The sequence below is a fragment of the Ascaphus truei genome, chromosome 13 (assembly GCF_040206685.1).
Source record: "Ascaphus truei isolate aAscTru1 chromosome 13, aAscTru1.hap1, whole genome shotgun sequence".
Classification (NCBI taxonomy): Eukaryota; Metazoa; Chordata; class Amphibia; order Anura; family Ascaphidae; genus Ascaphus; species Ascaphus truei.
In genome coordinates, this window is record NC_134495.1 from 12,532,404 (window position 1) to 12,604,492 (window position 72,089).

General features: G+C 50.8%; 1 protein-coding gene across 1 annotated transcript; it reads left to right on the top strand.

Moving 5' to 3' along the window:
- The first annotated feature begins 3,009 nt into the window (after nucleotides 1-3,009).
- Nucleotides 3,010-58,714, top strand: SEPTIN5 (septin 5). Its single transcript, XM_075568556.1, has 14 exons — nucleotides 3,010-3,117; nucleotides 12,169-12,220; nucleotides 12,987-13,086; nucleotides 14,069-14,155; nucleotides 15,637-15,760; nucleotide 16,160; nucleotides 18,772-18,905; nucleotides 20,838-20,955; nucleotides 29,487-29,588; nucleotides 31,290-31,435; nucleotides 34,939-35,022; nucleotides 37,526-37,583; nucleotides 48,073-48,158; nucleotides 55,385-58,714. Exons 2-13 carry the CDS (start codon nucleotides 12,194-12,196, stop codon nucleotides 48,142-48,144), a joined length of 1,053 nt encoding a protein of 350 aa, XP_075424671.1. The 5' UTR covers nucleotides 3,010-3,117; nucleotides 12,169-12,193; the 3' UTR covers nucleotides 48,145-48,158; nucleotides 55,385-58,714.
- The last annotated feature ends 13,375 nt before the right edge of the window (nucleotides 58,715-72,089 follow it).

Consider the following 72,089-nt stretch of genomic DNA (forward strand, 5'->3'; position numbering starts at 1 on the left):
TACCCAGGCCTGTCATCCAACCCCCATATACCCAGGCCTGTCATCCAACCCCCATATACCCAGGCCTGTCATCCAGCTTCCATATATCCAGGCCTGTCATCCAATCCCCACATACCCAGGCCTGTCATCCAACTCCCATATACCCAGGCCTGTCATCCAACCTCAATATACCCAGGCCTGTCATCCAACCCCCATATACCCAGGCCTGTCATCCAACCCCCATATACCCAGGCCTGTCATCCAACCTCCATATACCCAGGCCTGTCATCCAATCCCCATATACCCAGGCCTGTCATCCAACCCATATATACCCAGGCCTGTCATCCAACCCCCATATACCCAGGCCTGTCATCCAACCCCCATATACCCAGGCCTGTCATCCAACCCCCATATACCCAGGCCAGTCATCCAACCCCCATATACCCAGGCCTGTCATCCAACTTCCATATATCCAGGCCTGTCATCCAATCCCCATATACCCAGGCCTGTCATCCAACCCCCATATACCCAGGCCTGTCATCCAACCCCCATATACCCAGGCCTGTCATCCAACCGCCATATACCCAGGTCTGTCATCCAACCCCCATATACCCAGGCCAGTCATCCAACCTCAATATACCCAGGCCTGTCATCCAACCCCCATATACCCAGGCCAGTCATCCAACCCCCATATACCCAGGCCAGTCACCCAACCCCCGTATACCCAGGCCAGTAATTCAACCCCCATATACCCAGGCCTGTCATCCAACCCCCCTATACCCAGGCCTGTCATCCAACCTCAATATACCCAGGCCTGTCATCCAACCCCCATATACCCAGGCCAGTTATCCAACCCCCATATACCCAGGCCAGTCATCCAACCCCCATATACCCAGGCCAGTCATCCAACCCCCATATACCCAGACCAATCATCCAACCCCCATATACCCAGGCCAGTCATCCAACCCCCATATACCCAGGCCTGTCATCCAACCTCAATATACCCAGGCCTGTCATCCAACCTCAATATACCCAGGCCTGTCATCCAACCCCCATATACTCAGGCCTGTCATCCAACCCCCATATACTCAGGCCTGTCATCCAACCCCCATATACCCAGGCCAATCATCCAATCCCCATATACCCAGGCCTGTCATCCAACCCCCATATACCCAGGCCAGTCATCCAACCCCCATATACCCAGGCCAGTCATCCAACCCCCATATACCCAGGCCAGTCATCCAACCCCCATATACCCAGGCCTGTCATCCAACCTCAATATACCCAGGCCTGTCATCCAACCCCCATATACCCAGGCCTGTCATCCAACCCCCATATACCCAGGCCTGTCATCCAACCCCCATATGCCCAGGCCAGTCATCCAACCCCCATATACCCAGGCCAGTCATCCAACCCCCATATACCCAGGCCTGTCATCCAACCTCCATATACCCAGGCCTGTCATCCAACCCCCATATACCCAGGCCTGTCATCCAACCTCCATATACCCAGGCCTGTCATCCAACCCCCATATACCCAGGCCAGCCATTCAACCTCAATATACCCAGGCCTGTCATCCAACCCCCATATACCCAGGCCTGTCATCCAACCCCCATATACCCAGGCCTGTCATCCAACCCCCATATACCCAGGCCTGTCATCCAACCCCCTTATACCCAGGCCAGTCATCCAACCCCCATATACCCAGGCCAGTCATCCAACCCCCCTATACCCAGGCCAGTCATCCAACCCCCATATACCCAGGCCAGTCATCCAATCCCCATATACCCAGGCCTGTCATCCAACCCCCATATACCCAGGCCTGTCATCCAACCTCCATATACCCAGGCCTGTCATCCAACCCCCATATACCCAGGCCTGTCATCCAACCCCCATATACCCAGGCCTGTCATCCAACCCCCATATACCCAGGCCTGTCATCCAACCCCCATATACCCAGGCCTGTCATCCAACCCCCATATACCCAGGCCTGTCATCCAACCCCCATATACCCAGGCCTGTGCATGTCAGATTGAAATAGAGGAGCTTTAACATCACCAAACATCACAGAAGGGCAGCAAACGGCTCACACCCTTTGGCTGCGCCAAAGGCTGTCCGCCTTTGGGTTGACGTAGATGTACAATGGGGTGGTTGAGATTCAATGCCGCTGTGAACACTAAAGTTCTTTGTGTCCTCTTGTCTCATTAACATTCCAGTGGGTGGGGTTGACATTCCACAAAGTACAAGCAAATGTTAACCCTTAGCACGCTGGTCCTGTGCAGAGGGGAGCAGCTCTTGGGGAGCCCCATCAGGCGTCCGCCTTTGGGGCAACGCAGATGTACACCAGCCCTGTCATCCAACCTCCATATTCCGAGGCCTACCATCCAACTTTCATATATCCAGGCCTGTCATCCAACCCCCATATTCCCAGCCCTGTCAAGTGTCAGTCATTAGGATTGTCACTCATTGGATGGAAGGCTGTCTCACTCATTGGATGGAAGGCTGTCTCACTCATTGGATGGAAGGCTGTCTCACTCATTGGATGGAAGGCTGTCTCACTCATTGGATGGAAGGCTGTCTCACTCATTGGATGGAAGGCTGTCTCACTCATTGGATGGAAGGCTGTCTCACTCATTGGATGAAAGGCTGTCTCACTCATTGGATGAAAGGCTGTCTCACTCATTGGATGGAAGGCTCTCTCACTTCTAACAGAAATTCAAATAGACAACATTTTTGTCTTAATTGAAGTCTGAACACAAGTGTTAATTTTGCTAATCTGGACAGCAGTGTGTGCCCACAATACATACACAATGCACACACTACATACACAATGCACACACTACATACACAATGCACACACTACATATACACAATACATAAAACACACATAAATACATATACATACAATATACTCCATCCAGCACATCCTCCTGCACTGGGAGGGAGACAGTTTACATACCCCCCTGTCTGGGAGACGCTCTATCCTCCCTCTCCCCTGTCTCTATTGGACATACCATAGAGCTGAGCCGGGCCGCGGTGCACTGTGGGATGCGGGAGGCCTGTGTTTGGGAGGAGCCCGGATTCCTGAGCACACCGCGGCTGGAGGAGAGAGGCTGGAACCGGCGGGGAGTCACTGAGGTCAGACCCGGTACCGAGCGCAGCTCCTCACTGAGTGTAACATTGTGTGTGGGACTGTATCAGTAATCTACACACAGATACACAGCTGTCTATCATCTCTCTGTCATCTATACACACACAGCTATCTATCACCTCTCTGTCTAATGTATATATATATATATATACACACACACACACACACACACACACCCACACACACACACACCCACCCACCCACCCACCCACCCTCCCTCCCCCCCCCCCCTATAATCTCTAGCTAATATATACTCTCCATAAACATATATGAATGTATGGAACTATTACTGTATCAATCTGCACTAAGAAACACAGCTAGTTATCATATCTATCTATGTGTATATATATATATATATATATATATATATATATATATACACTGATGATAGTGGGTGTGTGTGTGTTTGTGTGTGTATATATATATATACACACACACACACACACACACACACACACACACACACACACCTCTATCATCTCTATCTGTCTAACAAAATGCTTTTATTTGTGCGAGCTTTTGAGATACACTGATCTCCTCTTCCGGCGATGTTACAATGAATAAAGCAAGAAAGGTTTTACGCTCTTCCTATGAGTGCTAAATCCCATATCTATAAATACTGCGCTATATAAGTGGTGCGCACAGTGGGGTGTGAGAAAATTTCCAGGGGAGGTGCGGCGGCTCCAGAGGTCCCGCGCTATCCACCAAATTAAGCGCAGGGATCGCTTGGGGCCTCTGCAGCTTCGCTCACCTGATCTTTGACAATGCGTCGCCATGGTAACCAGCGTCAAATGATGTCACGTTGCCATGGTAACGTGATGTCACATGACCCCGTGACGTCATTTGACGCCGGAGGAGAGGGGGCTTGAGGGTTAGGTAAGGAGGCAGGGGGGGGGGTGCAAGTTAAAAACTTTGCTCACCCCTGCGGCTATATGAATGCACACACAGCTGTCTCTTAGGCTGCGCTTATAGTGACGGCGATGCAACGTCGCAGCAAAACAAATGTATTGCCGCCGTCGCGTGCGCTTATAGTAAGCGCGACGCGACGGAGCGACGCTGGCGGTGCGAATTCTTGAAGCCGGTCAAATTTGATTTTTCAGAGGCTGTCGCCACATGTGACAGCCTCTGAACCAATCAAAGACCTGGTCGGCCGCAACTTTCGCCAGCGGCGACAGCAACGGGTGAAGTCATGCGTCGCCGTCGCTCGCACAATAGGCGCGGCCTTACACATACAAATAAACAATGTAATTCTATCCCTATATATCAATAGTAACTACATAGTATCCACACACCATTTATAGTAATGCAACACCCTCTTACATTTCCACACCCACCCACGCCATTGGTCTACATTCCCTCTCCACACACCTTTAGTAAAGTGTTCTATACATTTATATTTACATACATACACACACACTCTTACATCACAAACATTCAGGGACCATTTAACACCTAAAGTCATAAATCACATACTGCACAGGGGGGAGGGATAGGCTTCAGTTACAGATAACATTCCAGGCTGTTTTAAAGTAAAACCTTTCTTGATTTATCCATTGTAACATCGCCGGAAGAAGAGATCAGTGTATCTCGAAAGCTCCACAAATAAAAGCATTTCGTTGGCCACAGAACGGTATAGAGTATTTGTTTTTTTATTATTAAGTTCGACACACACACACACACACACACACACACACACACACACACACACACACACACACACACACACACACACACACACACACACACACACACACACACACACACACACCTGTATCAGTCTGCCCTCAGATACACAGCTATCTATCATCTCTATCTTATCTCTGTGTCTATCCATAAATATGTCTGTCTACATAAACGGGGGGGGGGGGGGGTGCTCTGAGGTAGTATATTATGTGTTTTATATATATTTATCGTACACACACGTGAGCTTTTTCCATATATTTCTTGACATTAACAAGACAATATCGGCATGCAGCAAAAGCAGCCCAAATACGCTCGTATTGGGTATGAACTCGCCAAACCTAATCACTTATGGTAAATGTTTTATTTGCGCTGCGGAATATGTTGGCACTTTAAAAAGAAATGACGTGTATATATATATATGTATGTATGTATGTATGTATGTATGTATGTATGTTTGTATGTGTATGTATGTATATATCAATCAAATGGAAATATTCCTGTATGCTCATTTGCATGTCTTAGACAGGTCTGCCACCCTGTCTTTCACCATTATCGGCCAGCATACAGTGCTTCCACTGCAGCAAGGGATTCTGGGAAATGACATGCAAATGAGCACACCGTGTCACCTTTTCCCTCAAATCCATTTTAACATGGAACCCTTATAAGCTTATGCTTGCTGTATTATACAGCTTTCATCACAGCCTGGGATAAGCTGCATAGCCAGTAACCTGCTTACAGACAGCTGTTTTTACCTTTTGGGTCTCATCAGTGTGATGCTGGTTATACAAATTTGCCAATTTGAAGCTTGGATAGGTAACAGCACAGGTGGCTCAATCAGTCCCTGCTTCAGCACAGGTGCCTCTATCAGTGGCTCAGTCACTGATTGAGCCACCTATGCTGAAGCTGGCATGTCATTAAAACCTGACCTGTTGGGCGGAGTTGAGCACCCCCGATGTAGCCCATGTCAATAAATCCCACACAAGTCCTGTCCCCGTGACATCGCTCTGCTTATACACCTGGTGACTGCGTCACTGCCACACTGTTACAAGTATACTGTCAACAGCGGCTTTCATCCCCCTGGTGATTACTAACGTCCGGCTGTAAGCTCGGTACGTGATGAGGTATCGCAGGTATCGCAGGTATCGCACGTCCCGGCTACGTTGTTATTTTCAAGTCGGCGTTTTGCCATGAAATATGTTGACGCTTTGGAAACGCATGAGGTGAAAGATTGTGTACCCCGTACCTCCCTCTGGGGTCTGGTTGTACCCCCTTTGTCTGTGTGGATTACTTGGGGTGGGTGGGAAGCAGGCGAGAGCTGATCTCCATCTGACATTCCACAAATACTTGTGAAAGGAGGGAGGAGAGGGGATGTGGGGTTAACGTTGGAAGGGAGAGCGGCGTCCAGACTTGAAGGGGGTCATTCTACGTAGTGCGCAGCGAATGCTGTTTTGGGCAGAAAATCCCCATTCATTTCCAAAGGGATTTTACCGCTAGAATCGGCTCAAAGCACCGCATCAGAATAAAGCCCTAAACCAGGGGTGGCCGACGCCAGTCCTCGAGGGCCACCAACAGGTCAGGTTTTCTTGATATCTCTGCGTCAGCATATGTGGCTCAATCAGTGACTTAGTCACCTGTGCTGCAGCAGGGATATCCTGAAAACCTGACCTGTTGGGGGTGGGGGGGGGGGGGCTGAGGGCTGGAGTTTGCCACCCCTGCAGTAAATCTCTAGTCCCTGAAATGTCCCGTTGCCGGCTCCTTCTCTGCCAGTTCCCACCTGGTCAGACAGTTCCGCGTATAAACCTTTATGTAATCTGGCAACAAAGTGACGTCAAAAGCGCGCGAGGATAATCTGTTTTTATTTGAGATGGGTGGTAGGTTGTGATAGTTTTTAACACCTGTGTTTATAGATAGATAGATAAAACATCACAAACACAAGAGGCTTCGTATTGCAGCCGCTTCTGGCACTGAAGGGGTTAAGAGGAACAGGGATTGCCAGCGCATTGTTACAGCAGTGGGTAACCGCGAGCTCGACACTCTTTTGTTTTATTTTGGGGTGTTTTGTGAGAATAAAACCTTTTCTGTTACTTCCCTAATTAAAGCTGCAGACTAAGCAATATCCTCCGTATGTTTGTTTTTTTTTTTTAAATAAATCAGTTCTGTACTATGAGACACTACTTTTTTTTTTTTTTTAATAACTCTGAAATGACATTTAATGTATTATAATGTAACAAGCCTTTTTGTTTCTATAGCAACCATTTACAAAGTCACATCCCCTTCCACTTCTGAAACAGGCTCTGGCACACCCCTTTTTGAGCGCTGCCCTCTCTCTAACAGTGCACCAATGGTATCTAGTGACTGCCTGGTCACATGATCTTCCCCACAGAACTTTGCATCTTTGGTTCTCTTCTGCTGTACTGACGGCCATTTAGTGAACCCCCGAGCCGAATCTTCTCCAATCGATCACAGGAGAACGGATCGATCTGCAACTTAGATAATTACTTGTCATTGTGTGGACTGTATTGATGCGCATATTAAAGGGGAAAATAAATCAGATAATACAAAATAAACAAAACCTGGCAGCTTGGACTGCTGCTATAAAGAGAAAGGAATACATGTTAGTATTATAGTGCTGCATAGATACAGGTAGAGCAGCGGTGCGCAATCTGTGGGGCGCGACCCCCAGGGGGGGCGCGAGACTGCCGGTGGGGGGGCGCGGGGTTTACAGAGGCCCCGCGCGCTTCCCGAAGGCACTTAAATTAAGTGCCCGGGGAGCTGCAGGGCCTCTGTAAACCATACTTACCCGTGACTCCGGCGGCTTCCTTCTTGCGTCGCCATGGCAACGCGGCGTCAAAATGACGCCGCGAGGTCATGTGACGTCATGACGCCGGAGGGCGGGTCAATGGTGGTTAGGGGGGGCGCGGAAGAGAGGGGACCGCCGGCAGGGGGGCGCAGGGAAAAAAGTTTGCGCCCCCCTGAGGTAGAGGAAGGGACTTGCATGTAGCCAGTGTGGTGATCAGTCATGTCAATGTAGCAGCTCCATTAATTCAATGTACAGCAGATGCACTCTGCAGTGCCAATTATTTCACCATCACAGCCCTAATATAGTTATTACCCTATTACACGGGTTTCCAGACTGTGACCTCATGCCTGATTTGCAGTGATTCTGCACATAATCCGAGGCCCACACCTGGGAACCCGAGAATTCTCACCCTTTTCTCATTTCCTTTTACACACTCACACACGCTAATGGGATCAGCTGTGTGGCTGGACCACACTCCATCCCACAATGAGCAGCCACTATGATCTTTTTTTTTGTTTCAACACTGTCCCTCGTTCCCCGTAGATCAGGAGTTCTAAACTCCAGTCCTCAAGACCTCGCCAAACAGGTCAGGTTTTGAGGATACCCCAGCTTCAACACAGGTGGCTCAGTCGAAGCTGAAGCTGGGACTGTTTGAGCCACCTGTGCTGAAGCTGGGACTGAATGAGACATCTGTGCTGAAGCAGGGATACCCTTAAAACCTGACCAGTTGGGGGGGATCTTGAGGAGCGGTGTTGACGTCCCCCGCTGCAGACTGTAATCTCTCATGAGCACGGACCCCATTACCTTCTGTATCTGTCTGTGCATATTTGTCATTATTTGTTTGTAACTCTGTTTATGTAACTATCCCCTCTCTGTGCCCCCTTTGTACCCCGCTGCAGAATGTGTTGGAGCTTTACAAATAAACGATAATAATATAGTGTATATATAGTCTGGCGCTGTATAACGTCCCTGTACTGTTTGGGCATTGAATGCAGTTTCAGCGTCTATCGCTCACTGTATGATCGATGGCAAATCCCTCCGCCTTGCCTTAAACACCTGTATTTTGTGTACAAGTAATATTATTGGTCTTTCCTCCCCTTTGGGGGGGGTCTCCCGTGCAAACCCGGAGTGTAACATGTAACGAGAGGTTGCCATGCCAACGCAACAGCGTATTCTCAGGGAGAAAACAGCCCCCGCTGAACAATTTATTCCCATAATCCCAACCATAAACAAGAGGGTTTAAAAAAAAAACATGACATTTCTGTAATGCTGGGTTTCTAGCGCTCCTTGACAATGTTCTATGTTCTTTATCTGCAGTGCACACCGGGAAAATGACACTTAGCCGCCGATGAGAAAGTTTACTTCTCGTTTCCTGGAACGGGTGCAGGAAATGAGGCAAATTCCTTCTCTTTTTGTTGTTGGGTTTTCTTTGTCCTCGTGCGTCGCTGCCTCGTGCCCCAGATGAGGTTGATGGGGTGGCCAATGCGTAGAAGGAGGTTAGCGACAGGGCTGGTCACGTCACTGTAGGGGCCTGGTGTACGGGAACAGCATGTACAGCACAGGGAAGGAGATGAAGCCCTAAACAGTTCTAGACATCCACGGACCACCAAAAGTGGGGGGTTTGGGGATTTTGAGGCCAAAAATGCAAAGACGGGTGGGGGGCAGTGTTGACCCTTCCATGTAGTAACAAAGGATGGAGAGGGAGTTGGGGGATGACACCTTTTATTGGACAAACAAGTAGTTGATGTTGCAAGCTTTCCAACCTCCCAGGGACCCAATGAAGGACCCCGAGAGGTTGGAAAGCTTGTAACATCATCTACTTTGTTGGTCCAATAAAAGGAATTGTACCCCAACTCCCTCTCCCTCCTTGGTTATTACAGGGGCTAACAAAGGGCATTTTATTGGAGAAATGCTAATTTTTCGTTTATGAGATTAACTCCAAACCCGCGGCATGTAAAAGCTTTTGCGGGAGGCCGCAATCCGGCTGACCTGTCCCCCATCCCCTTTTTTTTGTTTTTTTTTTGTAGTCGCAAAAACTAATCTGCAGCTCGGCCGGGGGTTCGCAGCCGGTTCTCCAGGAACGAAGTTGTTGCGCAGCGCAATTTCGTTTCCGTCTGCCAATTTGCGCAAATTTCCCTAAAATCGCTCAATGCCGAGACGATGAATCGGACGCGCATACCGGGTTTCGCTGAACCCGGAGAGATTTTTCGCTTACTAGTTTGGCGGTATTATTGAGGTTGTGGCGAAAACGTTTCCCAGGGAAACCCATTTATTTGGCGGGAGAGACGCGGAAACGTTGGCACCGTTTTACACGTCGGTGAGAGGCGAAGTCCGCGGATGAGGCTGTTTTTGGCTGATGTTCTTGGTGGCTCTTGTGTTTGATTATTTTTTTTCATGTTGATTCAATGTGTAATATGAGTTTTCTAACCGAAAAAAATAAATCACAAGAATGATTTTATTTTTTTTAAATGTAGGAATATTTCTAGGTGAGGGATCTGTCACGATCGCAGGTAATCCGGAACGCGCTATGCACTGCGGTGATCCCAGCGATGCAGCAATTTGGGGGTTCGCAGCAATTTGGGGGTTCACACCAGTTTGAAGAGAATGTGTCAGGGCAGACATGTATTCCCCCCCACCCGCCCCCCCCCCCCCAATTAAATAACTGCCACAACTTTGTGATACGGATCCAAAAAAACGGTGTGTGTACATGTCTGCTTCTGATGCATATATTGTAGATTGCAAGCTCTTGGGTCAGGATTCCTTTATCCCAATCTTTCATTGGATATTCCTGCTTCTCATCCACTTATCGTTTTCTATTTTTGAAATGAGTGAAAGCAGTGCAGGTACAGTTGGCGGTGTCGAAGGAATAATAATAATAATATGAATAATATTTGCTATTCGTGCATATTCTTGTGTGGTCTTGTAACTGACGCAGGTCTCCCTGTACTGCGCAGGAGGGCTGCGATTCATGCCATGCCATAGAGAGTACGTCTCTCCCCGAGCTGCACACCGCACAGCTCAGACACACACTCCTTTTTTTATTAGTTTGTTTGCATTCCATGCTCAGGGGAGATTGTGGGGCAGGGGGGTCCCATTCTTCTCCTGGATGTCCCACTGTGATGTCGGACAGGAAATGACATTCCCCAGCCTGGCTCAGAACCTCCTGCTGAGCTGGGAATGCAGCAAGATTTCAGTTGCTATCTGGTTGTGGTGACAAGGAAAACATATTTGGAACTGCCTAGGCTTGTCTTGGTTTACCTCGAGAGCACATGTCCACAAACCTGCCTTCCTCCGTTATCTTTTAGCATGCAAGGCTTCCACTGCAGTCAGGGATTCTGGGTAACGACATGTAAATGAGCACTACCAGGGTGCCTGGGGTAACCTGCAAGAAACACAGATGATGGAAACACTACGATCATGTTGCAGATTGTAAGGACCAGGTGGACAGTGGTCGGAGTGGTACGAATACAGTACAGTATTACTGTGCTGGGTATATTAAAACGAGAGAGGTGTGTGCTTATAGAACACTGGGGCACTGCTACGTGGAAGGGAACAAAACATGGAGGTGAGATTTATGCTGCAAAAGGAAGGAAGGTGCGGGCTTTCTAAAACAAATCTGCTTTACTTAATGCAAAAAGTGTGATTGTAAGTTTGTCTATAAAAATAGTATATTATATAGCATAGCGCTGACAGTCTAAACTGCACGGTACATATAACGTTTGCTGGCGCACACAGTCCCTGCCCCGCAGAGCTGACAATCTATGTTTTTTGGTGCCAGAGGCACAGGGAGGTAAAGTGACTTGCCCAACCCGGTTTCCCCCCTGCTTCACTTCAGTACTGGTAACTGGGTGTCAAAATGAAAAAATAAAAAAGAAATATTGGGGTATTGCGGGTGTGAAAATAAGAAATGAGCTGTGCGTGTGAATAGAATGAGGGGTGCGCCTCGCACACTTCGGCCTTGCCCCGCGCAGTGTTTCTAAACCTTGGGGTTATTATCCCAGCTACCTTATTTGGGGGGGCTCCCAACAGGCAGCTGACATGAGCTGTGTTTGGGGGAACCTCATAAGGACAGTGCATAATTGTTCTTAACTGGAGATGTTTGGCGGCTCAGATTATATGGGGAACTAAGCCGGGCCATGGAACTCATTGGCTGGTCACACGGGCGGAGGTGGGGAACGGGCTTTACCCCACGTAGCGGGGTCTTGGCCTTCAAAGATAGAGGCGCATAACTACTAAATGGTGCTATTGCATGAGACCCTCTCCCGGGAAGGAAGACGCCATACAGCCGATTCACCTGAACGGAGTGTATGGCTGGTAGAGCACCATTTAGCACACATGGCCCACAATCCCTTCTACTCTTGATTCTTTTTCCAGAGTGATCTCCCCCGAAACCAAAGCTGCGCTTTTCATTGTTTCTTTCCCTGTATGGGAATGTAGCCAGCGCGTGTGCACACCGGACGCACGCTAAGGTCGGCACGCGCTAGGTGGGCAGAGAGACCCGTCACCGCACAGGGTTTGTTCCTACATTTGTCTAACTGTGCTCCGTCTTCCCTAGGGTCGGACATTCCTGGTGACGCATCATGGCTCAGACGGGAGAGAAAGTTAAGGTGAGGCGCGGCCGGGTGTGTCTTACAAAGTAGTGGTACTGTGTACCACTCAATGTATAAGTCATCCGAAACGCTGATCACAGGCCTCTGTCCCAGCTAAAGCCTTAACCTACAATGTTACGTTATTTCAGCTTCCCGCCCTGAATAATATAGACATGGCCACCTCCTTTCATTGAACCCGAGACGTATGAATGTGTTGGATAGCCCACACTCTCCGGAGGCCATTTTTATTCCCCGTCCTTGTGGTCACTCTAGGGTAGTAGGGTTTAAATAGCGTAGTTGACAAACACATTGTGAAATGCTCAACACATAAGCAAGTAACTTTAAGCATGGAGGTGATAAGACTCCATAGATGGGAGTACCCTTTAGGTATCAGAATAACGAGGCAATCTCACATATAATCAGATCAACTGGTAGTATCCCACTTGGCACTGTAGTAAGGTATACACACAATAAAGTGTCCAGGCACATATATAATAATATCGTGTGTTGAAATGATGGATGAGATATATCTCAAGGACTCATGTATAGTGCAGTGGTATTCCACGTCCTCAGGTACAGGTGTGCTTCCGTCTTCAATCAGGTACAGAAACAGGAGCAAAAAGACACAGCACTACTTCCCAATAGGATAGATCAAAAAAAGAGAGCGTTCCCAAAGTGAAAAAATACTTTATTTATTAGACTCATGGAGAAAAAACGCAGCAGCATACTTGTATGGAGATGTCCCAGGTGAGCGCTAACGGCAGGGGTTCGTTCTCGCTTGCAGTTCTCAGACGGCGCCGGCTACGTCGGGTTCGCCAACCTGCCCAATCAGGTCCACAGGAAGTCGGTGAAGAAAGGATTCGAGTTCACCCTCATGGTGGTCGGTGAGTGGACGTGTGCACGTGGGGGGAGGGCGGTTATGTGAAAATGGCGCAGCGTGGTCCGCGGGCTGTGATGGGTTTTCTGACGGTGTGCGCAAGATGCAGAGTGTTTCACCCTCGTTTTTAATACAGAAGACAAGGGGAGATAGGGACTTGCTGCCCCCCGGTGGGGATAAAAGTAGGAGTGGGTCACTGTCTTTGTGGTGGGAGGGCCTAGTTTCAGTCCAAGCTGTCAGATCTCCTGCGTTTACGGAGTCACTTTATATCACTGTGACATGGGCAGCAAGGTGAGATGTTTGGGACAGGGACTAATGCCTCACATATACAGCGCTACGTACACTGCAGCGCTATGTCTCTCTCATATTGATATATATATTATAAAAGGACAATTTTAATTTTAAATCCTTTTGCTATAACAACAAGAACTCCACCCATAATAGTGTCTTGGTTCGGTGCTCCTGAAGTGTTCGATGGCGAGCCCCTAACGCTGCGTGTGTGGGGGACATTGTCCTCTCCTCCCAAATACTGATCTCGCTCTCTGAAGAACTTTGGCTGCTCCGGTATTTTTGCTAATGTTGCAAATTGGATTTTCAGAGTGACCTAAGATTAAGTGGTAGTTTGAGGGTTGTGTGATGGGATCACGTCATGTGTGATGTCATCAGTTAGGTCATTGCTGATGTCATATGTGTTGTCATCAGTGAGTTGTATCCAAACATAGACAAAAACCTGCTCCATGGTCTCAGGAACCATCATGCAAAATTTGGTTACAATATCTTAAGAGGTGTCCCAATGCCTAGGGAACAGACAAACAACTCAAAATATATATATATATATATATTTGTGTGTGTGTATATATATTTTATATTTATATATTTTTTATTATGTTACTTGACTGAGGCACTTTTGTGTGTGTGTTACCATCTCTCTCTTCCTCCTTGTGTTTATTCTATAAAAGACCCCGTTTAGAAATTCTTTTCATTTGCAGGTGAATCTGGTTTGGGAAAATCCACCCTAATAAACAGCTTGTTCCTGACTGACCTGTACCCAGAGAGGTACATTCCTGGGGCTGCGGGTAAGGCATTGGACTGCTACCCCCTCCCTCTCTTACTTCCCCCCTGTTGTGAAGATTTGGGGGGGCAGTGCTGCACCGGCCTGTCCATGTGCCCCCGGTTCTGAGCTCCTGCTGGTTACAGACGCCCCCTAATACTATTTGTACTATTATTCGGCACCGAGTTACCGCGCTCTCGACTTAAACCTTTCCCTCTCCCTGCCCCTGACTGGTGGAACTCCGTCACACTCAGTATACGGCAAGCACCCGCTCTCCCCACCTTCAAGACAGACCGTATAATTGGCCTCTTCGATGAAGCCTCCCAGTAACCTGGACTCATGACTAGAGTCCCATAGACACTAGTGTCCCATAGTGGCCAATGACTGTCACCTACTGCACTTATTCCCTCACCTGCTGTCTCTGCAAGTCTCCCAACATTGCACTTGTAAGCTCTCCGGGGCAGGGATTCCCTTTCCTATTGTCTGATTTTGCATGTTGCACTTATTGTATTATAATTCCCTGTACTGTGATAGATATATATATGTATATTATACTTTACCATTCAGCAAATGAGGTAAGTGTCCAAAAAAGTGTATTAGAACAGACACATACAGAACCAACGTTTCGATCCCGGGGAGGGAACTTCTTCAGGGTTGTGTGCACTCCCCTCAAAAAGATCCCTCCCCGGGATCGAAACGTTGGTTCTGTATGTGTCTGTTCTAATACACTTTTTTGGACACTTACCTGTGTCTTACTATCTATCTATCTATATCTATCTCTTGAAGAAAGGCTAGAATGGTCTAATTATCTGCATCAGACAAAATGAATGCAAAATAGTTTCTTGACCACACACACACACACACACACACACACACACACACACACACACACACACACACACACACACACACACACACACACACACACACACACACACACACACCCCACACCCCACACCCCACACCCCACACCCCACACCACACACCACACACCACACACCACACACACCCCCCCCCCCCCCACACACACACACCCCCCACACACACATACCCCACAACCCCACACACACACACACCCCCCACACACACACACACACCCCACACACACACACCCCACACACACACACACCTCACACACACACCCCCCCCACACACACACACACCCCACACACACACCCCCCCCCCCCCCACACACACACCCCACACACACACACCCCACACACACACACACCTCACACACACACACACCCCACACACACACACACACACCACACACACACCACACACACACCACACACACCACACACACCACACACACCACACACACCACACACCACACACACCACACACACACACACTTGCTGAGCAGTAAGACGTTGAGTATTTGCCATGAGCTGATAAAACAATCTGCAATATAAATGACTCACTTACTGCTAAATACACCAACGCATTGCTCAAAATATAGCAGTACTGAGCTCCCCCGCCCTTTCCTGACCTCCTCCGCAGAGAAGATCGAGCGGACGGTTCAGATCGAAGCCTCCACGGTGGAGATCGAGGAGCGCGGCGTGAAACTGCGTCTCACCGTGGTGGATACCCCAGGATACGGAGACCCCATTAACAGCCAGGACTGGTAAGGGTTGCAAAGGGGGAGACTGGGTCGCGGCGTGAGGTCATGGAAGGGCAATAAGCTGCAGGTATCGTCGCTGCTGCCGTGAAAGAGTTAAACGGACACCCGGCACACTGGGTACAATGTCTTGGTAGGACCCCGCGAAGCATTTGACACCTATCGCTTTTACAGTTGGCATAGTGCCGGTTGCCTCAACACCAGTCCTCAAGACCCCCCCTCCGCATCAGGATAGGTTTTAAGGATATCACTGCTTCAGCACAGGTGGCTCTATCAGTCCCAGCTTCAGCACAGGTGGCTTTGACTGAGCCTCTGATTGAGCCACCCGTGCTGGAGCTGGGATATCCTGAAAACCGGACCTGTTGGGGGGGTCTGGAGGACTGGAGTTTGCCACTCCTTGCATAGTGTTTGGCAGTGTCCTTTCTGCACACAGGATACAGGCAGGATGAACTATAAGTAGGATTAAGCAACCGCAATGTTTTTCTGTCCACACATCAGACTGCCCGACACGTCACTAGCTGAGCAGTTCTCTCCCGCAGTCGGCAGTGCCGGGTGCAGATAACCCCGCACCGGTTACAGCCGGGATCCCATCTGTGCTGACTCACCAACCCTGATTTAAATAGGACGGGTGCTGCATAAAAATAAACTGAAACCCTCGGAAAAAAAGTGAAGTTAAATATATCTATCGGCATCATTTTCTTAGAGCAGCTGTGTGGCTGCGCTCTCAGCCGCCTGCAGCATTGGGAGCCCTGCAGACTATTCATGGCAATTGGTACGGGCCATACCTTTTTCCTACCTGGGAACTGGCGTTCGTAGTGCAGAGGCGGGTAACTCCAGTCCTCAAGGGCCACCAGCAGGCCAGGGTTTCAGGATATCCCTGCTTCAGCACGGGTGGCTCAGTCTTGGACTGCACCACCTGTGCTGACGCAGGGATATCCTGAAAACCTGACCTGTTGGTGGCCCTTGGGGGCTGGAGTTGGCCCACTCCCTGGCGTAGTGACATCGGTGGAAGATCTCTGATGGTAGAGATGAGTGAAGCCCCCTCCCCGCCTGGTTATTGGCCCCTCTGCTTGTCAGATGCAAACCTCCGCCAGAAGCAGGGAAATGAAGCGACACTTAAACATCAGCGTTGCATAGAGCCACCTGTGCTGAAGCAGGGATATCCTTAAAACCTAACCTGCTGGGGGCGTCTGGAGGACTGGAGATGAGCCTCCCTGGCATAGAGTGCTGTCTCCTTACTGCCCCTAATCCCCATCGGCACCACTGCTTTAATTCGTTTCCCCTGCGTAACCTAACGCCTCCAGCGCAGTGCCTTTCTGCGCTCCGCAGAAGTGCGAGGGTTAATTGCCGTGTGTGACCCTCAGCAGGCATGTTGGGGGGGCGAGCGATGTGCAGGCTCCCCCTTCCTTCCGCTGGCGTCCACCTGTGCTGAAGCTGGGCTATCCTTAAAACCTGACCTGTTGAGGGGGGGTCTTGAGGACTGGAGTTGAACCCCTGACCTACCCAATAACGGAAATAATATCGGCGCACCCCGAGATCCCTCACTGCCATCGACCAATATGGAGCCACAGGGTCACTTCTTATTCAATCAACTCCTTTTTATCATTGAATTTCCTTGTCGTGTAAGCCTTTTAAACATGACGTGCAAAGCGCTGGCTACACTCTCCTAACACCCTTGTTTTGTAGCACAATGCTTTGCTCACCCCCTCTGGGCGAAAAGGGGTTAAAAGGATGAAGGGGCTTCCGTAATAAAGCCCAGCTACTTGACCATAGTTATTATCCCTGCTTGCCGTGGCCGCTTGATTTCCTGGGGCGTCGTGGGCAGCGCAGGAAATGCCCCCTATAAACCCAGGTGCTTCCCACAGAGCGATACAATGGCTCGGTGTTACTAAGTAACGTCATGTAGAAAACATGCGCTGTCCAGGAAGTGACCTCATTCCTGAGGAGCTGCCCCCCCCCTAAAGTATATCCCCGTCTTGGCCAATCACAACGATGATGACGTATCGTCTCCGGAAAAGCTTCGTTTCACATCGCCCCCCTGGGATTATAAATCCGGATTGTAGGAGCAGCCAGGTGTTCTGGGGGGGGGGGGGGGAATTCCCTGTCTTTGAAGTGGGTCAAACTGGTGTGTGTCAGGTGTCAACTCCTTGTGACCTTGGACAAGTCACTGTATATCCTCTTGCCGCAGTATTTAGATCGTAAGCTCTGCGGGTCGGGGAGGAATAAATGACTTATTAATGTAGACTATTTATCCATCTCTATGTAGCAGATATGTCTTATAAGTAAATAAAATAAGAATATGCCCCACCCACAAAAAAAAGGTCAAGTCATATTTTAAGAATATCAGTCTTCTACTGCCACTGATTGAGCCACCTGTGCTGAAGCAGGGTCTGATTGAGCCACCTGTGCTGAAGCAGGGATATCCTGAAAACCTGACCTGTTGGAGGGGTCTGAGGTCTGGAGTTGAGCACCCCCCTGCCTTATCAGACTGCAGCATTATCTCTCAGCTGCTTGACCACATGCCCTCCAAGGTGACCCCTGGTGTAAGGCTTTTGCAATACATGGATACAGATTGTTGCTGAATCGAGTAAAACATTTCCTGGCACCAATACTCCTGATGTGGTTTGCAGGAGAAGCATTGGCTAGCACAGCTGTCCCGGTGCAGTGTATGATGATACTAAGTATCTCTGCACACTGCAGCCTGCCGCAGCGAGTCCTTTCTGGTGAAACCATAAAACATGAACGCAGTGAAGTCTGCCTACAACAGTGCGACGGTGCAGCAGTGTTTGGCGCGCGTGATGTCATTGCATATGTAGTTTTTGGGGGTCTCCAGTAACATTCTTTGGTTTCAACTCACTAAGCAGTAGTAGAAGTGTTAGCAGTGTAGTAACTATATATTCTGGATTGCCGCTTGTGGCTTTTCAAAGGGGGGGGGGGGGGGGGGGGGGGGAAGTTCGATGTCTCTGAAATATTTCTGCACACTTGAACGGTTTCATTCATTTTGGTCTCTATCGCAGTTTCAAACCATCATCCACTACATCGACAATCAGTTTGAGCGCTACCTGCACGACGAGAGCGGCCTGAACAGGCGCCACATCATCGATAACCGCGTGCACTGCTGCTTCTACTTCATCTCGCCATTCGGACACGGGTAACGTCCAGCGTCCCGAGCTCTGCATGCTGCACCCCTGTGATAACCCCCTCCAGCGCTGCATCAGTCACCGACATGCACTAGAAACCTCTCACGTCCCCACGTGTTATTAGGGATTACTGCTTCATTAAGCTGCAAGGTCGTCGTGACGAAGGGTAGTGTTTCGATGCAAAACTGAGGATGGCATGGTGCGTTGCACTAGGGTTATGAAGGTGACGCGTTGTAGGGAAGACGGTTAATTGATCTATTTTATTTGTCACGTCACTCATTGGTAAATCTGTTTTCAGTGTTACTTTGTAAGCACACTAATCAGAAACTTTAGCTTATATATATATAAAACATAATACTGAGTTAAGTTATGGTGAGTAAAAAAAGTGACAAAAACCCTCCATAGGAAAGCAAATATGCAAATATAGCTGTATGCTCATCTGCATGTCTTAGGCAGGTCTGCAACCCCGCCTTTCCCCATTATCACCCAGCATACAGCACTTCCACTGCAGCAAGGGATTCTGGGAAATGACATGCAAATGAGCACACAGTGTCACCTTTTGCCTCAATAACCATTTTTAACATGGTTCCCTATAGGCTTAAGCTTGCTGCATGGTCACAGCTTTGAGCACAGCCAGGGTTAAGGTGCATACCCAGAAAACCACCCACAGACAGCTGTTTCGACCTTGATGGGTCTCATCAGTGTGGGGTTGATTTTACTGGGAATGCAAGAGAGGCTATGGGATAGGCTAAACCATAATACTGAGTTAAGTTATGGTGAGTAAAAAGTATATATATATATATACACACACACACACGCACACACGCACGTACACACACACACACACACACACACACATATAATATATACATACACACACACACTAATTAGTTCCCCTTATGTACAGACTCTTGATTCACGTAGGTCTGGGTTGCTGTTTGTCCGTCACTGTCGGGCACTGCAATGTATAGCTGGACCCAGCAGTGAAGGCGTTAAGCATTAATCCGTAAGTCGTACTTAATGAAGCCGGGCCGGTCTTTAGGCTCTCGCCCTTCCCACGTCTCATCCAAACCTAATATTGTTAATTTGTTTCTGCTTTGATGGATTAGGCCCCAGGAGGCCGGCAGGTGAAGTGTTTGTAATGAAGGGAGGGGGAGTTACTATGTAGCAGGGAGGGGGAGTTACTATGTAGCAGTAGTCATGTCTTTGTCAGGCCGTGTCCCAGCAGAGAATGTTCTGTGTGTTTGTATCCGTGCATCCGCAGACACCGCTGTATGATTCAGCGGCCTGACGGCTGTCACAGCCCGTCGCTGTTAACCATTTCAGCACTGCCTGCAACTCCTTACCTATGCAGACAGAATGGTTAAAGCAGCAGTTTAAGATATTCACTAATTCATGAACCCACTGTATAATAATGCCGAGTATCTCTACACCTTTCCAGCCCACAGGGGATCCCTCAATCCTTCTAGAAAATGTCACTTTTTTCTGTGCTGCAAAAACACACTCACTCTCTCACTCACACTCTCACTCACTCTCTCTCTCACTCACACTCTCTCTCACTCACACACTCTCTCACTCACACTCTCACTCACCCTCTCACTCTCTCACTCACACTCTCTCACTCACACACTCTCACTCTCTCACTCACACTCTCTCACTCACACTCTATCTCACTCACACTCTCTCACTCACCCTCTCTCACTCACACTCTCTCACTCAAACACGCTGACCTCTGTCCCCTGCACGCTGACCTCCGTCCCCTGCACGCTGACCTCCGTCCCCTGCACGCTGACCTCCGTCCCCTGCACGCTGACCTCCGTCCCCTGCACGCTGACCTCCGTCCCCTGCGCGCTGACCTCCGTCCCCTGCGCGCTGACCTCCGTCCCCTGCGCGCTGACCTCCGTCCCCTGCGCGCTGACCTCCGTCCCTGTGCTTCCCTTTAGGTTGAAACCTCTGGACGTGGAGTTCATGAAAGCGCTTCACGGGAAGGTGAACATCGTCCCTGTCATTGCGAAGGCGGATACCCTGACCCTGAAGGAGCGGGACCGGCTGAAGAGAAGGGTAGGTGCACAGCAGAGAACCGCTTTGCTGCCGGAAGCCTCGCAGTCCCCTCTTGCAGCCAAAGGTTCAGGGGGGAAGGTTATCTCCCTACTAAATAATCCCCGAAGGAGAGATACCAAAGGAAGTCTCGTATAACGGAGAGATCCGGGTTTCCTCTCCTGGTGACTAAAGGCGGGGGAGATACTCTCTGGCATGGGAATTTCTGAACGTGCATTAAGGTTCCCTGCTAATTCCTCCGGCTTCTGCTTTCAGGGAAAATAAACTGGTTTATACGCCCCCTCCTCCTTCACCTGCTTCTCAGCAGCAGCAGCAACAAGGAAAGGACCGGTTTGTGCTGCGCCGGAGGAAAGCAGAAGTCAGAACGATGATTTAGAGCAGGGGGGGTCAACTCCAGTCCTTAAGCTCTCCCTCCCCCCCCCCCCAACAAGTCAGGTTTTCGGGATATCCCTGCTTATAGGGATGGCTCAATCAGTCCCTGCTTCAGCATAGGTGGTTCAATCTGAGCCTCTGATTGAGCCACCTGTGCTTAAGCTGTGATATCCTAAAAACCTGACCTGTTGGGGGGAGGGAGGGGGCATGAGCGCCCCTGCATTAGAGCGCGCACGGATGCAAAGTAGTTCCAGTCTAGCAGCGATGCCCCGCATGCCGTCTGCTCTCATAATACATATACAGTCAGGTAGATGGGTATTGCTCAAACTCGGGGAACAAAGCATTGAACCCCAAGTTTGTGCGCAGAATGTACTGATCTGTGGAGGAAATTGGTTGTAGTTTTGTTGCACGTGGCAATGAAAATGGCCATTCTCGCGCTGCTTAGTCTTTGCCGATACGGAGCAGACTCTTTGCTTGTATACAATGCGGACCCCACTCGGGTTAACCCTTTCAGTGATCAATCGGTGGAAGAGGTCAGCAAGTAAGGTGTTAATAGAGTAATAATAGCTTTGTCATATAGCACTTTTCTCCCGATGGGACTTAAAGCGCGTCACCATTATAGCGTAGCACGCAGCACATAGGAATGTCACAGTCCCTGCCCCGTGGAGCTTACACTCGATGTTTTTGGTGCTTGAGGCACAGGGAGATAAAGGGACTTGGCCAAGGTCACAAGGAGCCGACACCGGGATAGTGACGGGAGGCCGTCCCTTCACTAACTTGAGGAAAGCGAAGTGAAACTGGTACCTGGGTGTTTCGTTTGGATCGGAGTGTTTTTCCCTGTACAGGAACCCTTTAATTCCCCCCCCCCCCCCTCTCTCTCTCCCATCCACTGCCCGAAAGGAAACCATAAAAATACTTGATCACAATATTGTGTTGTGTCAGACCCGGGAGCGGCACCAGATTGTGTGTTTGGCAAGCGAGTTCTGCGCGGTAAACAAAGGCGATTCTTCTAAGCGCCTCTCGCCCCCCAAGGGTGCAGCAACGTAGGGGGCTTCCAGAGAAGAGCGCAGTGACGGTCTCGCTGGGTAAACGCCATCTGCCTTTCCCAAGAGACCAGGAGAAAGAGAGAGCGATAGATGTATATTTTTGCGAAGCGTTCATTGTGTTGGGTGACAGACGCATGGCGCCGTTTCGGTATTAGGAAAGAGCCATTTGAAGAACGTGTAGTCCTCGAGGGCCACCAACAGGTCAGGTTTTAAGGATATCCCTGCTTCAGCAAAGGTGGCTCACTCAGTGGCTCAGTCTTCGACTTGAGGATTGGAGTTGGCCACCTCTGATATATACGTTGTGGAGGGATAGCCGCTTTAACACTTAGTGCCACGTACTCGGCCACGGGGGGGGGATAAATAGAGTCCGTGGGCTTTTGTACAAGGAAAGGAGTGTGTGAGGCTGGGGCTTTTAACCCCATCACTGCCAGGGAGGCCTGCAGCATATTTAGAGTTTATATGTCGCTTTGCAATGTAGTGCAGGTCCCCTCTAGCAGGGAAGGGGTTAAAGCCCTTAATTACCACAGGATCAGCTTAATTTTTATGTGGATAATTTACCTATTGGGAAATTGGAGGTAACTTCCCCCCCTCCATCCCCTCTACCCTCCTCTCCATCCATCCCACCCCCCATCATCCCCTCTACCCCCTTCTCCATCCACCCCACCCCCCATCATCCCCTCTACCCCCCCTCCATCCCTTCTACTCTCCTCTCCATCCATCCCACCCCCTATCATCCCCTCTACCCCCCCTCTCCATCCATCCCACCCCCCCATCATCCCCTCTACCCCCCTCTCCATCTATCCCACCCCCCCATCATCCCCTCTACTCCCCCTCTCCATCCATCCAACCCCCCCATCATCCCCTCCACACCTCATCATCCCCTCTACCCCCCCATCATCCCCTCTACCCCCCCTCTCCATCCATCCCACCCCCCCATCATCCCCTCTACCCCCCCTCTCCATCCATCCCACCCTCCCATCATCCCCTCTACCCCCCTCTCCATCCATCCCACCCCCCCATCATCCCCTCTACCCCCCTCTCCATCCATCCAACCCACCCATCATCCCCTCCACCCCTCATCATCCCCTCTACCCCCCTCTCCATCCATCCCACCCCCATCATCCCCTCCACCCCCCATCATCCCCTTCAACTCCCCCAATCATCCCTTCCACCACCCTCCTCCACCCATCCCCTCCACCCTGCCTCCATCCATCTCCTTCCCCCCCATCACCCCCTTCCCATCCCCTCCCCACCTTTCCATCCATCCCCCCCGTCCCCTCCCCCTACTAGTTGTGTAGAAAGCAGTCACCGTGCAAGACTTGTTGTTTTGTTGCCGTGCCTGTATAACCCCAGTTTGTTTTCCCTGGCAGCCGCACTGAAGCTGTGACTGCCCTGTGTATTATTCCAGCTCTCCGGCACCCCCTCCCTTGCTGCCGGCGTGCCACTTTTCCCGCCATTGTTTGAGCGCAGGGCTGTTATCAGGGGATCTGTGAGCGGAGAGACTTTTTCTTGTCCCTTGGATATTGTTTTGGCTGCTGAGCTGGTCCCAGAACATCGGCGCTGCCACAGGGGGGTCCGGGAAATGTACCGGGAAGGGACCGGTCTGTGACAGGCACAGCTGTGTGTGGGGGATGAAGGGGTTAACTACAGAATAGGGCAAATAACTGGCAGTGACGCAGTTAACAGGGTAATTTACAGAGCATCTTGGAGCAGATTTAAACTCTTATTAAACTCAACGTTCTAACCCAGCCTGGCCGTCATCTTTAAATAAACCCCCATGTGCATTTAACCCCTTGGCAGGGAAAAGGTTAACACTATGACTATTGCTAGACCCCAGACCAGGGCGGCCAACTCCAGTCCTCAAGAGCCACCAACCGGTCAGGCTTCCGGGATAACCCAGGTTCAGCATAGGTGGCTATATCAGCCTCTGATTGAGCCACCTGTGCTGATGCAGGGACTGATTGAGCCAACTGTGCTGAAGCAGCGACTGAGCAACTGAGCGGTCTGTGCTGAAGCAGGGACTGATTGTGCCGTCTGTGCTGAAGCAGTGACTGATTGTGCTGTCTGTGCTGAAGCAGGGACTGATTGTGCCATCTGTGCTGAAGCAGGGACTGATTGTGCCATCTGTGCTGAAGCAGGGACTGATTGTGCCATCTGTGCTGAAGCAGGGACTGATTGTGCCATCTGTGCTGAAGCAGGGACTGTTTGTGCCTTCTGTGCTGAAGCAGTGACTGATTGTGCTGTCTGTGCTGAAGCAGGGACTGATTAAGCCACCTGTGCTGAAGCAGGGATATCCTGAAAACCTGACCTGTTGGTGGCCCTTGCAGCCTGGAGTTAGCCACCCGTTCCCCAGACCGAACATCTAAGGATTGCACTGTGTCAGCACTGACCCCGATAACGACCCCCCAGACCGTTCCGTGACCGTAACGTGGACGACGTGTGCTGACCGTTTCTCGGGACGGGAAGCCGCGAAACAACGTTGCAAGTTGCTGAGACTCTGTGTGCGGACGCCGTGACATTTGGCCCACGGCCGCTACTCCTTCACGGAACACAACACTCTCCGGTGACGCACGCAACATCTGCAAGAGCCGCAATCAGATCGGTGACACGCCGGCTGGGGGAGGACGGTGACAGAGTGTTCTGCAGGACATGGTTCTAGGGGCGAGCGGGTTCCGGATCGCCCTTACGATTGGCAAGTCGGGGCGCTGTGTGCCAGACCCTGCTGAGGCCACTTAACATAGGGGGAGTCTGGTCCAAGGCAATATGGAAATGTGCTGCTTATTCAGGCCTGCTGTACGGAGGGACGTGCAGCTCTGCGTGTGTAACGCTGGGACACATTGCATTACTACGTATGTGCTGCTTATTCAGGCCTGCTGTACGGAGGGACGTGCAGCTCTGCGTGTGTAACGCTGGGACACATTGCATTACTACGTATGTGCTGCTTATTCAGGCCTGCTGTACGGAGGGACGTGCAGCTCTGCGTGTGTAACGCTGGGACACATTGCATTACTACGTATGTGCTGCTTATTCAGGCCTGCTGTACGGAGGGACTGGCAGCTCTGCGTGTGTAACGCTGGGACACATTGCATTACTACGTATGTGCTGCTTATTCAGGCCTGCTGTACGGAGGGACTGGCAGCTCTGCGTGTGTAACGCTGGGACACATTGCATTACTACGTATGTGCTGCTTATTCAGGCCTGCTGTACGGAGGGACGTGCAGCTCTGCGTGTGTAACGCTGGGACACATTGCATTACTACGTATGTGCTGCTTATTCAGGCCTGCTGTACGGAGGGACGTGCAGCTCTGCGTGTGTAACGCTGGGACACATTGCATTACTACGTATGTGCTGCTTATTCAGGCCTGCTGTACGGAGGGACGTGCAGCTCTGCGTGTGTAACGCTGGGACACATTGCATTACTACGTATGTGCTGTTTATTCAGGCCTGCTGTACGGAGGGACGTGCAGCTCTGCGTGTGTAACGCTGGGACACATTGCATTACTACGTATGTGCTGCTTATTCAGGCCTGCTGTACGGAGGGACGTGCAGCTCTGCGTGTGTAACGCTGGGACACATTGCATTACTACGTATGTGCTGCTTATTCAGGCCTGCTGTACGGAGGGACGTGCAGCTCTGCGTGTGTAACGCTGGGACACATTGCATTACTACGTATGTGCTGCTTATTCAGGCCTGCTGTACGGAGGGACGTGCAGCTCTGCGTGTGTAACGCTGGGACACATTGCATTACTACGTATGTGCTGCTTATTCAGGCCTGCTGTACGGAGGGACGTGCAGCTCTGCGTGTGTAACGCTGGGACACATTGCATTACTACGTATGTGCTGCTTATTCAGGCCTGCTGTACGGAGGGACTGGCAGCTCTGCGTGTGTAACGCTGGGACACATTGCATTACTACGTATGTGCTGCTTATTCAGGCCTGCTGTACGGAGGGACGTGCAGCTCTGCGTGTGTAACGCTGGGACACATTGCATTACTACGTATGTGCTGCTTATTCAGGCCTGCTGTACGGAGGGACGTGCAGCTCTGCGTGTGTAACGCTGGGACACATTGCATTACTACGTATGTGCTGCTTATTCAGGCCTGCTGTACGGAGGGACGTGCAGCTCTGCGTGTGTAACGCTGGGACACATTGCATTACTTTGTATGTGCTGCTTATTCAGGCCTGCTGTACGGAGGGACTGGCAGCTCTGCGTGTGTAACGCTGGGACACATTGCATTACTACGTATGTGCTGCTTATTCAGGCCTGCTGTACGGAGGGACTGGCAGCTCTGCGTGTGTAACGCTGGGACACATTGCATTACTACGTATGTGCTGCTTATTCAGGCCTGCTGTACGGAGGGACGTGCAGCTCTGCGTGTGTAACGCTGGGACACATTGCATTACTACGTATGTGCTGCTTATTCAGGCCTGCTGTACGGAGGGACGTGCAGCTCTGCGTGTGTAACGCTGGGACACATTGCATTACTACGTATGTGCTGCTTATTCAGGCCTGCTGTACGGAGGGACGTGCAGCTCTGCGTGTGTAACGCTGGGACACATTGCATTACGTATGTGCTGCTCGGCTTATAATAGGGATACTCTGTCGTCCGCACCGCGTTTCAGGGACCCCAGCCCCCCAGGCGTCACAATCCAACCACCACAGGCACTGAATTAACTAACCATTGGGGCGGGCAACTCCAGTCCTCAAGGGCCAACAACAGGTCAGGTTTTCAGGATGTCCCAGCTTTGGCACAGGTGGTTTAATCAGACCCTGCTTCAGCACAGGTGGCTCAATCAGAGGCTCTGAGCCACCTGTGCTGAAGCTGGGATATCTGTTGGTGGCCCTTGAGGACTGGAGTTGCCTGCCCCTGAATGAAACTGTGAAATAAACTGTATTCAAAAAGAATAGTCAACAAGGTCTTACATGGGGGGGTGGGGTGGAGACACACAGCTCTGCCCACCTCAGTCTCTACTCAAGCAGTGCCCTCAGCTGCCGTGTTCAGACATGTGTCAGTGAAGGGTGTAGTGTGGGTGAGCAGCGGTGCCGGAGGAATGCCGTGTCCTGGCACAGCGGCACCGCAGGCATGTGTTTAACTTCAGCTAATGCGCCCAGACCCCGCAGGAGATAAATCATACAGTATGATGGGGCCAGCAGGACATCTAACAGACCCTGAGCTCGGGCCCAAAGGTCAAGCCCCAGACCAGGCTAAGAATGCCAGAACCTCGCAGGGAGCCGTGTGCCTGCAGCAGACATGGATTCCAGCAGCACCCTGAGTCTGCAGCACCCTGAGTCTGCAGCACCCTGAGTCTGCCGCACCCTGAGTCTGCCGCACCCTGAGTCTGCCGCACCCTGAGTCTGCCGCACCCTGAGTCTGCCGCACCCTGAGTCTGCCGCACCCTGAGTCTGCCGCACCCTGAGTCTGCCGCACCCTGAGTCTGCAGCACCCTGAGTCTGCAGCACCCTGAGTCTGCCGCACCCTGAGTCTGCAGCACCCTGAGTCTGCCGCACCCTGAGTCTGCCGCACCCTGAGTCTGCCACACCCTCTGTCGTCAGCTGGCAAACTCTGCAGGGGATGTGTACGCTGGGTGATGCAGGGGGGCTCAAGTGCAGTCCTCAAGCCCCCCCCAAACAGGTCAGGTTTTCAGGATATCCCAGATTCAGCACAGGTGGCTCAAATCAGTCCCTGCTTCAGCACAGGTGGCTCAATCAGTGGCTCAGTCAATGTGGCCAACTCCAGTCCTCAAGGGCCACCAACAGGTCAGGCTTTAAGGATATCCCTGCTTCAGCACAGATGGACTCAATGAGCACCACCGAAGTAGGGATATCCTGAAAACCTAACCTGTTGGTGGCCCTTGAGGACTGGCGTTGGCCACCCCTGACTTAGATTGTAAGCTCTTCGGGGCAGGGTCTTCTTTAGCCTTATGTTGTCTTTTACCTGTCACGCTTATTCCCATGGTTGGTTACGTATTTACCTCCCGCTGTAACGCGCTGCGCAAGCGGTTGACGCTATATAAATAAAATGATACAAGTGTCCGGGAGATTAAAAGGGAGCTCTCTCCAAAGCCCATTTTACCATGGTAACCTAAGACGCTAAAGATGAATAAAACCATGATTTTAATACCTTTTTTTTTTTAGGACATGTTTAAGGGCAATATATTAACATGAGAAACTCGCACAGGCTTCTGGGAGGGAGTGCTGCTTTTACTACTCAATGGCTGAGAGGATTACAATATAGGACTTCTCAGGCCCCCTGAAAGGCCTGAATGAATATGCAGGACCATTTAAATATGTAGTGGAATAGCAACGCTCCTGTTTATCACGGTTATTTAGTATAATATCCGTGTTATAAAGCCGTGAATCAGAACTAGAACAGCTCATTTGTCTCAGAAAAGCTTAATTGGGAGTTTACGCCCGCAAACCGTTTTGATGTTTCTTCAAAGTGTAAAATGAGTGAAGCGCGGCGCGTAACTTCGCATGATTGACAGGAGCGGTGGGGGTGGCACTTGCGGTTCCGTGCAGATGTCCCGCGGGCAGTTTGCGGCGGAACCTTTTCTCTGAGAGCCCGGCACGCCAGCGCTTCCCAAACGGAGAACTCGCCGTCCTCAAGAGAACGGCGGCTTTGTCATTTGTTTAGAGAGCTGATGCCAACTTAGCGGTGCCCTCTAAGGACAGGAAAAGGGTTGGTTTCGCCCGAGTAATGCACAGGGCATGTGACGCTCACTTTCCATGGGAGAAGCGCCCTGCCGTTTTATCCGTGAACAATCTGCAGTCCCCACGTAGGCGGCTAGTGTTATTTCTGAAGGGGAGAAGTGTTGCTCAATCAAGTATTTTCTTTCCCCTTATTCCCCCGCCCGTCCTTATCAGAGAGCCAATAAAGATAAGAGGAGGGGGGCTCTTGCGGATCGCGCAGTGACATCACAAAAATACCTAAAAAATACTTTATTTATAATAACTTTATTTCACATGGCGCTTTTCTCCCAGTGGGGGACACAGCGCGTCACCGTGACAGCACAGCGCGCGGTGCGCAGCACATAGGAATGTAACAGACACAGTCCCTGTCCAGGTGAGCTTACACTCTATGATTTCTCCTGAATACCGACCTCACCCCCCTGCAGGTCCTGGATGAGATCGCGGAGAACGGCATCCGCATCTACCAGCTGCCGGACGCCGACTCGGATGAAGACGAGGAGTTCAAAGAGCAGACTCGGGTGTTGAAGGTGAACGGTCACTAGATTAGGCCACTGCCGGGGGTTACCCCTTAACCCAGGGGTGGCCAACTCCTGTCCTCAAGGGCCACCGAAAGGTCAGGCTTTCAGGATTTCCCTGCTTCAGCACAGATGGCTCAATCAGTCTTCGACTGCACCACCGCTGCTGAAGCAGGGATATCCTGAAAACCTGACCTGTTAGTGGCCCTTGAGGACAGGAGTTGCCCAGCCCTTCAGTAGCGAGACACCCGCACAGTGACGGCTCCTGTTTTCCTGCTGCTCCCTGCGCATTTGATAACCTCCAGATAAGGGGGTTATCTCGTTATTAAGCCCCAATCAGCCCGATCCCTGCGGTTAGGGAGAGTGGGGGGGAGATTATGCTGGCTCAGCTGTCCCAGGACTTTGCGGTGTGTGATGGTCTCCAGGCTGAAGCTGCTGTATCCAATGTAAACACCCGATGATCACCCCCCCCCCCCCCCCCCCTCCGGCTGAGACCCGAGGAGCAGGAGCAGTCTCTCATCTGGATTAGGGATGCCAGGGAGAGCTTAACGCAGCGCTGGCACCCTGTACCACCTTGTGCGTGAGACCCCACCTCCTTAATGGGCCTTTCATACTTAACCCTTCAGTTTAAGGGATAGGTCATCAAACACAACCCCACCCCCCCCCCCTCACTCTCTGTCCCCCCTCCCCCGCCCCCCCCCCCCCCCCGAGGGGAACGAGATGTGTGCAAGATGTATTTCTAAAGCCCCAGTGAGTTTGGGGACTGCTGCATCGGCCATCCTGTCTCCCCTTTAACGTGGCGTTGCTGTATATAATCTCCAGGCGCACGCTCCTGCCCCCGAGAGCTTACAATCTAATGGCGAGAGATAGGGATTTTGTACAAGTAGCTGGCACATGAATCCAGACTGGTCTCACCCACTACAAAGGCAGCGACTTTACCACTAGGGCACTCTCCCTGTGTCTGGCAGATTGCGGGGCCTGCTGCATTAACCCCGTCCGTACCTTGTACCAGCTGCTGGGCCTCATGGCAATAGAGGGGTGCGGATGGGTATTGGGGGTCTCCAACCTCAAGGGCCACCGTCAAGTCAGGTTTTCAGGATATCCCTGTTTCAGCACAGGTGGCTCAATCACTCCTTGCTTCAGCACAGATGGCTCAATTAGTCCCTGCTTCAGCACAGCTGGCTCAATCAGTCCCTGCTTCAGCACAGGTGGCTCAATTAGTCCCTGCTTCAGCACAGGTGGCTCAATTAGTCCCTGCTTCAGCACAGGTGGCTCAATTAGTCCCTGCTTCAGCACAGGTGGCTCAATTAGTCCCTGCTTCAGCACAGGTGGCTCAATTAGTCCCTGCTTCAGCACAGGTGGCTCAATTAGTCCCTGCTTCAGCACAGGTGGCTCAATTAGTCCCTGCTTCAGCACAGGTGGCTCAATTAGTCCCTGCTTCAGCACAGGTTGCTCAATTGGTACTATGCTTCAGCACAGGTGGCTCAATTGGTACTATGCTTCAGCACAGGTGGCTCAATTGGTCCCTGTTTCAGCACAGGTGGCTCAATCAGTGCTAGCTTCAGCACAGGTGACTTAATCAGTGGCTCAGTCGACTGAGCCCCTGATTGAGCCACTTGTGCTGAAGCAGGGATATCCTTTAATCCTGACCTATTGGTTGCCCTTTAGGACTGGAGTTGGAAACCCCTGTAATGAAGTCTCGTTCTGTCTCAGGCCAGCATCCCCTTCGCGGTCATCGGCTCGAACCAGCTCATCGAGGTGAAGGGGAAGAAGATTCGCGGGCGTCTGTACCCGTGGGGTGTGGTGGAGGTGGAGAACCCCGAGCACAACGACTTCCTGAAGCTTCGTACCATGCTGGTGTAAGTGGCTGCCTGTGCATGCGGGGCTCGGGATACACGCGTGTGCACCGGGTCCCTGTGCCTGCGGGGCTCGGGATACATACGTGTGCACTGGGTCCCTGTGCATTCAGGGCTTAGGATACACACGTGTGCACCGGGTCCCTGTGCCTGCGTGGCTCGGGATACATACGTGTGCACCGGATCCCTGTGCCTGCGTGGCTCGGGATACATACGTGTGCACTGGGTCCCTCTGCATTCAGGGCTTAGGATACACACGTGGGCACCGGGTCCCTCTGCATTCAGGGCTTAGGATACACACGTGGGCACCGGGTCCCTCTGCATTCAGGGCTTAGGATACACACGTGTGCACCGGGTCCCTCTGCATTCAGGGCTTAGGATACACACGTGTGCACCGGGTCCCTCTGCATTCAGGGCTTAGGATTCACACGTGGGCACCGGGTCCCTCTGCATTCAGGGCTTAGGATACACACGTGTGCACCATGCAGGAGAATGTGCATGGCTTAGTGCTTGGGACACACATGGTCATGCCTCACACACCTCACACACACTCGGGTAGCATGCACATGCCTCAAACACGCTCACACGCAGCATGCACATGCCTCACACACGCTCACAGGCAGCATGCACATGCCTCACACACGCTCACACGCAGCATGCACATGCCTCACACACGCTCACACGCAGCATGCACATGCCTCACACACGCTCACACGCAGCATGCACATGCCTCACACACGCTCACAGGCAGCATGCACATGCCTCACACACGCTCACAGGCAGCATGCACATGCCTCACACACGCTCACAGGCACAGGCGGGCAGACCCTGTTCACAAGTCCTAACACTACCAGATAAAAATCTCATTTACCTCTATTCGGAGGGAGAAAGACCAGCATTGGATCTGTATCCAGTAGAATGAAAAAGACCTGCTGACTTGGGAAGTGGGGAGGGGCTTAAACCCTGGGAAGGAGGAGCCACCAACCTCCAACAGCTGAGACCGCTGAAAATAAGTTAACAAACAACACACAGAACCCCAGCAAGCTCATTATAGGAACCCCTGAGCCCCCACAAAATATATATGTATATAAGTGTCAAAAAGGAGAGCTATTGAGCGTGGCAAATGTATACAAGCGACAGAGAAGCCCAATGCTACATCCAATATGATAAAAATACACAGTAAAATACTTATATATTCTCTTGGAATGGGGTCACTTAATTTGCAGGTCCAAACAACTCCTAATAGAGGTACATGACAATTTTAATCCTAATAGAGGTATATTAGTATTTTATCTGGTAGTGTTAGGACCTGCGAACTGGGTCTGCCTTGTCGGGCCTCGCAGGCTTACAATGGTTTGGCCAAAGGGTTAAACTAAATGACCCTTTTTCAAGAGAATATATAAGTATTTGACTGTGTATTTTTGTCATATTGGATGTAGCGTTGGTATTGGCATATGATAATCTAGGCATTCGGGAGCTCCGCGGGAGAGTACCTAGGCCGGCGCTATTTATTGTGTTTGCAGTTCGTGACACGTGAGCTGTCCAGTTCACATGACCTCACGTGACCTTGGAGGGTATCTGGTCAAGCAGCTGAGAGATAATGCTGTAGTCTGATAAGGCAGCGGGGCTCAACTCCAGTCCTCCAGACCCCTCCAACAGGTCAGGTTTTCAGGATATCCTTGGCCCAATCAGTCCCAGCTTCAGCTCGGGTGGCTCAATCAGTCCCTGCTTCAGCACTGGTGGCTCAATCAGTGTCTTGGTCTTCGATAGCCTCTGATTGAGCCACCTGTGTTGAAGCTGGGATATCCTGAAAACCTGACCTGTTGGGGGGGGTCTGGAGGACTGGATAAGGAGCATGTGATATGTTTGTGGTTTAACTGTGTTGTAAGTGAAGAGAGAAAAAAAACATCCTTTACTTAGATTAATTGCACACACACCTTCGCGCGCGCACACACTTGCACACACTTGCACACACTGCAGCCACTGCTCACATCCCTTTCCCGTCATCAAATTATTTGTCACTAATCTGCAGGAAGGCTGCAGGGATTCTTTAGGGTCATTACTGCCCGTCACTGATAGTCAGGAAAGCATCGCCAAGCAGCTGCAAACTGAGGCCAAAAGTGCACTACTCCCAGCCCCCTTTTTGAAGCGTAGCAGCAGTGCTAATGATTTCCTGTACTTGGAGGATGGAGTCGGACCCTCCTGTACAAGAATACAAGAAACCGGCCTGTATTCATCCTAACACAGACAGGACCAGGGAGGGGAGCGGCAGTGCTCTGCTTATATGCACAGAAAATGGTCCAAGAGCTCCCCCTGGTGGCTCCCTGTGCGCACACACTACAAGGCTTGGTCTTTAGCAAACCGCTCCTGCAGTGCAGGGGACATATTTAATCCTTCTGTTTCCAACCTTTTGTTCAGCGAACCCCTTATTAATAAATCTTATCGCTAACAAACCTGTGTGACCGATCCCAGGCAGTATAGTGTCCTGAGCTTGTGGAGGGAATACACTTAATAATCCCCCAAACTGCCCCTCAGTGTGTGCAGGCAGTATGGGGGGGTATAGCTGTCACTCACTGCGGGAGCTTCCAAAGTGACGCCCCACAATGCCTTGCTGCTTTGGATGCAAAGCATTGTGGGAATCGACTTTGGCAGCTCCCGCAGTGAGTGACAGCTATAATACCCACGCCAAGCTGCAGTTTGGGGAGTTACTAAGTGCACAGTCCTTACACGGGCTCAGGACCCCGCTATACTGCTTGGGAGACGCCAGTACAGATTTTTGGGGGGCGAACCCCACTGTATTGCCAAAGGAGAATACAATGCACTTGGCAACCACGTCTCAGACCCTTCTTGCAAAAGGTTATTCAGACTGGATCCACATCAGCTGACTTGGTTTAATCTACACAAAGGGCAAACATTGATACATCCCCTTAACGCTGAGGTTTTCAACTCCAGTCCTCAAGCCCACCCCCAACAGGTCAGGTTTTCAGGAAATCCCTGCTTCAGCACCGGTGGCTCAGTCAAAGACTGAGCCACTGATTGAGCCACCTGTGCTGAAGCTGGGATCTCCTGAAAACCTGACCTGTTGGCAGGGGCTTGAGGACTGGAGTTGAGCCCCCCCCTGCCTTTCTGTGTGTGTCCAGTAACTCCGACCATCGCTGGGTCAGAATAAGAACGAGTTACCTGGATACATTGAGATTAAGAGTTGTTTTTATTTATTTTTCCTAGCAGGAGAACAGTACCAAATCCAACATGTTTTAACTTCCCGTTCTCAAAGCGGATCCATGTGCCGCTCCGCGAGGATCTTTGGCTTCATTATAAACTAGTCACAGCTTGGAACACATCACGGGAACCCCATCAGTTAGAGAAAATCAAAACAACCTTATTCAGGACATATTGGAATAGGAAAAAAGGGACACAGAAATCCGCCCGCGCGTTTCGCCACGCTCTTGTTTTCTGGGACGCTCCCTCACATGGTGCCTGTCTCTCCCCCTCCCTGCCCTTTGCAGGACACACATGCAGGACCTGCAGGAGGTCACTCAGGATCTGCACTACGAGAACTTCCGCTCCGAGAGGCTAAACCGCACGGGCAAGTATGTACAGAGGCAGCATTGCGCTTCTCTGGTGCCACTGCGTGCGTTCATAATGGCAGCTCTGATCCCTGCTCTCTCTCCTCTCTCTCCTCTCCCTCACCCCCCTCTCCCTCACCCCCCACTCCCTCACCCCCTACTCTACACACCACCCTCTATCCCTCATGTCTAAACCCCTCCCTCTTTTCTGTCTCCCTTCTTCCTCTCCTCTCCCTCACCCCCCACTCCCTCACCCCCACTCCCTCATCCCCCACTCTACACACCCCCTCTATCCCTCATGGTTACACCCCCTCCCTCTCTTCTGTCTCCCTTCTCTCTCTCCTCTCTCTCTCCCCCTCCATCTCCTCTCTCTCTCTCTCCCCCTTCCCTCTCCTCTCTCTCTCCCCCTTCCCTCTCTTCTCTCTCTACCCCCTCCCTTCTCTCTCTCCCCCTTCCCTCTCTTCTCTTTTTACCCCCTCCCTTCTCTCTCTCCCCCTTCCCTCTCTTCTCTCTCACCCCCCTCCCTTCTCTCTCTCCCCTTCCCTCTCTTCTCTCTCTACCCCCTCCCTTCTCTCTCCCGCCCTTCTCTCTCTCCCCCCCTTCCCTCCCTCTCTTCTCTCTCCCCCTTCCCTCTCTTCTCTCTCTACCCCCTCCCTTCTCTCTCCCCCCTTCCCTCCCTTCTCTCTCTCCCCCTTCCCTCCCTTCTCTCTCTCCCCCTTCCCTCCCTTCTCTCTCTCCCCCTTCCCTCCCTTCTCTCTCTCCCCCTTCCCTCCCTTCTCTCTCTCCCCCTTCCCTCCCTTCTCTCTCTCCCCCTTCCCTCCCTTCTCTCTCCCCCTTCCCTCCCTTCTCTCTCCCCTCCCTCTTCTCTCTCTTTCCCTCTCTCCCCCCCACTCTATTTTCTCTCCTCTCCCCCTCCCTCTCTTTTTCTCCCCCTCCCTCTCTTTCTCTACCCCTCCCTCTCTTTGTCCCCCCTCCCTCTCTTTCTCCCCCCTCCCTCTCTTTCTCCCCCCTCCCTCTCTTTCTCCCCCCTCCCTCTTTTTCTCCCCCCCTCCCTTTCCTTCTCCCCCCCTCCCTTTCTTTCTCCCCCCCTCCCTTTCTTTCTCCCCCCATCCCTTTCTTTCTCCCCCCCTCCCTCTCTTTCTCCCCACCTCCCTCTCTTTCTCCCCCCCTCCCTCTCTTTCTCCCCCCTCCCTCTCTTTCTCCCCCCCTCCCTCTCTTTCTTCTCCCCCCCCTCCCTTCTCTCCCCCCTCCCTCCCTTCTCTCCCCCCCTCCCTCCCTTCTCTCCCCCCTCCCTCCCTTCTCTCCCCCCTCCCTCCCTTCTCTCCCCCCCTCCCCTCCCCCCCCTCTCCCTTCCCTCCCCCCCCTCCCTCCCTTCTCTCCCCCCCCTCCCTCCCTTCTCCCCCGCCCCTCCCTCCCGTCTCTCCCCCCCCTCCCTTCTCTCCCCCCCTCCCTCCTCTCCCCCCCCCTCCCTCCTCTCCCCCCCCCTCCCTCCTCTCCCCCCCCCTCCCTCCTCTCCCCCCCCTCCCTCCTCTCCCCCCCCTCCCTCCTCTCCCTTCTCTCTCCCCCCCTCCCTCCCTTCTCTCCCCCCCTCCTCTCCCCCCCTCCCTCCCTTCCCTCCCCCCCTCCCTCCCTTCTCTCCCCCCCCTCCCTCCCTTCTCTCCCCCCCTCCCTCCCTTCTCTCCCCCCCTCCCTCCCTTCTCTCCCCCCCTCCCTCCCTTCTCCCCCCCTCCCTCCCTTCTCTCCCCCTCCCTCCCTTCTCCCCCCCTCCCTCCCTTCTCTCCCCCTCCCTCCCTTCTCTCCCCCTCCCTCCCTTCTCTCCCCCCCCTCCCTTCTCTCCCCCCCCTCCCTCCCTTCTCTCCCCCCCCCTCCCTCCCTTCTCTCCCCCCCCTCCCTCCCTTCTCTCCCCCCCTCCCTCCCTTCTCTCCCCCCCCTCCCTCCCTTCTCTCCCCCCCTCCCTCCCTTCTCTCCCCCCCTCCCTCCCTTCTCTCCCCCCCTCCCTCCTCTCCCCTCCTCCCTCCCTTCTCTCTCCCCCCCCTCCCTCCCTTCTTTCTCTCCCCCTCCCTTCTCTCTCCCCCCCTCCCTCCCTTCTCTCTCCCCCCCTCCCTCCCTTCTCTCTCCTCCTCCCTCCCTTCTCTCTCCCCCTTCCCTCCCCCTTCCCTCCCTTCTCTCCCCCCCCTCCCTCCTCTCCCCTCCTCCCCTCCCTCCTCTCCCCTCCTCCCCTCCCTCCTCTCCCCTCCTCCCTCCCTCCTCTCCCCTCCTCCCTCCCTCCCTTCTCTCTCCCCCCCTCCCTCCCTTCTCTCTCCCCCCCTCCCTCCCTTCTCTCTCCCCCCCTCCCTCCCTTCTCTCTCCCCCCCTCCCTCCCTTCTCTCTCCCCCCTTCCCTCCCTTCTCTCTCTCCCCTTCCCTCCCTTCTCTCTCTCCCCTTCCCTCCCTTCTCTCTCTCCCCCTTCCCTCCCTTCTCTCTCTCCCCCTTCCCTCCCTTCTCTCTCCCCCCCTTTCCTCCCTTCTCTCTCCCCCCCTTACTCCAGGCCGGTGGGAGAGGAACGACTGGACAAGGACATGATTCTGCAGCAGAAGGAGGCTGAGGTGGGTGCTGCTCATATTAACAATCTGCCAGTTTAAACTCTTTTGCTGTCGTGGAGGGGGGGGGTGGGAAAAGGAGGGAAGGGTGGGGTGAGGGTGGAGGGTCCACATGCTGCATTTTGCTTCCCAACTGGGAGTAAAACGTAAACCGGAGACGCCTGAAACTGATTGCAGAGGGTTAATAAATACAGCTGCTAATAATGCCAGTCCATCCTTACAATAAAAGACAACACGGGGTTAACGTGACTGCTGGAGGCGGGGAGGGCAGTGCATGCTGGGGCATTGTGATGGACTGTTTAACCCCTTCAGACCTGCAGTGCTGTGCCATGCGTTTAAGGCCCCCCTCTGGCAGTGAACAGGTTGTCAAAGCGTAGAAATAAAATCAATGAGTCAAGGGTTCAAAAAGTAACAACATGAGTTTATCTGTACCAAGGCACAATTGAGAGAAAAGAATTCATAAATGAACTCAGGCCTCTGCCAACATATTGCTTAGTATCACATTTTATACATTTCAAAATGAGTAATACACCCCTTAAGGGGGCTGGCTTAGAGATAAATAATAATATGATGACATACAAAAATACATATTGGTTGATACATAAATATGCTTTACATTGCTATATTCTTATCCTATATACCATATATGTGGGCCGCCCTTAACCTTGTGACATAAGGGAGTTACTGTGTCCAGCCCTGCGTGTACTGTAGCTGTCAGATAACAGAACCTAAAGTCAGCAGAATTATCTAAGGCAGGAAAAACCTCTTACGAATGTAATTTCAATTCTTGCATGCCTTGTAGGAATTACACAAGGGTGGGTTACATCCAGGAGCGATACTCTGCAGAATCAAACATTCACAGAAACAAATAAGCTTACATACAAGCAAACACTCAAAATGGCGGTTAGGCCAAAATGGAGGTGATGATAGCCACACACATTATCTCAATCTTCACAAGGTTAAATATTGAGATGGCGCGAAGAGAGAGAGATTATTATTCATATTTATCTGCCGCGCAATGAAGTGCAAAGACCGTAACCGTGAAAAGACCGCGCTCCCAGACACTGGTACAGTAGGTGAGGACTCTGCCCCATGGAGCTTACAATCTAACAGGAAGAGAGTGGCAATAAGGTATAGAGCCCCCCTGCTCTTCCTCCCCCCCCCCCTCCGCCGGCTCTCCCTCCCCCCCTCCGCCGGCTCTCCCTCCCCTCCTCACCTTCCCCCCCTGCTCTCCCTCCCCCCCTGCTCTCCCTCCCCCCCTGCTCTCCCTCCCCCCCTGCTCTCCCTCCCCCCCTGCTCTCCCCCCCTGCTCTCCCTCCCCCCTGCTCTCCCTCCCCCTGCTCTCCCTCCCCCCTGCTCTCCCTCCCCCCTGCTCTCCCTCCCCCCCTGCTCTCCCTCCCCCCCTGCTCTCCCTTCCCCCCTGCTCTCCCTTCCCCCCTGCTCTCCCTTCCCCCCTGCTCTCCCTCCCCCCTGCTCTCCCTCCTTTGCCTTCCCCCATCTTTTGCCTTCCCCCCTCCTTTGCCTTCCCTCCCTCTGTTGCCTTCCCCCCGCTTCCCTTCCACCCCCCGCTTTCCCTCCCTCCCCCCCACTTTCCCTCCCTCCCCCCGCTTTCCCTCCCCCCCGCTTTCCCTCCCTCTCCCCCAACCCCCTGCCCTCTCCCCAACCCCCTGCCCTCTCCCCCCTCCCCCCGTCCTCTCCCCCTCCACGCCGCCCCTTCCCCCCGCCCTCTCTCCCTTCCCCCCCCTCTCTCTCCCCCCGGAACCCCCCGCCCTCTCCCCCCGCCCTCTCTCCCTCCACGCCGCCCCTTCCCCCCGCCCTCTCTCCCTCCACGCCGCCCCTTCCCCCCGCCCTCTCTCCCTCCACGCCGCCCCTTCCCCCCGCCCTCTCCCCCTCCCCCCCCCTCTCTCTCCCCGGAATCCCCCGCCCTTTCCCCCTTCCACCCTGCTCCCTCCCCCTTCCCCCCCCGCTCTCCCCCTTCCCCCCCCCGCTCTCCCCCTTCCCCCCCCCTGCTCTCCCCCTTCCCCCCCCCTGCTCTCCCCCTTCCCCCCCCCCCGCTCTCCCCCTTCCCCCCCCCCGCTCTCCCCCTTCCCCCCCCTGCTCTCACCCCCACCCCCCCTCGCGCTTCCCCCCTCGCTCTCCCGTTCCCAGTCCCCCTTTCTTTGCCTTGCTGTACACACTGATATTCTGTCCTGCCTTTCAAGCCCGGATATTCTGCATTATCCGGCTCAAGTCACCATTATAGTCAACTTGTAGCAGTAACTTGTGCTGTCACCAGAGGGCACTGTGCCACCTGCAGTTACACGGCCTTAGAAGTGTCAATCACTCAAGTAATTGGCGGTTACAGAACGCGGCGGCACTCTGACTCACAGCGAGGGACGTCCGCGTGAATTATCCCCGGAACGCAGCGTGGCGTATTTCAGTCTGATCTGCTTTCTATGGTGAACCCTGCCTGCATTTATTGGGCTGTGTTTTTTTTCCTGATTGCACAGGGGTTATCTCTGTCCCCCTGTAACTGTCTCAGCCACGTGTAGTGCCACGGTAATTAGAAGAGTGTATTACAGCTTATTAGAGTGCCACTGACAGGGAAGCAAAGGCCAGGGATCGGAGACCGTGGTCCGTAATAGATTGTGCAGGGGGGCCCTCTGTGATTATGGTAACCGCATATACTAGTCCTGCACGCTGTCCGATAACGTGACAGATCAGGGGTGGCCAACTCCAGTTCTCAAGGGCCACCAACAGGTCAGGTTTCCAGCATATCCCTGCTTCAGCATTGGCGGCTCAATCAGTGGCTCAGTTTGAGATTGAGCCGCCTGTGCTGAAGCAGGGATATCATGGAAACCTGACCGGTTGATGGACAGAAGGCTACAGTGGGCTTTTCTGGGATGAACCTGGCTCGCTGGTGAGGGGAGGGATGAGCTGCCCACTCCCAACATCTGTGCAACGTTGATTTTTAGAAGGGGTGCCCAGGCCTCGGGAGGACCCCCTGCGCCTCACTCAGAGTTTGCTCTGATAACGCTCGCACTTTGGTGTTTAGAGGACTCGGGGCAGACAAACATTAACCCCTCTACTGACAGAATGCTTTGCATTCACGCTGCACAAATTCACAGCCTGATACGCACACGCATATGCGCACACACACTAAGATACTGCCACGTACACACACTCCTAAGGAATGCAGCCACTGAGGGCCCCATCAGTGCGACAGCGCCAGACCAACCCCCCACCGCCTGGAATAAGCCGCTAAACGCAATGGTGCTGAGTATTACGTCTTTATTGTTTACAGACCAGGAGTACCGCTATGTTCTGTATTTGCACACCAAGTTCCGTGTTCCTTTTACACACGCAGGGGTTGGTTTTCTGAAAGGCTCCATCCCTTAGATATTAAATGAACACTGTGCAAAGTCGTTTATAAGTCGGCCCACAATGCTGTGACCCACAGTACCAGAACTCGCTCCCATCCGACAGGGATACAGCTGCCACATGTACAAAGATACACACACACTACACATGTTGCTAAGATTGCAAGCAGGTGATATTTCTGTGCGTTTGTATGTATGTTTGTTTATATATATATATATATATATATATATATATATATATATATATATATATACAGTGGTTGACAAATCACCAAAAAATCTACTCGCCACCTAGTACCAAACGTGTGCTGCTTGGGCCAATATTTACTCGCCCGGGGGTTAAATCCACTCGCCCGGGGCGAGCAAATGTATAGGTTTGTCGAACACATATATATATATATATATATATATATATATATATATATATAAATATTCCTGTATATTCATTTGCATGTCTTAGACAGGTCTGCAACCCTGTCTTTCACCATTATCACCCAGCAAACAGCACTTCCACTGCAGCAAGGGATTCTGGGAAATGACATGCAAATGAGCACACAGTGCCACTTTTTATCTCATGCTCACATTACATGAGCAACCCTAAGCCAATGCATGCTATACATATATATATACACACACACACACACACACACACACACACACACACACACACACACACACACACACACACACACACACACACTGTATAGTACACCTTTTTGCCTCTGTGACTGCCGCTTTTTCAGCTGTGCAGCGTTAGCATTGCGAGCTTGTTTTCCTTGGCTGTGGTATCTCCCCAAATACTCTCTCCTTGTCATCTCTGTACCGAAGGTATTTTTAAACCAGTACAGCGAGCATCGTGGGAACATCCTGTCTGCCTGTCGCCCCTCCCCCACTTTCAAATTCCTTCCCACCCCCATCCCCCCTTCTCCTGGCTAAACAAGGTGGCTACACTGCAGGAGTTGGGTTACTGTTGAGATACTCCCTTGACCCCGTCACTGCCAGCAGACCTGTCTGGTGGGGGGGGATTGCACCTTTTTAAAGGGGCAGACCTTCCTAGGTCCTGCGTGATAAAATAAGTGGCACGGTTTCTAGGTAGGCAATTAATGCCACCAGCACTCGGTAGGTTAACCCCCCGAAAAACAACCAAGGGTAAAAATAAAAACACATATTTTTCACGGCAATTAAGTAAGGGACACATTTATTTTAAGGCTGACTGAATTATTCTTAAGAAGTTATCGATGGCGATAATTTGACCCTTTAAATCACCCTTGAATGTCTTTGCGCCTCCTGCAGGGAGGGATTCCCTGCGCACGCTGCACGTGTGTAAATGTTACCCGAAAAACGCACGGTCATCGAATATGTGACCATTGCAATAACAATACAAAGTGACACATGAATACACGTTGAACGTGTGCAATAAATGAATATAATACATGTAAATGGTCCAGAAAAAAATGGACTAATATTAACACACAATGTGCAGGTCCTGGGAATCAATTCTGCTCCTTAGAGCGGGGGGCCCAACTCCAGTTCTCTCCCCCCCCCCCTAACAGGTCAGGTTTTCAGTATATTCCCTGCCTCAGCACAGGTGGCTGTCAGTCCCAGATCCAGCACAGGTGGCTCAATCATTCCCAGCTTCAGCAGAGGTGCCTCAATCAGTCCCTGCTTCAGCACGCATGGCTCAATCAGTCCATGCTTCAGCATAGGTGGATCAATCCGTCCATGCTTCAGCACAGGTGGCTCAGTCTTTGACTGAGCCTCTGATTGAGCCACCTGTGCTGAAGCTGTGATATCTTGAAACCCTGACCTGTTGGGGGGGGCGGGGAGCTTGAGGACTGGAGTTGAGCCCCCCCCTGCCTTAAAGGAGAAACCACATCATCGCAAAGCTATTAACCGCTTGGTTGCCAGGGGCAGCAGAAGTGTTAACACGAACAGGAAGGAGATGTTTGTGAAGAGAGGTGTCAGAGCTGCCTGATGTGAGCCATTTCTGTTACCGGGGGTCACAGCAATGGGGGTGGGCACAATATTTATGGGATACTGCAGGGGCGGCCAACTCCAGTCCCCCAGGCCCACCAACGGGTCAGGTTTTGAGGATATCTCTGCTTCAGCACAGGTCATTGATTGAGCCACCAAGCAGGAATAGCCTTAAAACCTAACCGGTTGGTGGCCCTTGAGGACTGCAGTTGGCCACGCGTGCCGCGAGTATTCCAACTGGCCGTTCCCCGGAGCTAGGCCGCTCTATTTTCAGCTGCGGGGACCCCCTTGTCCCTGATATACTTGCTGGTTTATATTATAAACATGGCGGCCCGGTTGTCCAGTAGGAAGTTGCATCGTCATCCGTCGGCCTGCGGTTTGGCGGCCATTTTGAAAAAGAAAAATCTGGCTCCTAAGCGTATCGCTCTTTCTGCGTACGCGGTTAATGACGGGGGGCAGCGGTTTCAGGAGGAGGAAGTCCCAAGCGGATCTCGCGTGGTTGTGCAACGGTTAACCCCGTCACTGCCAGAAAGGCAGCGGGGACATAATTGAGTGGGTTTAGGCGGGAAAGAGGTTTGCCATGCGTCGCCGGCAGTGGTCAAAGCCGCATGTGTGTCATATCTTCATTCCATTATTGGGGGGGGGGGGGGGGGGGGGGAAATGGCAGCCATTTTAAAAGCGTTCCAGGATTTGAAGCGGGAATCCAAATGCACATATTTCTTCCCCAATCATTTAGAATTGTTGATGGAAAAAAATATAGAATGGAATATTCCTAATGAAAGGCAAGTGTTGTGCCTGGAAGCTTGTGTGGATGCTCAGTACTATTGTGCAGCGCAGTGTGATGATTTGAGTGAGCGTGGAGTCCTCCGCCCTCCCGTGCTTCACCCTGAAACTTCATCCCGCCCCAGCTTCTCTCCCCGCTGCCCGCTCCGAGCTCCCGCCATGGGACGGGCACGTGTCCTGCCTGCATCCAGCAAATGGAAACGGACTTATTCACTGAGGCTTGTAGGATGAGGAGCGGAGTCCAGGCAGGGATAAGCACAGGCGTCCGGTGACGCATCCAAGGGAGGCAGAAACAGCAGCACTGACTGCGGGGCCGTGCAATACAGCACCGACACGTGTACCTGTAGGAATATTATATATATACACTGACTGCGGGGCCGTGCAATACAGCACCGACACGTGTACCTGTAGGAATATTATATATATACACTGACTGCGGGGCCGTGCAATACAGCACCGACACGTGTACCTGTAGGAATATTATATATATACACTGACTGCGGGGCCGTGCAATACAGAACTGACACGTGTACCTGTAGGAATATTATATATATACACTGACTGCGGGGCCGTGCAATACAGCACCGACACGTGTACCTGTAGGAATATTATATATATACACTGACTGCGGGGCCGTGCAATACAGCACCGACACGTGTACCTGTAGGAATATTATATATATACACTGACTGCGGGGCCGTGCAATACAGAACTGACACGTGTACCTGTAGGAATATTATATATATACACTGACTGCGGGGCCGTGCAATACAGCACCGACACGTGTACCTGTAGGAATATTATATATATACACTGACTGCGGGGCCGTGCAATACAGAACCGACACGTGTACCTGTAGGAATATTATATATATACACTGACTGCGGGGCCGTGCAATACAGAACTGACACGTGTACCTGTAGGAATATTATATATATATACACTGACTGCGGGGCCGTGCAATACAGCACCGACACGTGTACCTGTAGGAATATTATATATATACACTGACTGCGGAGCCGTGCAATACAGCACCGACACGTGTACCTGTAGGAATATTATATATATACACTGACTGCGGAGCCGTGCAATACAGAACCGACACATGTACCTCTAGGAATATTATATATATATATATATATATATATATATAATCAAAAAATAAATAGATGATACCGTTCTGTGGCTAACGAAATGCTTTTATTTGTGCGAGCTTTCGAGATACACTGATCTCTTCTTCCGGCGATGTTACAATGAATGAAGCAAGGATAACTTGAAAACAGTGTCTCTTGGAATGTTATCTGTGCTTGTCCTTCCCCCGGTGTGGATGTGTTTTATGGCTAGAGGTGTCAAAGGGTAACTGAAAGCAAGTGAAGAAAGAGTGTGTATGTGTATCAGTGTGAATAAAAATGAATGGAGAGCCCACAGTATAAACAGTGCTCTACACGAGGTGTGTGTGGAGTGAGAGGGATATAAATGGTGTGGGTGGGTGTGGAAATGTGAGAGTTTGTAGCACAACTAAAAGTGTGTGTGGATACTATGTGGTCCCTATTGGTGTATATGGATGGAGAAATAAGGAGTATTAGTATGTGTGAGAGACAGCTGTGTGTGCATACATATAGCACAGTAGTATGTACAGACATGGCCTTTAGCGCTCATGGGAAGAGAGTTCGCTAGTGTCAGTAATGACTCATAAAATTTCGATCTCTGTTTAGGCCACTGCTAAGTGTCCCGAACAGTTGCATAAATTTGTATTCATGAATATATATATATATATATGCGTGGCCGTGCAATACAGAACCGACACATGTACCTCTAGGAATATTATATATATATATATATATACTGACTGCGGGGCCGTGCAATACAGAACCGACACGTGTACCTCTAGGAATATTATATATATACACTGACTGCGGGGCCTTACAATACAGAACCGACACATGTACCTCTAGGAATATTATATATACACTGACTGCGGGGCCGTGCAATACAGAACCGACGCATGTACCTCTAGGAATATTATATATATATACACTGACTGCGGGGCCGTGCAATACAGAACCGACACATGTACCTCTAGGCATATTATATATATACACTGACTGCGGGGCCGTGCAATACAGAACCGACACATGTACCTCTAGGAATATTATATATATAAACTGACTGCGGGGCCTTATAATACAGAACCGACACATGTACCTCTAGGAATATTATATATATATATATATATATATACACTGACTGCGGGGCCTTATAATACAGAACCGACACATGTACCTCTAGGAATATTATATATATATATATATATATATATATACACTGACTGCGGGGCCGTGCAATACAGAACCGACACATGTACCTCTAGGAATATTATATATATAAACTGACTGCGGGGCCTTATAATACAGAACCGACACATGTACCTCTAGGAATATTATATATATATACACTGACTGCGGGGCCGTGCAATACAGAACCGACACGTACCTCTAGGAATATTATATATATATATATACACTGACTGCGGGGCCGTGCAATACAGAACCGACACATGTACCTCTAGGAATATTATATATATATATATACACTGACTGCGGGGCCGTGCAATACAGAACCGACACATGTACCTCTAGGAATATTATATATATATATATACACTGACTGCGGGGCCGTGCAATACAGAACCGACACGTACCTCTAGGAATATTATATATATATATATACACTGACTGCGGGGCCGTGCAATACAGAACCGACACATGTACCTCTAGGAATATTATATATATATATATATACACTGACTGCGGGGCCGTGCAATACAGAACCGACATATGTACCTCTAGGAATATTGTATAATCTCGACAAACTAGGGAAAAACCCACTGACCCCCCCACCCCCTAAAAAAACCTCACTCACCCCCCCTCCCCTCACCTGCGGCGTGGTGAGGCGATCTCGGTCTTCTCCCCTGCAAGTCCTGAAAAAATGGTTTGATGTCACGTAGCGTCCCGTTGCCATGGCAATGCAGTGTTATTTGCCGCTGCGCAGCCATTTTTCAGGGCCTGCAGGGGAAAGAGTACAATTTACAGGGAAGAAGACGGAGATCGCGCCGGATCCTGCCGCAGATAAGCACTCGGCGTGCGTGTGTGTGTGCGTGTGTGTGTGTGTATATATAAATATAAATTTATAAAGCGCCCACAGTGTATACAGCGCTTTACACAAGGTGTGTGTGGAGGGGGAGTGTCTACCAATGGTAGGTGTGGAAATGTAAGAGGGTGTTGCATTACTATAAATGTGTGTGGATACTATGTAGTCCCTATTGGTATATGGGGATATAATAATATTGTACATGAGACAGCTGTGTGTGCATTCATATAGCGCAGTATATATAGACATGGCCTTTAGCGCTCATGGGAAGAGAGTTCACACTCTTAAATCACTAACATTCAGGGACCATTTAACACCGTAAGTCATAAATCGCATAGTGCACAGGGGGGAGGGATAGGCTTCAGTCAGATACATTCCAGGTTGCACTGTTTTTAAGTAAACCCCTTGCTTGCTTCATCCATTGTAACATCGCCGGAAGAAGAGATCAGTGTATCTCGAAAAGCATTTCGTTAGCCACAGAACGGTATTGTCTATTCGTTTTTTATTATTAAGCTCGGCTAACACGGTACCGATCTCTCCCTCTCTCTCTCTCTGTCTATATCTATACTGTATATAGCCTTTGATTTCCTTTATTGAAAACTAATTCCCTTAGCTGCCGCTGCCAATCAATTCGTTCTCCTTTGATCGATCAGCAAAGATCCAGCTTCCCAGGGTTCAAAATCAGTGTAACTCAGCAGCTACAATGTATTCTTATGTTAGTAAGGTAACATTATCTATTGTTACAGTGTGCAGCTCAAACAGCTGGAAATATTGGCAACAAATGATCACAAACAGGAAAGTGTTACAAAGATCTTGCACCTGCTGTAGAAATCAAAGAATGCTCAGTATATTAAAACTCATTACAAATGGCATTAAGAGTTGAATAATTGTGTACTGGGGAGCTGGGTTCTTTTGCCGCATCCCCTTTGCTCTTTTGCCGTGACCCCCCACCCACCCTCTTGCCGAGACCCCCCCACCCACCCTCTTGCCGTGACCCCCCACCCACCCTCTTGCCGAGACCCCCCCACCCACCCTCTTGCCGTGACCCCCCCACCCGCCCTCTTGCCGTGACCCCCCCACCCGCCCTCTTGCCGTGAGACCCCCACCCGCCCTCTTGCCGTGACCCCCCCACCCGCCCTCTTGCCGTGACCCCCCCACCCGCCCTCTTGCCGTGACCCCCCCACCCGCCCTCTTGCCGTGACCCCCCATCTGTTCTGATTCTCTTCCAGTTGCGGCGAATGCAAGAGATGATCGTTCAGATGCAGGCTCAGATGAGGATGAAACCTGCCGGTGACGAGTAACACGCACCCCGGAGGTAAGAGTGCGTCCTGTGGGGTCGTTTGATGCCGGACACATCCTGAACCGTTCAGAGATGTCACTAAAGAGGCCACGTTTGTACTGCCTTTCATGTAAGACATTGGTGGGCAACAGGTGGCCCTTAGGGGCTTCACGTGTGGCCCTCAATTGCTGCCCGCCCCTGCAGTGTGTCATAGCTACTTTTTGCTCCCACTTTTACCCACCCCTCCACACACACAACCACAACCATACCTACCCCCACAACCACACCCATCCATCCCCACACTCACCCACACACACGCGCATCCACACCCATCCATCCCTCTGACACCACCCCTCCAGACACACACACACACACCCACCCGACACACACCCATTCCCTCACCCCCCCACCATTCCCACCCATGGCCACATCCATACACCCACTCATCCCCTCACCCACGCATCCACACACACCCCCACCCCACACACACCCACCACCCACACCCATCCACCCACACCCCCATACCCACCCACACACCCATGCACACATACCCCCACACCCATCCACACACACCCATCAACACCCCCACACCCATCCCACACATCCACACACACACACACCACCCATCAACACGCACACCCACACCCATCAATACACAGCCACACCCACCAACACACACACACCCACCAACCCACACCCACACACCCCCAGTTCTGCATTGATATACCAGTGTGCTCATATAAAGATGCCTGTGAGGTTCTGACAGCTCCTTACACCGTTACATACATAAACACCTTTTCCTGTTATCCATTAAAATGTATTGCATAATTACAGCAACGTTTCCACACAATATGGCTCTTCATCAGAGCTGCTTCGGACCTTCTGAGACTGATGAAGATCCGGGCTGTATAGAAACGTCGCTTGTACAACGTCCTGCAGTGCAAGTCTCTGCAACACCTTCTCCTTCTAAGAAGGGCCTTAATCTCCTCCACTCGTGGCACTCGTGGTGTGTGTGGTTCTGCTGGTACTGTTGGTCAGATGAGATTGCAGTAGACCAGCGGTGACAAACTCCAGTCCTCAAGGGTCACCAACAGCCCATGTTTTCAGGATATCCCTGCTTTAGCACAGCGGGTGCAGCCAGAATGATGGAACCACCTGTGCTGAAGCAGGGATATCCTGAAAACCTGACCTGTTGGTGGCCCTTGAGGACTGGAGTTGGCTAACCCCTGGTGTAGAGGTTGTGGAATTACTATGGAGATGAGTGAACCTGCGAGCAGTGACCTCTTAGATGTGACTAAGATGAAACACTGGATTCTTCACTGCCATGGGGGTGGGGGAGGGGGGAGCTGCAGTGCTTTGCCAGGCCTCTGGCATTGAAGAGGTTAAGGGGGGAGGGGGGTTGCTAGCATGTTTCGCTGGATTACATTCCCCTCGTTTGATTCCGCTGCCAACATTCCAGGCCAAAAATAGGGACCTTTTGATTTGCGTCTCCCTGGAACATCTGTCTCCCCCCTCCTCCCCTTCCCCACGCCCCCTGTAATTAGTCTTCTGGGTATCTGGCGCAAACTGCGTCTGAGGCTGAGCACATGCACCAGTTAACCCCTTCCCTGTCAGTGGGGCCTGCAATCCATTGCGGAGCGATATGCATCACACGCAGAGCCGTGCGTTTCTTCCCCTTCTGGCAGGGGAAGGGTGTGAGAGGCACACGGCCGGACGCATTATTTTTTCCCAATTTTCTTTGCCTTTTAAAAAAAAAAATAATGTTATTTACCTTTCTATTGTGCAAATCTGTTGTGCGTTTTCACAATGACCAACCAGTGCGTTTGGGTTCTGGCCTGATCGCTGCACAGTTGAGGTTTTCCTGCCCCATTGTTAAATTGTTAAACATATGGAAACGAGGAATTCATGCGAGTGGTAGAGAGAGGGTGTTACATGGCTGAGTGCTTTCACTGCACATGGGGCGGCAGTTTTCCTCCCAGAGGGATATGCCGCCATTGCGTTGGCAGGGGGGTGTGAAGGCGCTCTGTTGCCCATGGCTGTATGACCTGCCCCTCCTGTACACGCACACGCACTGCTGCCGCTGCTCGGCTTATCCAGGGGGATCCTGAGGTCACAGCAGCTGTTCCCAACAAGAAGGCGTGTGTCTGTGTGCCGCTCCGCACTGCATCCTTACTGTATGTGTGTCTGTGTGCCGCTCCGCACTGCATCCTTACTGCATGTGTGTCTGTGTGCCGCTCCGCACTGCATCCTTACTGTATGTGTGTCTGTGTGCCGCTCCGCACTGCATCCTTACTGCATGTGTGTCTGTGTGCCGCTCCGCACTGCATCCTTACTGCATGTGTGTCTGTGTGCCGCTCCACACTGCATCCTTACTGCATGTGTGTCTGTGTGCCGCTCCGCACTGCATCCTTACTGCATGTGTGTCTGTGTGCCGCTCCGCACTGCATCCTTACTGTATGTGTGTCTGTGTGCCGCTCCGCACTGCATCCTTACTGTCTGTGTGCCGCTCCGCACTGCATCCTTACTGCATGTGTGTCTGTGTGCCACTCCGAGGCTCCGCACTGCATCCTTACTGCATGTGTGTCTGTGTGCCGCTCCGAGGCTCCGCACTGGATCCTTACTGCATGTGTGTCTGTGTGCCGCTCCGAGGCTCCGCACTGCATCCTTACTGCATGTGTGTCTGTGTGCCGCTCCGAGGCTCCGCACTGCATCCTTACTGCATGTGTGTCTGTGTGCCGCTCCGAGGCTCCGCACTGCATCCTTACTGCATGTGTGTCTGTGTGCCGCTCCGAGGCTCCGCACTGCATCCTTACTGCATGTGTGTCTGTGTGCCGCTCCGAGGCTCCGCACTGCATCCTTACTGTATGTGTGTCTGTGTGCCGCTCCGCACTGCATCCTTACTGCATGTGTGTCTGTGTGCCGCTCCAAGGCTCCGTACTGCATCCCTACTGTATGTGTGTCTGTGTGCCGCTCTGAGGCTCCGCACTGCATCCTTACTGCATGTGTGTCTGTGTGCCGCTCCGAGGCTCCGCACTGCATCCTTACTGCATGTGTGTCTGTGTGCAGCTCCGAAGCTCCGCACTGCATCCTTGCTGCATGTGTGTCTGTGTGCCGCTCCGCACTGCATCCTTACTGCATGTGTGTCTGTGTGCCGCTCCGCACTGCATCCTTACTGCATGTGTGTCTGTGTGCCGCTCCGCACTGCATCCTTACTGCATGTGTGTCTGTGTGCCGCTCCGAGGCTCCGCACTGCATCCTTACTGCATGTGTGTCTGTGTGCCGCTCCGCACTGTATCCTTACTGTATGTGTCTGTGTGCCGCTCCGAGGCTCCGCACTGCATCCTTACTGTATGTGTGTCTGTGTGCCGCTCCGAGGCTCCGCACTGCATCCTTACTGCATGTGTGTCTGTGTGCCGCTCCGCACTGCATCCTTACTGCATGTGTGTCTGTGTGCCGCTCCACACTGCATCCTTACTGTATGTGTGTCTGTGTGCAGCTCCGAGGCTCCGCACTGCGTCCTTACTGCATGTGTGTCTGTGTGCCGCTCCGCACTGCATCCTTACTGCATGTGTGTCTGTGTGCCGCTCCGAGGCTCCGCACTGGATCCTTACTGCATGTGTGTCTGTGTGCCGCTCCGAGGCTCCGCACTGCATCCTTACTGCATGTGTGTCTGTGTGCCGCTCCGAGGCTCCGCACTGCATCCTCACTGCATGTGTGTCTGTGTGCCGCTCCGAGGCTCCGCACTGCATCCTTACTGCATGTGTCTGTGTGCCGCTCCGAGGCTCCGCACTGCATCCTTACTGCATGTGTGTCTATGTGCCGCTCCGAGGCTCCGCACTGCATCCTTACTGTATGTGTGTCTGTGTGCCGCTCCGCACTGCATCCTTTCTGCATGTGTGTCTGTGTGCCGCTCCAAGGCTCCGTACTGCATCCCTACTGTATGTGTGTCTGTGTGCCGCTCTGAGGCTCCGCACTGCATCCTTACTGCATGTGTGTCTGTGTGCCGCTCCGAGGCTCCGCACTGCATCCTTACTGCATGTGTGTCTGTGTGCAGCTCCGAAGCTCCGCACTGCATCCTTGCTGCATGTGTGTCTGTGTGCCGCTCCGCACTGCATCCTTACTGCATGTGTGTCTGTGTGCCGCTCCGCACTGCATTCTTACTGCATGTGTGTCTGTGTGCCGCTCCGAGGCTCCGCACTGCATCCTTACTGTATGTGTGTCTGTGTGCCGCTCCGAGGCTCCGCACTGCGTCCTTACTGCATGTGTGTCTGTGTGCCGCTCCGCACTGCATCCTTACTGCATGTGTGTCTGTGTGCCGCTCCGAGGCTCCGCACTGCATCCTTACTGCATGTGTGTCTGTGTGCCGCTCCGAGGCTTCGCACTGCATCCTTACTGCATGTGTGTCTGTGTGCCGCTCCGCACTGCATCCTTACTGCGCGTGAGCCAGTCCTGCTCTGCTGTCTCAGCTCAGCATCTGGCCTGGTCGGTGTGCAGTTCCGAGGCCCCGCACTGCATCCTTACTGCGCGTGAGCCAGTGCTGCTCTGCTCTCCTCTCATAGCTCAGCATCTGGGCAGCGCACAACCCTCTGAGAATTAATACCAAAGGGACGCTGTTCTTATCTCTGGTGCTATACACAGATTTGTACAGAGAGAGAGGTGCTAATGGCAACAGGGCACCACCGGAGTTTGGTTACCATTCGACCAACATGGTATTTGTATTCTGGTAACAATGCACTATAACAGTTACAAAGAATCCTAACCCGAGGAGCTTACACTCTGTGTGGGGAATGCCAGATATGGGGTTAATGTGTAAGGGATGCTGCAAAAAGCTGCTTCTCCCGGGGACCGTGCTGGGGTATTTAAGGAAGTCGCAGAACCCCATGTGTTACCTGGAAACAGATCAAAAACAACACAAGGCCAACGGCAGGATGGGAAGAGGCCTGACATGCATCTACAGACAAGCAACTGTTTAACCCCTTCCCTTTGGCAGAGGAGGGGTTAAAAAAAAAACCCTGGTCATAACCCTGCATCTCCTTGGATAATTAGTACAGCAGCTCCGTACGTGATGTTAGATTTGCATATCGGTGTAGAGAGCCTGCCCACAAGAGCTAGCAATCTAATTGCTGGTACCTAAAGCAGTAGTCACACAGGGATGTGGGTCTGGTTGGGGTTCTTCCCGTGTTTATCACGGGGGCCTGAGCAGAACCCTGAATCCCCCTCCATGCTGGTTTTTTTTTTTAAGGGTACCAGAACTTGGGGTGCATTTAACCCCGTCCGTGCACAAATCTTTTGAGGGGTTAAGGAATGCCGCCCTGGTCAGGCGCTTGTCTGTTTCCAGGGATCCAATATCCGTCCCCTCAACTGGCGAAGTCGTTTCGCAAACCTGTTCCCCTGCCTGGGAGACGCAGGAACTGTGCTGGCTTAGTGCCTCCTGGCAGCGAGCTCGGCGGTACAGAGTGGGCCTTGTTGCTCGCTCCGCCTGGTACTTTGGTAATAAAAGTGAGGTTATAAATGGGGTTTATTTGGAAGTAGAACCGTGGCTCAGATGTGAAGACGCACAAGTCCCTTATTGTGCTTTTCCCACCGCGTGCGGGGGTTCCCCCGCTTCTCTGCGATGGGGAACTGCCTTTTCCTGCAGACAGCTGCGCAGCCTCATTTACTCCTCTGCTCCTGTTTCCAAATTAGAGCAGGGTAAGGGGACAGCTGTCTATATTCTCACCCTTCGCATGCAGGGCTTCCTTTAACCCGTTCACTGCCAATTTTGTGGTTCACTGCTCCGAAATGTGCTGAAAGGAGAGGACGGAAGCAGCAGGCCCTGCTGGGGGGGGGAGGGTTTTGGGGAGAAGAGATACCGTCACCCACTTTACTGACAATTGTCACTGCAGATCCGTTAAGTCATTTGACTGCTTTTTCTGTGGGTGACCTTAAAAATGGCTGCTGGTATCCATGTGTTAGTCAAGGGGCGGCCAACTCCAGTCCTCAAGGGCCACCAACAGGTCAGGTTATCAGGATACCCCTGCTTCAGCACAGGTGGCTCAGTCTTTGATTGAGCCACCTGTGCTGAAGCGGGGATCCCTAATACCTGGACTGGAGTTGACCCAGTCCTGCTTTATTTGCAACAGACATCCTTTATGGGGTGACCCCGAAATGGTTTAATCCTTCGATTATTATATGACTTTCAAACTGCCGGAAACACAGATCCGTGAATGCCCAGTTTCCCCTTCACCTGATGTCCCTACAGCTGACTGCAGGGCCTGCCAAACACTGGCATGTAGAGCCTATGACCCTGGGGACACTGCAGACCCTCTGCTGCTCACCTCTGTGCCGTCTGATTTATATTGCATATATAACCCAAATATTGATATTACTACGGCACAGCCGGGGATCAGGGGCTTGGTTACAAAGCTTTGTGGGGATTACGCCGAGCATCCCAAATATGCACATTCCAGACACTGGGTGTACACAAACTGCCATAACGTGGGCAACTGGCTGGGCTGACAATGTACTCGGCTGTACTGGGGAAGGGAGCCAGGACTTGGATGTCTGGAAAGTGGTTTCTGATCAGCCCCGTTGGTTGGCTGGCTGGATATAGACACAACACGTGCGTGCCTGAGCCCTCCGTCTGCACCGCGCCTGGGACTTTTACCCCGTATGGCTCAGCGATGCCCCGCAGGCAGCCGTGTTTCCCAGCGAGGAGGTAGAGGAGAGCGCACAGCTGTTCCGGATGAGTCAGGCACCGCGTTCCCATCTCCCACACATCCAATTCAGCTCTTATAAACATCTTGGAGAATGGGCGGAAGAAAGGATTCATTTATCAAGGTGGAAGGAGCATGCAAAACCTGCAACACCACCTCTTTATTTATGGGGGGAGGGGGGACTGAATGCCGGCAACATTATTAGGGATCAACACGGATATATCCATATATATTGATTATGCAATTATTAGGCATGGGATTGGAATAATAACTGGCAGACCGTTCGAAAGAAATGTGCTAGAGAAGGTGTTTCTATGAAGCTAACCGACGGCTTGTAGTTGAGATATACAGTACATTTCTTATGGTTTTGAACCCTTTTTCACTGCAAACACACCGCAGGGTCTCACTATTGGCACATCACGGGAATCACTTTGCCGGGTGGGGATGTTATTTTGGAAAATCAGTGACTCTATGCACTCTTAAAACTCTGATTTGTGTGTTCCCGTCACAGTTGGTACCTGTTCTTGCTCATTAATCTCTCTCTCTCTCTTTTGGGTTATTTATTAGGGTTTCCGGCCTGGTGGATCGGTGCTGTACCTCCTCCCACAGACACATTCGGAAAGTCGGAATCCACATGCAAGATAAAGGGCCAGCGTCTCTGCCTGAGCTCGTCCTGTGTGTCTCTTTACTTCTCTCCTTGGTAACCATGTAACTTGTCTAATTTAGTGTCCCCTCTGTTTATACATTGATATGATGATAGGCAGCACCCGGCACAGAGACACTGTGCTTGTAGCTGCATCTTTTTTTAACTTCTAATCTGATGGGAAGAAAAGGAATTTCTGTGTCTTCTTTGCCAGGCGTGTGTGTGTGTGTGTGTGTCCATCACAAACCTGGAAGTCATGTGACAATGTCACTGCATAATCCCAACGGCTCTGATTAACCCCTTCCATGCCCGAAGGAGTCTCCATTGTGTTGTAGGCCACTCCGGTGCTGATGTGGGGTTAACCCAGGGGTGGGCAACTCCAGTCCTCACGGGCCACCAACAGCTCTGGTTTTAAGGATATCCCTGCTTCAGCACCTGTGCTGAAGCAGGGATATCCTGAAAAGTCTGATTTTCTGGGGGGGTTTTGAGGACTGGAGTCGCTTTCCCCTGGGATATCCGAGGCGTGTAAAACACGTTTAGTATCCGTTCTTGGAAAGACCCACTTGAAGTTTTGCGGGTTGAAATTACGATGCTGGCTTAGATTGCATAACTTCCTCCCTGGCAGAGAACACGTTTTTTGACCTACAATTCGAGTTGGGTCTTTGAACGGGAGCTGCTCTCGTGTAGGTGCCTTGTTGATCGTGTGGTTCCTCCCAAACCCCGGACGTCTCATTGTCATGCAACACCTTTTTCCCCCGAAGAGGACAAAGGACAAGCTGCCATTGCACAGTCAACTGCTCTCCCATGTGGTTAAACCACTGAGTGCCTTAACAATATCACCAAAGCGTGCTAAGCATCATATGAGTGGGTGCTAAAGGCGGGGCACCCTTTTGTGGATCTGGGCTTAACCCTTTGGCTGCCAGAGAGGCCAGCAACGTATTGCAATGCAGTGAAGGGGTTAACAGTAGCCTCTCTTGTGGACTGTTCTTTCCTACACACATGTAACGGAATCACTGAAGATTATTTATGAAGGGGCCAGAGGTTTTCCACAGACGCTGTTAGCGGAAATTTGTACTTTTGCTGCGACGTATTTGGCAGAATAACCCTGTGGCATAACCCCCCCCCCCCCCCCCCACCCCTTTACCTTCCATCTGTCTGCAGGGGAATAGTTTGTCTTGGGAACAGCCCAGTTAAAACGAAGGGAAATCTGACAGAGTCGCGCACAAATGATCTCTCTCTTCTCTGCCACGCTCTTCCACACTCCTGCTGTGCCACTTGCTTTTCCACTCCAGTCTGCAAATTAAGAAGCTGGACTGTAGGAGACACGGCTAGGAAACGGCAGCTAAAGTCTGGCTCAGGGCTGGCGTGTTACACACAATGTAAACCAATTAACCCCTTCAGTGATGAAGGGCCCACAAAGGCCTCTTTTAAAAGGACAATCATGCGGCAATTGCTAGGCTTGGGTATCTGCGTTGCACACGCGTCGTCTAGTGCTAGTTTATTCAACAATAATCCCTTTTCCGTGTTCATCCAGAGAGCGGTGGAAGTTACCGGAGTTGTGCCACTTTAATGAGACAAATATTCGTGGCAGCGTCTGTGGCTTTTTCTTCCCCTTTGGTAAAGGAATCTCCTTTGTGCTTTAAATCCTGATCAAGATAACACTATGTACCTCCTTAAGCGGTCTTAAAGGCGCAATCCACCCTAACTAACCCCCATTTTAACAGGATTGGAACAGAAGGGTCCCACCACAGCTGAACCAGTATTTGTGAGCTCCAGGCACTCGCGGGTCCTGAGATACTTACTGGTGAAGTTACCGCTATCACTTCCGGGGATTTAGAGGGGATTTAACTGGCCATCCAATAGGAAGCCACAGCCGGTGATCCGGCTTCCTATTGGCCCTGCCTTTGACTGCCATTGTTTCACCTGGAAGGAGATTTAAATCCGGTAAGCAGCTCAAGGACCAGAGGGGGAAGTGCCAGGAGCTGTAAAAATAGAGGTGCTTGGCTCTGGGGGAATTCCATCCTTAAAAAAAATGCTTCAGCATTGTCTGACCACACACTTCTTTCCAGAAACCAAGAGCATTCCAAGAGTTACTTGTGAAAATATTATTAACGTCTCGTGTAGCCCAGTGGCGGCTAACTCCCGTCCTCAAGGGTCACCAACAGGTCAGATCTTCAGGGTGTCCCTGCTTCAGCACAGGTGGTGCACTCAACGAATGAGCCACTGATTGAGCCACCTGTGCTGAAGCAGGGATATCCCGAAGACCGGGTGGTGGCCCTTGGGGACTGGAGGGTGGCCACCCCTGCTGTGGCCCCTCGGCCGGGGGAGGTGCCTGCCACTTTTGAAATACCCTGTTGTGTGGGTATCGATACCACCTACCCGTGTATCTGTTCTGCAGGCATCCAGCAACTAATGGGTTAACACCGGCAAGCCCTGGCTTGTTCTGTGTTCCACGATGTGCCACTTAAAAAATAAAAGCGTACTTCAATCCAGAAGTAATGTTTAGCAGGTACGACCAATACCTCCACGGCCGCTGGCTTCCTGTAAACCCGCTCACACGACACATGCCCAATAAAGTGTACAGAAGATACCGTGTCCGCGTGGGGGGATTGTTTTGATGCCGACTTGTGGAGCGTAAAGGAATTTGGGATGTCCTTGTGTGTGGTGTGAATGCCCCCCCCCGCCCCCCTCCCCACAGATACAAACGTATCCACATTACACACTCGGTGTCCTCTCCCTGTCTCTAAACCTCCAGCAGATATCCTGTGAGAGGGGGGTTCGGCGCAAATGAACGTGTTTAGGCACGTGTTTACTAAGCAGTGCTACTCCGTAAGACCCCACCTTGCACCATTTAGTAAATATGGCCCTTTACAGCCGGATTAATGTAGGCTGAGGTGTTTTACGGAACAAATAGCACTGTTTAGTAAATATTGGCCACGGGCGCAAGTTTTTAGCTTTCTTGCTTTCTAGGAATGACCCTAAAGCTTAAATCTGCCATATAAAGTGTGTACGGCCTCACGGACCGTGCAGCCACGTCGCAGACCAGGCCGCCGCGTCCCGAGCCAAGACCCAAGCAGCCATTTTCCATTTTAGCTTAATACTCAATTAACCTTTCAGCTGCCAGAGGGTTAGACAGGATATCCGCATCGGTACGGAGCCCCGCAGGGGGGTGTAATAGGAATCACTGGGATATATACATTGCTGCTTGTGCCTGCAAATAATTGTGAATAATAAAACCGCTGTGTGTGTATAAAGATTTCGCTTTTGCCTCGGGGGTTATACTGAGATACGTGGCGTTTGGGGAACTGGAGCCACGCATTTTCCTCTGTCCTCTGGAACGCAACATTTTAACGTGGCCAAAAGGGTGAAGCGAATCTTCTATCCAAACACCAGTCCCCCCGCTCAGTTTGAAAAGACTTGTGGATACAAATTCTTAATAATAATACTTTCTGTCCTAAATGTTGCCCTTTGGTCTCTATACCAGTGTTTTTGAATGTGCTATTAGAGAGGGTTGGGGTTCCTTACAATGCATCTGATCTCGGACGCGCTATTAGAGAGGTTTGGGGTTCCTTACAATGCATCTGATCTCAGACGCGCTATTAGAGAGGGTTGGGGTTCCTTACAATGCATCTGATCTCAGACGCGCTATTAGAGAGGGTTGGGGTTTCCTTACAATGCATCTGATCTCAGACGCGCTATTAGAGAGGGTTGGGGTTCCTTACAATGCATCTGATCTCAGGCGCGCTATTAGAGAGGGTTGGCGTTCCTTACAATGCATCTGATCTCAGGCGCGCTATTAGAGAGGGTTGGGGTTCCTTACAATGCATCTGATCTCAGACGCGCTATTAGAGAGGGTTGGGGTTTCCTTACAATGCATCTGATCTCAGATGCGCTATTAGAGAGGGTTGGGGTTCCTTACAATGCATCTGATCTCAGGCGCGCTATTAGAGAGGGTTGGCGTTCCTTACAATGCATCTGATCTCACACACGCTATTAGAGAGGGTTGGGGGGTTCCTTACAATGCATCTGATCTCAGACGCGCTATTAGAGAGGGTTGGGGTTCCTTACAATGCATCTGATCTCAGACGTGCTATTAGAGAGGGTTGGGGTTCCTTACAATGCATCTGATCTCAGGCGCGCTATTAGAGAGGGTTGGCGTTCCTTACAATGTATCTGATCCCAGACGCGCTATTGGAGAGGGTTGGGGTTCCTTACAATGCATCTGATCTCAGACGCGCTATTAGAGAGGGTTGGCGTTCCTTACAATGTATCTGATCCCAGACGCGCTATTGGAGAGGGTTGGCGTTCCTTACAATGTATCTGATCTCAAACGTGCTATTGGAGAGGATCGGGGTTCCACATAATTTCACATAGGGTTCCTTAACCCCCCCCCAAAACTTGGAAACCACTGATCCATGCAAACGGATGGAGCTAGAATCTTCCCTTGCAGGGAGAAGATGACTGCACAGCATGCTGAGAGGGGGGCTTTGCTATTAGAGGGTAACCGGAGCCCTTTGCAGGGGTATGGATATATCTACTTGTATTTTGGAGCCTCTTCCATTCCCTCCCACAGAAGTGACTGCTTTGCAGCCCGTGTGATCTCATGTTTTATTTTTAATCGGAGGAAACAAATATCTGAATTTTCTTGCCAACGTCTAAAAATTCTCTGCAGGAAAATCGGCATAAACACGACGACGGGGTTGAGGGGGGCAGGAAAGTGGTTTGCAAAGAGCGGGGGGGGGGGGAGCGGTTAGGTTTAGAACACGGACACTCCTAATAAAATAGACAAAGATATATAACTCAAGGGGCATTTGATCCCAAAATGTAACAAATACGTTCTACACCTAGGTTGGTGATGGGCAACTCCAGTCCTCAAGGGCCACCAACAGCTCAGGTTTTCAGGATATCCCTGCTTCAGCAGAGGTGGCTCAATCAGTCCCAGCTTCAGCACAGGTGTCTCAATCAGTCCTTGCCTCAGCACAGGTGGCTCAGTCTTTGACTGAGCCACTGATTGATGTCCCAGCTTCCGCACAGGTGGTTTAATCAGTCCCTGCTTTAGCACAGGTGGCTTAATCGGTCCCTGCTTCAGCACAGGTGGCTTAATTGGCCCCGGCTTCAGCACAGGTGGCTCAATCAGAGGCTCTGAGCCACCTGTGCTGAAGCAGGGATATCCTGAAAACCTGTGACCTGTTGGTGGCCCTTGAGGACTGACGTTGCCCACTCCTGACCGAGAACGGACATGAATGAATGAATGAACGACACTGGCAAGTTAGAGGTTAAATTGAGCTAATTGACACCTTTAAAAAGAAGAATGAATAACCGGACAAGTATTTGAAATTAATATTTAAACGTATAACATTTCCACTGTAAACCTGGTTTAACAATAGTTGTCAAATTTCTTAGCACTCAAAGACATTGCATTCTCATTAGCAGTGCTAGCTTAGCTGTCTTCCTTTGTTGACAAATAACTATGGTACCGTCATCAGACAAACAAACACAGATAATTAAGGGATGGGTCTGGTTTCAGTGTTCCTGGCTCACTGGGATTCATTATTCATTCCTCACAAGATAGAAATAAGCCGTTATTTTGAGGGCGAATCTCTCTACGGAAGCGCATTGTTACATTGGGCAGTTGTTTTTGTATGAGCTGCTAGGCTGTACCCCCTTTGAAGTAAGGCGTTAACGTTAGAACACTGGTCTGTCTTTCAGACTCCAGCAAATGTGCAGAATAGGTGAGTGATGCCTTGGTGGTTATCCTAGGTTATCTACCAGTGAAGGGGGTTACATAATGTTTTTACTAATGTTAGCTATTGAATGGGGATGTTCTAATTCAAGGTTAATTGTCGCTGATGTTTATAGGAAGCTATTTTCGGATGGTCCATATCTGGCACCTCTCCACCCTCCCCAACCCCCTGCAGTCTTTCTGCACCCCTTGAAGTTCATTCAGTGTCTGTGATGAGGCAGGGGGGAGTCTTCCTGGAGGGAATTTGTATTAATCCGTAACCGTGCTTAAAATATTCTGCTTTTATTCTCAGAAATCACCAAATAAACTGAAGATCACATGCTGTAAAATCTTTCCTTTTAAAGGACGCCATGTTTCAAAGGGGCCTGAATATCTTCTCCCTCCCCTGCCTTTACCCACAAGTTGGGAGAGTGGAACCAAAGCATGTTCCCTGGTTAATTGGTACCAAGAACTTCTATGCAAAGCCGAAACAATAACAAGCTGACCACTCATCCATGTATGGAGTGAGTGATCCTCAGAGCACTGATGTATAGCAGTCACACTGGGGGGGAATAAGGGCCCTGTGTATACCTCGCACACGGGGGGGGGGGGGGGGGGCAGCTTCAGCCACGGCAGGTTATGGCATTCAGGCTGGATGAATTGTTAAGCGCCCCAAAAAATAAAATCCATATCAAAAAGGGAATATTCTGCCAGTTTGAGCCCAATTCAAAACCTGGTCTGGATTGATGTTTCATGGAGAGCAGGAGCCTAGGAGTGAGTAGCCCTACTTGTCACATTGAAGATGACATCTCGCCAATAGAGAGCCATCAATTGAACTCCACGTCATTGGGAGATTGTAGCTCAAGGCTGCGTCTCCGAGTCTTCCCTTGGGTACATTTTTGGACTGGTATACAGTGACGACACAAACCGAGGACTCTGGAGTCCATCCTTGAGTTGGATGCTATAGTGGGTGAGATATTCCCATCCAGTGTCGGACAGGGGCATCTAGGGCCCACCGGGACTCTGATTATAGTGCCCCCGCCACATCGAACCCCTGCCCTTCCTCCCTAACTGTGGGGGGGGGGGGGGCAGCTTCAGCCACGGCAGGTTATGGCATTCAGGCTGGATGAATTGTTAAGCGCCCCAAAAAATAAAATCCATATCAAAAAGGGAATATTCTGCCAGTTTGAGCCCAATTCAAAACCTGGTCTGGATTGATGTTTCATGGAGAGCAGGAGCCTAGGAGTGAGTAGCCCTACTTGTCACATTGAAGATGACATCTCGCCAATAGAGAGCCATCAATTGAACTCCACGTCATTGGGAGATTGTAGCTCAAGGCTGCGTCTCCGAGTCTTCCCTTGGGTAAATTTTTGGACTGGTATACAGTGACGACACAAACCGAGGACTCTGGAGTCCATCCTTGAGTTGGATGCTATAGTGGGTGAGATATTCCCATCCAGTGTCGGACAGGGGCATCTAGGGCCCACCGGGACTCTGATTATAGTGCCCCCGCCACATCGAACCCCTGCCCTTCCTCCCTAACTGTGCGGCCGCAGGGGGCAGAGTCAGGCCTCTGCATCAGTCATGGCATGCTGGGGATTTCCTGGCAGGACAGTCCGACCTGGCTTATATTTTTATATGATCTGTACTTGGTACTATTTGTGAACAATGGCAACACCAAGTTGTATAGAAAGTAACGATTTGCTGTTGTTTGTATGTGTGTTTACACCCCTCCTTGCCGCCGCCTCCTTTGCATCTTTACTGCCTCTTTTTCACCTTGAGAAAGGGCATAGAGCCCGAAACGCGTAGGTGGATACTTGTTGGGGCTAGGAGGGACCTTTGTCCAATCTTTTTATGGGAGAAATAAGCTTTTGCTGCCGTGAGCCTCCTCCTGGTTTTATTGGCAGTGCACTGCCGCTTTTTCTCCTGTTCCTTGACTGCCTCTTGGTCATGATATCACGCAAACACATGGATGACATCACAGGAAGTGAACTGTCTGTCTAAGGCTTGTTATATAGTATGTGCTGGTGGGTGCGCGTGCGGGCGCACGCCCGGCGTTGCGCAGGCACGTGGCGCAAGCGTTTCATTTATATGTTGTAAGCGGTGGCGTGTGCGGCTAGCCACTATAGACGTCACAGCGATAGCCGCGCTGTGATTGGCGCGGCAGCGTCACGTGGCGTGACAGCAGCGCGGAAATATAATTTTTCATGTATTTGCTGTGATGTGCCGCGCCACCACTCACTGCCGTGCGCGCGGCTGAAGTATGCAACGCCAGGGCGGACACAGCCAATTCTAATTGACGCGCGCACTATATTACACGCCTAACTTGCTGTGCTGGCGGTGAGAAAACGAAATGTGTTGCAAGGACATGACAATTTCACTGAACCGATACAAAGCAGGAGGTGGATACAGTAACAAAAATAGGCTTGTGACTGACTACAGGGAGTAAACAAAGGACTTTAACCCTTTACTGCCAAAGTGGAGAGCAATGCAGGGAAGAGGTTTAATGTCTACATCTATTGCGTGGGTCAGGACTCCTGTAACAAAATGGTGTTGAGCCTTTTTCTGTGTGGTCACATACATTCATGGAAACACTACTGGCAGTTGGGTAATATTATATATACATACAGGCATACCCCGCATTAACATACGCAATGGGACCGGAGCATGTATGTAAAGCGAAAATGTACTTAAAGTGTGAACTACCTTTTCCCACTTATCGATGCATGTGCTGTACTGCAATCGTCATATACGTGCATAACTGATGTAAATAACGCATATGTAACAGGCTCTATAGTCTCCCCATTTGCGCACAGCTTCGGTACAGGCAGGGAGCCGGTATTGCTGTTCAGGACGTGCTGACAGGCGCATGCGTGAGCTGCCGTTTGCCTATTGAGCGATATGTCCTTACTTACGAGTGTACTTAAACTGAGTGTCCTTAAAGCGGGGTATGCCTGTATATAATATACATTAGTGGCAGTGGGGTAATGTGACCATATTGGAGGATGCTTAGGCGAGTGCAGGGGACACTGAGACAGAAACCTAAAACGTCCCACTCCACGAAACGTTTTTTTTCAAATTACTACAAAGACTGAAATCGGTGAGTTTTGTGGTTCTGGCCCAAAACATAACATTTTAATGAGACTCTGATGCTAAATAAATCAGTGATACAGACTCCAAATCCGCTGGCCTGTTTCTTACTACTGACGGTTTTTGTCAACCGTAGGGGTCAAGAAAACGACAAAGGAACACAGCGACAACTGTAGTTCCGGGATATGTTTCGGCTGACAAAAGTTTAATGGTGGCAGTGAAGATCCCGGGGGAAAGTCGGCAAACGCCGCGTCACCCAGTCTCATGTATAGACGGATTTTCAGCAGTCTCGTGGAGATACTTGGTACAAGACGTCACACACACACACGCACGATCACGTTGGGTGTGTTTTTACACTGTATGCTCATTTGCATGTCTTAGACAGGTCTGCAACCCTGCCTTTCACCATTATCACCCAGCACTTCCACTGAAGCAAGGGATTCTGGGAAATTACATGCAAATGAGCACACAATGTGTCACCTTTTGCTTCAAAACCATTTAACATGGTCCCCTATAAGCTTAAGCTTCACACACACACACACACACACACCTTTCTGGCACTCCAAGCAAACAATGTAAATCAAGGTGCATGTTCCATAAGTATCAATAAGACAACCAATGCAAGAAAGCAAGAAACAGCACTCAAAAGGTAAATCAAACAACTGTATTAGTGAAATACACAAGCAACACTTAGATCCACATTTTATTGTTTGGTGGGTGATATACAGACATGGATGGGAGCAGACCCGCAAAGACTTCAATAATTGCATGTTTTATTTCCCTTTCATTAGTCTTGCCCTATTGTGGCAGCAGAGGACGACCCTCTTACCGTATGGAACATGTTACTCATTTCGAGGGATGTTCGTGGTTTCACAGACTGTGAGCTGAATTTATCAAGTAGCCAGACAGCCTATTCTTCGTTAATAATGCAGAGCTCTGCAGCTAATTCCCCTTCAAGGAGGCCATGAAAACATTTAGAAGTAGAAAGGCCACTTGCTTGTTCTAATGTAACTTTAGAGACATTGAAAGACTTGAAAATGAGTGTGTGCACATTGTTCAACTATATGCAACAGTTTTTTTTCTTCAACCAGGGTTCCTAGAACCCCTGTGTTCCCCCGGCACCCCTAAAGGGTTCCCTGCAATTTTCTGGTTATTTTAAAATTGTACCAAATGCAGAGGAATTTACGATGCATCTGATCTCAGCCGCACTATTAGAGAGGGTTGGGGTTCCTTACAATGCATCTGATCTCAGACGCGCTATTAGAGAGGGTTGGGGTTCCTTACAATGCATCCAATGCATCTGTCAGACGCACTATTAGAGAGGGTTGGGGTTCCTTACAATGCATCTGATCTCAGACGCGCTATTAGAGAAGGTTGGGGTTCCTTACAATGCATCTGATCTGAGACACGCTATTAGAGAGGGTTGGGGTTCCTTACATTGCATCTGATCTCAGACACGTTATTAGAGAGGGTCGGGGTTCCTTACAATGCATCTGATCTCAGACACGCTATTAGAGAGGGTTGGGGTTCCTTACAATGCATCTGATCTCAGACGCGCTATTAGAGAGGGTTGGGGTTCCTTACAATGCAGCTAATCTCAGACGTGCTATTAGAGAGGGTTGGGGTTCCTTACAATGCAGCTAATCTCAGACGCGCTATTAGAGAGGGTTGGGGGCTGCTCATAATTTCACTTAGGGGTCCTTAACCATAAAAAGTTTGCTCACCCCTGATCTACAAAATCTGTACCATTTATATTTACATTAAACTTACAAGTGAGTTTGAGTGCGACCGGTGACACTTGGCAGCCGGACGGAGTAGGGCGGGCGCATGGACCCTTCATTAAACCTATACCTCATTTGCACGAATCCAGCGACATGCCATCTTATTCCACGTCCCGGATAGGCCACCAATGGAGGAGCTCTGTATTAATGCTTGGATCAGCCAAGCCTAAACTACGAGAATATGAACAGACAAGCGCTGGAGAAGCGTAAAAAGGCGGCAGCAGCCGCTGTGGGAGGGACATTTCCAAGGATTTTGGTGCAAATCTAATCCTCGCTCTAACACGTGATCATTTTTTTTCTCGTGTGTGTGTGTGTGTGTGTGACACTGGGTGACACGGGCTGTGACACTGACACGCTCTGCCAGCCTCTCAGTCACACACGGAGCGGTGATGCAACGAGCGGTCTGTGCTGTCATTATCACTTTGCTTTTTCTAGCCTCTGTAGAACAGCACAGAGCTGGGACCATCACATCTTGTATACACGGGAGGTATAGACACCAGCTGAAGCGAGGATCCACGCCCTATATCCAGCAGCGCAGGGACTCTTGTGAGGATGTGTTAACACGTTCAGTGCCTGTCACACAATGATGGGGTTAAATACACGCCCGCTTTCTGCCCGTCCATGTTCTCCGATTTTGTCTTTTTGCTGTTTTTGGACAATTTCCTTCTTCCTTTGATCCTCATTGTGTTGCTGGCTGACCTGGAACTGAAGGGGTTAATCTGGGATGGCAACATAACCTTGACATGAAACACCACACCTGTGCTGTACATATTGCTACATACCCTCCCACATGTTACATAGTAACGGGGGGGGGGGGGGAATGCAAATCCTGCCCTCAGGGGCCACCAACAGGTCAGGTTTTCAGGCTATCCCTGCTCAAGCACAGGTGTGTCAGTCTTTGACTGAGCCACTGATTGAGCCCCCTGTACAGAAGCAGGGACAGCCTGAAAACCTGACCTGTTGGTGGCCCTTGAGGACTGGAGTTGCCCGCTCCTGTTTTAAAGAGTAGTGGTACTGTGCATGAGATCGGGCAAAGTAATACTTCTTTTTTTTAATGTCGCTTTGACAACCTGTATGTTCTAAAGATAAGTGAGTAAACCTAGCTTTGATTGCAAGCTCCCGTGGTTCCTGTCTGCTGCTGTTCTTATCCCCTCCCTGAATAATCCTCTTTATTTTAATTTCTGATCTGCCAGCAGCAATGAGAGGGTTAATACCAGGCACGCGACTTCCTGGGACTAATGTATACAGATGTGTTGTAGTCTTTTTGGCAGTGTACACAGCGCTGTACATAGCATTTCTCAGTCCCTGTCCTGCGGAGCGGACAGGTTTCATTGCCTGGGGCAGAGGGACAGGAGGAGACTTTACCAGTATTAGAACTACTGATTCACCCACTTCAAAGACTGCTATATATATATATATATATATATATATATATATATATATATATATATATATACACATACACATTTCCCAGAATCCCTTGCTGCAGTGGAAGTGTTGTGTGCTGGGTGATAATGGTGAAAGGCAGGGTTGCAGACCTATCTGAGACATGCAAATGAGCACACAGTATATATATATAAACCGTTTGGATGAATAACCCTGACAGGTTTGAAAACTTGTGCCATGTCAACTATTTGTTAGTCCAATAAAAGGCATCACTACCTACTCCTTCTCCCTCCCTTGTTATTTTACCAGTGACACACAACACTGACACATGCAGTGGGACAGACACGCAGCACTGATGCACAGTGAGACATAGCACTCATACACAGTAGTGACATACAGGGACACAAAGAACTATCAGTGCTGTGTGTTACTGGGAGTATCTGTGTTGTGTGTCACTGGGAGTATCAGTGCTGTGTGTCACTGTGTTACTGGGAGTATCAGTGCTGTGTGTCACTGGGAGTATTAGTGCTGTGTATCACTGTGCTACTGGGAGTATCAGTGCTGTGTGTTACTGGGAGTATCAGTGCTGTGTGTCACTGTGTTACTGGGAGTATCCGTGCTGTGTGTCACTATGTTACTGGGAGTATCAGTGCTGTGTGTCACTGTTACTGGGAGTATCAGTGCTGTGTGTCACTATGTTACTGGGAGTATCAGTGCTGTGTGTCACTGTGCTACTGGGAGTATCCATGCTGTGTGTCACTGTTACTGGGAGTATCTGTGCTGTGTGTCACTGTTACTGGGAGTATCAGTGCTGTGTGTCACTATGTTACTGGGAGTATCAGTGCTGTGTGTCACTGTTACTGGGAGTATAAGTGCTGTGTATCACTGTTACTGGGAGTATCAGTGCTGTGTGTTACTGTGTTACTGGGAGTATCAGTGCTGTGTGTCACTGTGTTACTGGGAGTATTAGTGCTGTGTATCACTGTGTTACTGGGAGTATTAGTGCTGTGTATCACTGTGTTACTGGGAGTATCAGTGCTGTGTATCACTGTTACTGGGAGTATCAGTGCTGTGTGTCACTGTTACTGGGAGTATCAGTGCTGTGTGTCACTGTTACTGGGAGTATCAGTGCTGTGTGTCACTGTTACTGGGAGTATCAGTGCTGTGTGTCACTGTGTTACTGGGAGTATCAGTGCTGTGTGGTACTGGGAGTATCAGTGCTGTGTGTCACTGTGTTACTGGGAGTATCAGTGCTGTGTGTCACTGTGTTACTGGGAGTATCAGTGCTGTGTGTCACTGCGTTACTGGGAGTATCCGTGCTGTGTGTCACTGTGCTACTGGGAGTATCAGTACTGTGTGTCACTGTGTTACTGGGAGTATCAGTGCTGTGTGTCACTGTGTTACTGGGAGTATCCGTGCTGTGTGTCATTGTGTTACTGGGAGTATCAGTGCTGTGTGTCACTGTATTACTGGGAGTATCAGTGCTGTGTGTCACTGTGTTACTGGGAGCATCAGTGCTGTGTGTCACTGTTACTGGGAGTATCAGTGCTGTGTGTCACTATGTTACTGGGCGTATAAGTGCTGTGTGTCACTGTGTTACTGGGAGTATCAGTGCTGTGTGTCACTGTGTTACTGGGAGTATCAGTGCTGTGTGTCACTATGTTACTGGGAGTATCAGTGCTGTGTGTCACTGTGTTACTGGGAGTATCAGTGCTGTGTGTCACTGCGTTACTGGGAGTATCAGTGCTGTGTGTCACTGCGTTACTGGGAGTATCAGTGCTGTGTGTCACTGCATTACTGGGAGCATCAGTGCTGTGTGTCACTGCCTTACTGGGAGTATCAGTGCTGTGTGTCACTGTTACTGGGAGTATCAGTGCTGTGTGTCACTGTTACTGGGAGTATCAGTGCTGTGTGTTACTGGGAGTATCAGTGCTGTGTGTCACTGTTACTGGGAGTATCAGTGCTGTGTGTCACTGTTACTGGGAGTATCAGTGCTCTGTGTCACTGTGCTACTGGGAGTATTAGTGCTGTGTATCACTGTGTTACTGGGAGTATCAGTGCTGTGTGTCACTGTTACTGGGAGTATCAGTGCTGTGTGTCACTGTGTTACTGGGAGTATCAGTGCTGTGTGGTACTGGGAGTATCAGTGCTGTGTGTCACTGTGTTACTGGGAGTATCAGTGCTCTATGTCACTGTGTTACTGGGAGTATCAGTGCTGTGTGGTACTGGGAGTATCAGTGCTGTGTGTCACTGTTTTACTGAGAGTATCAGTGCTGTGTGTCACTGTGTTACTGGGAGTATCAGTGCTATGTCTCACTGTGTTACTGGGAGTATCCGTGCTGTGTGTCACTGTGCTACTGGGAGTATCAGTGCTGTGTGTCACTGTGTTACTGAGAGTATCCGTGCTGTGTGTCACTGTGTCACTGGGAGTATCCGTGCTGTGTGTCACTGTGCTACTGGGAGTATCCGTGCTGTGTGTCACTGCGTTACTGGGAGTATCAGTGCTGTGTGTCACTGCGTTACTGGGAGTATCAGTGCTGTGTGTCACTGCGTTACTGGGAGTATCAGTGCTGTGTGTCACTGCGTTACTGGGAGTATCAGTGCTGTGTGTCACTGCGTTACTGGGAGCATCAGTGCTGTGTGTCACGGTTACTGGGAGTATCAGTGCTGTGTGTCACTATGTTACTGGCAGTATCAGTGCTGTGGTACTGGGAGTATCAGTGCTGTGTGTCACTATGTTACTGGGAGTATCAGTGCTGTGTGTCACTGTGTTACTGGGAGTATCAGTGCTGTGTGTCACTGTGTTACTGGGAGTATCAGTGCTGTGTGTCACTGTGTTACTGGGTGTATCAGTGCTGTGTGTCACTGCGTTACTGGGAGCATCAGTGCTGTGTGTCACTGTGTTACTGGGAGCATCAGTGCTGTGTGTCACTGTTACTGGGAGTATCAGTGCTGTGTGTCACTATGTTACTGGGCGTATAAGTGCTGTGTGTCACTGTGTTACTGGGAGTATCAGTGCTGTGTGTCACTGTGTTACTGGGAGTATCAGTGCTGTGTGTCACTGTGTTACTGGGAGTATCAGTGCTGTGTGTCACTGTGTTACTGGGAGTATCAGTGCTGTGTGTCACTGCGTTACTGGGAGTATCAGTGCTGTGTGTCACTGCATTACTGGGAGCATCAGTGCTGTGTGTCACTGCCTTACTGGGAGTATCAGTGCTGTGTGTCACTGTTACTGGGAGTATCAGTGCTGTGTGTCACTGTTACTGGGAGTATCAGTGCTGTGTGTTACTGGGAGTATCAGTGCTGTGTGTCACTGTTACTGGGAGTATCAGTGCTGTGTGTCACTGTTACTGGGAGTATCAGTGCTCTGTGTCACTGTGCTACTGGGAGTATTAGTGCTGTGTATCACTGTGTTACTGGGAGTATCAGTGCTGTGTGTCACTGTTACTGGGAGTATCAGTGCTGTGTGTCACTGTGTTACTGGGAGTATCAGTGCTGTGTGGTACTGGGAGTATCAGTGCTGTGTGTCACTGTTTTACTGAGAGTATCAGTGCTGTGTGTCACTGTGTTACTGGGAGTATCAGTGCTATGTCTCACTGTGTTACTGGGAGTATCCGTGCTGTGTGTCACTGTGCTACTGGGAGTATCAGTGCTGTGTGTCACTGTGTTACTGGGAGTATCCGTGCTGTGTGTCACTGTGTTACTGGGAGTATCCGTGCTGTGTGTCACTGTGCTACTGGGAGTATCAGTGCTGTGTGTCACTGCGTTACTGGGAGTATCAGTGCTGTGTGTCACTGCGTTACTGGGAGTATCAGTGCTGTGTGTCACTGCGTTACTGGGAGTATCAGTGCTGTGTGTCACTGCGTTACTGAGAGCATCAGTGCTGTGTGTCACGGTTACTGGGAGTATCAGTGCTGTGTGTCACTATGTTACTGGCAGTATCAGTGCTGTGGTACTGGGAGTATCAGTGCTGTGTGTCACTATGTTACTGGGAGTATCAGTGCTGTGTGTCACTGTGTTACTGGGAGTATCAGTGCTGTGTGTCACTGTGTTACTGGGAGTATCAGTGCTGTGTGTCACTGTGTTACTGGGAGTATCAGTGCTGTGTGTCACTGTGTTACTGGGAGTATCAGTGCTGTGTGTCACTGTGTTACTGGGAGTATCAGTGCTGTGTGTCACTGTGTTACTGGGAGTATCAGTGCTGTGTGTCACTGTGTTACTCCGAGTATCAGTGCTGTGTGTTACTGGGAGTATCAGTGCTGTGTGTCACTGCGTTACTGGGAGTTTCAGTGCCGTGTGTCACTGCGTTACTGGGAGTATCAGTGCCGTGTGTCACTGCGTTACTGGGAGTTTCAGTGCCGTGTGTCACTGCGTTACTGGGAGTATCAGTGCCGTGTGTCACTGCGTTACTGGGAGTATCAGTGCCGTGTGTCACTGCGTTACTGGGAGTATCAGTACCGTGTGTCACTGCGTTACTGGGAGTATCAGTGCCGTGTGTCACTGCGTTACTGGGAGTATCAGTGCTGTGTGTCACTGCGTTACTGGGAGTATCAGTGCTGTGTGTCACTGTTACTGGGAGTATCAGTGTTGTGTGTCACTGTTACTGGGAGTATCAGTGCTGTGTGTCACTGTTACTGGGAGTATCAGTGC

Bases quoted from the DNA above. Each gene is read 5' to 3' on its own strand.
- SEPTIN5 (XM_075568556.1), top strand. From the start codon at position 12,194: ATGGCTCAGACGGGAGAGAAAGTTAAG. The intron at 13,087-14,068 runs GTGAGTGGACGT...TTTCATTTGCAG, and splicing joins GTTCACCCTCATGGTGGTCG to GTGAATCTGGTTTGGGAAAA. The intron at 37,584-48,072 runs GTGGGTGCTGCT...ATTCTCTTCCAG, and splicing joins TGCAGCAGAAGGAGGCTGAG to TTGCGGCGAATGCAAGAGAT.